The 62,871-nt window shown below is 42.5% G+C and overlaps 3 protein-coding genes across 5 annotated transcripts in view; 1 reads left to right on the top strand and 2 right to left on the bottom strand.

Annotated features, from left to right (window-relative positions):
- The first annotated feature begins 3,041 nt into the window (after window positions 1-3,041).
- On the top strand, window positions 3,042-32,274 carry LOC308131765 (TSC22 domain family protein 1-like). The gene is made up of 4 exons (XM_080498598.1): window positions 3,042-3,168; window positions 3,656-6,438; window positions 29,124-29,175; window positions 30,475-32,274. Exons 2-4 carry the CDS (start codon window positions 3,737-3,739, stop codon window positions 30,742-30,744), a joined length of 3,024 nt encoding a protein of 1,007 aa, XP_080354724.1. The 5' UTR covers window positions 3,042-3,168; window positions 3,656-3,736; the 3' UTR covers window positions 30,745-32,274.
- A 1,827-nt stretch (window positions 32,275-34,101) lies between these two features.
- On the bottom strand, window positions 34,102-37,548 carry serp2 (stress-associated endoplasmic reticulum protein family member 2; the record flags this gene model as incomplete). The annotated part of the gene is made up of 3 exons (XM_080497736.1): window positions 34,102-34,611; window positions 35,377-35,449; window positions 37,465-37,548. The coding sequence occupies 3 exons, from the start codon at window positions 37,546-37,548 to the stop codon at window positions 34,571-34,573; spliced, it is 198 nt and encodes a 65-aa protein (XP_080353862.1). The 3' UTR covers window positions 34,102-34,570.
- Window positions 37,549-55,924: 18,376 nt separating this feature from the next.
- LOC308131223 (alsin-like) overlaps window positions 55,925-62,871 on the bottom strand; it is a 24,049-nt gene continuing 17,102 nt past the window's right edge. For 2 of the 3 annotated variants that reach the window (XM_080497868.1, XM_080497870.1), the window contains 12 exons: window positions 62,402-62,479; window positions 62,182-62,318; window positions 61,841-61,996; window positions 61,495-61,609; window positions 61,206-61,363; window positions 60,773-60,853; window positions 60,317-60,496; window positions 60,116-60,161; window positions 59,958-60,019; window positions 58,892-59,041; window positions 58,665-58,761; window positions 55,925-58,382 (listed from right to left, as the gene is read on the bottom strand). In XM_080497868.1, the coding sequence (XP_080353994.1) occupies window positions 58,344-58,382; window positions 58,665-58,761; window positions 58,892-59,041; window positions 59,958-60,019; window positions 60,116-60,161; window positions 60,317-60,496; window positions 60,773-60,853; window positions 61,206-61,363; window positions 61,495-61,609; window positions 61,841-61,996; window positions 62,182-62,318; window positions 62,402-62,479 (1,299 nt within the window). In that variant the 3' untranslated portion in view covers window positions 55,925-58,343. The remainder of the gene's footprint in view (window positions 58,383-58,664; window positions 58,762-58,891; window positions 59,042-59,957; window positions 60,020-60,115; window positions 60,162-60,316; window positions 60,497-60,772; window positions 60,854-61,205; window positions 61,364-61,494; window positions 61,610-61,840; window positions 61,997-62,181; window positions 62,319-62,401; window positions 62,480-62,871) is intronic. The other variant, XM_080497869.1, reaches the window with a different exon arrangement.

Genomic DNA, 62,871 nt, shown 5'->3' with positions numbered 1-62,871 from the left:
CTTACAGTGCGGTAGGCTCCCTTTGTCTCTTGTTCTCTATCGTTCGTATCGATGGACACAGCCTGTCTGCTCGCCTGACAGTAAATCTCTACTTCTCCTCTCCTTCCTTCAACCGCTGCTTTGTACCTCCACTCTGTTAGTCACCTCAGCTCCACCGCTCTCTGTTTCGTGCATTTCTCTTTCTGCTTGTCTTCGTGCTGAAACGTACAAACTCAACCTAACATCTCATATAAGACTCTACAACTGAGAGCACGGTGTGCCCCCTCTAGTAAAGTATTAACACATCTATTCAGGTACCGATTGAGTGCACTAATGAAATTATAAACAGGTTTACTATCAAACTCTGATTGAGCCAGTGAGGATAAGAATTAAATATACAAATGAACACAGGGTCTGTTGTTTTCAAAGACGATTTCAAGTTTATAGGAGCCCTGTGACATCTCAAGGGGTTATCCTGTTAATAAATAAAATAAATATTTCTTGATACTAACAAAGAGTGAATCTGAAGCTAGGTTTTGATACATCTCATCCCAGTTTTTGTTTTTTGTCTCAATACATTTCAAATGGGCTTTGGCCTGGTGAAGACAGCTGCATTTCTGCAATGATGTGTTCACAAATGCTTTCTTCTTTGCAGGCGGAAGCTTCAACTGTGGTCAGAGACAATAACTTTGAGTGTTCCTGAGTCCGTGCAGTGGTTTTCCAGTACAGTCTGTTCTAAATGCAGCGCTGCCCGAGGGCCTGAAGGTCATGAGCTCTGATGATTTACCTCCAGTCTTGGCCCTTGCACAAGGAGATCTCTCCACTATCACAGAATCATTTGATGATCATTTTACTGCACATGATGGAAATTTCATAGTCTCTGTAGTCTCAATTCTGATGGTAGTGGAAATATAATTTTCTTTTGTGGGAGTATTGACTCCTTAATATGATCCATACGGGACTTTTAGAACAACAACATATCTCCTGTCTAGGAGCCCAGAAGAACTTGGATCAGTTTAAGAACAACTTATTGTAGATGCATCTAGTTTGGAGTGATCCATAATAAACATCAAGCACCATTTTGTTTAATTTGCTTTCAAGATAAGTTCGGAGTGATTAAAATGAAAATGTTAGGATTACAACTGTTTCCTTTGTATGTATCCAGTGATGAGCAGAACAGACCAGAACACAAAACATGGAGCTGCTTGACGAGTTTACCACTGGAGTTCAATGACCTACTGCTGCAACATTACAGACCAACAAACATGTACATCTCTCCCAGCGCCTCTCTCTAAAACACAGGAAAGTGAGAGAGGCCCCAAACAGTACCTGTGTGTAGAATAATCCTACAGTGTGGTGAGCACCTGTGTCTGCAGAGGGATCTAGCAGCACTCTGTCTACCTTTGTTTCGTAAACAGTGCGCTGATGATGTTTTCGCTCAATCCACTGCAAATGTTTACTCTCTACGAATTTTGTTGTACTTTTTATTGAATGAAAATGCATCATTCTACCACAACTACTTGTGAAATACTGTCTATCTTAATATACATATGCCTGTACATGTATATTCACTTGGTTATAGAGACCAAACCAATCGTCTTGTCTTATATTCTAACAAGTTATTTGAAAAGTAATGGGGATAAAGGTGTTGGTATGAAATTGCAAATTCTATAAAAGAATACTAGAATACAGAAAAATGTATGTAAAAGTAACAATCAGTAACCAGTCTGACAGCTTTTGTATACATAATCAGTGGGTCTATTAACAGAAAAAGTATTTGCTACCATAAATAGAATAGAATAGAATAGAATAGAATAGAAATAATTTACTACTGCCCGGGAGAATTTTAATAATACATTTAATTCAATGAATTACATTTGATTTACCATATTGAGACTTAAAAAAAAAAAAAAAAAAATTCTTGAACTTCAGCTCTTTCAACGTGGGCATTTAAGTGCTCACTTTAATACTTAATGAAAATAAGCTGAAAATCTTTTGGATGTGATATAACAGAATAATTGTTTTTATGCAAATGTTGATTTGTTTAGGAAGTATGTACAGATTGATTGTATTGTCTTTTGTTGTTTTTCCAGTAGGATCAAAAACTTCTGAAAACTGTTGACAAAAAAAGCCAACAAAATTATTTACTCTAAAATTACAACATGTAGAACTTGTTCATTTAGCCTAATCAAAGCCGCTAATAAACTTTTCTCACATTTTTGAAGTATAACAGTGAATATCCTTATCTCATAATTAGTGATTGAAACAAGCCTTTTTAGTATCCGTCCAAATCATGGATGTCAAACTCATTTCTGTTCAGAGACCACATACATGTTGATCTCAAAATAGCTGGACCATGAAGCAGCTATGAATGCTTACAATTGGAAATTGTAAACATACATTTTTATTTTCTTTCCAAAACCTGATATGAACAATGTGAGCAAGCTCGTGCAATCGTAAATTTATCTGAAAATGATTCTATCAAGACCAAAGTTGGTTAAAGTCTGTTGCTTTATTTGCTGCGTAAATTCTGCAGTCTCGTGTGAAAGACACAATTATGCATTAATATGGTCTGACTTTCATGATACCGCAACATATTCTGTATTTTACTCTTCATTACCATGGGCATTGCTGCGATCAACTGTGCATCTGGGCCTCACTGTTAAAACAAATGATGTGGTCCGATTGAATTTTATGAATACACGCCAGCTTCTATTAAAACTCGCCGTGCGGTTTTACACGTCGCAGGATCGGCTCCCATCGCTCGGCTCTTTCCGGCTCCTTTCGGAGTGAGCTGCCTTTGCTCGGCTTTTTACGGCCCTGACCCTCTGTTGCTCGGCTCATTTCGGCTCCTTTCGGAAGGAGCTCCGTTCGCTCGGCTCTTTCCGGCTCCTGTCGGAGCTGTTGATGTTGGGTTCGTGCCGCCTCTCCCAGACTGCTTTATGTCTGGCAGCAGAGACCATGCGCGGTCGCCATATTACGGAGCAGCCCTCCCCTCCGGTCCCGTCACAGCACAGAGACACGGCAGCGGTGCAGGAGGCTACATACTGAACGAGGCTACCGCCGGGGAGGACCAGTGATACAGCAAAACCAGCAGCAAAACCGGGATCCAGTGAGATGGATTTAAGATTTGTGCGCAGCTGATGAGTGATCGCGGCCGCTTTCACATCGCCGTGCAGCGGATATAAGGTTGCTTCTTTGGTTTTGTTTTCTTGGAGACAAACGGAGCAGTTTGAACGCCTCTCTGTGTGTCTGTGTTTAGCTAGCCGGTGATGGAGACTGGCAGCTAGCTAGCCGATGATACTCCTCTGCCAGGCTAGCATTTAATTACACCGATAACTTAGTGAGCAGCTGTTCGGCTCTTCGTGCGTGGTCTCACTGCAGCAAGGCATCTCGTTACAAAACGCACATAATGCCAGCTTATGTTTATTAAAGGCGCAGACGGATAACGGCGCTAGTTAACCGGCGAAGTACAATCAGCTGACATTAGCTGGCTAGCTCCCTTTTGCCTCGCTGCCTCTCGCAGGATCGCAGTAAATCGTGCATGAGAGGCTGTAAATATTGGCACAACTTTGGCTGATATTTGAGAGCAGTCGCCACGCTCTTGGTTCAATTGTTTATTTATTTATTTTAATTGTTGTTGTTTTGTTTTTTTTGGATCGTCTGTTAAACACAGTTTTGTCAAAACGGCGACCTTAACGAGCTGCAGCCTTACTGCATACCGTCGGAGACCAACTACCGCCCGGATCCTCTCGAAATGCATCATCCGGACCCTGCAGAAGACTCTGGCAGTGTTAGAAAGATGGCGCATCCGGCTGTCTTTCACAGGAGAGGCAGCAACACCGGCAGCGGGAGCGGCTCGGCACTGTCAACACCGGCAAACCCGGTGGTCAACAACAGCCACGTCTCAGCCGATGATTATCAGTCCTCCCTGCTGATTCAGTGCCAGCCTCCTGCTGGTTCATCCTCCCCGGGTCCCCATCATCCCCACAGCCTGAATCTGCATCCCCAGCCCGCACAGCCGACTGGAGCTCAGATTAAAAAGAAGAGCGGTTTCCAGATCACAAGTGTGACTCCTGCACAGATATCTGTTAGTACCAACAACAGTATTGCGGAGGACACGGAGAGCTACGACGACCTGGATGAGTCCCACACGGAAGATCTGTCTTCTTCTGAAATCCTGGATGTGTCTCTCTCCCGAGCCAATGACATCGTTGGGGCAGAGAGAAGTTCGTCAGAGGAGACTCTAAATAACTTCCAGGAAGCTGAGACCCCCGGCGCCGTCTCCCCCAACCAGCCCTCACACCCCCATACCCTGAACCAGACAAATCAGCACGGTGGGGCCATGGTGAATGGGACTGTGCACCATCACCATCACCATCATCATCACCACCACCATCAACACCCTCATCATCCCAACCATGCCCAGGCTTACTCTTCTTCTGGTCCTGGGACCACTTCATCTGCCGTCACTTCTGGAGCTTTACCCTCCGCCACCCAGAAAATGCCTTCTAATATGGGGGGCCCTCATGAGAATGTTACCCAGGCTGCCCCTTCAAGTGTTGTTGCTCAGCCCGGGATTGTTGCCCCGGGATCTGTCCCTGGAATGCACAGCTCTGCTACGGGCACTACAGTTAACATAGTTAATCCCCAGACCAGCAGTGTTAGTAATGTGAATATGTTGAGCTCTGCCAATGTGCCTGTGAGAGGGGGGATCAGCACGAGTGCTAGCAGCAGCAGTGGTGGCTTTCCTCTCAATGTGATAAGCAGCAGTGGAGGGGGAGGTGGCGCTGTCTCAACTGGAGGTAACCTTATGACCGCCGCTAATATCGGCATGATCCAGCAACACCAAAATATGAACTCGGACATTGCCATGGCTACCACAACTACTGCTGCTGCTGTTAATGCCTCTGGAGGCATGGGACTCCCCGGTGGGATCCAAGGCAGAATTGGATCAGCTGTGCTGCAGCCTATGAATGCTCCTGTTACATCTGTGGCCACAGCTCCTGTGTCATCTGCTCCCGCCATGCCTGCTCCAGCACCTGCCGCCACTACAACCAGCTCTCGCTTTAGGGTGGTGAAGTTGGATTCTAGCTCTGAGCCCTTTAAGAAAGGCCGCTGGACATGCACCGAATTCTATGACAAAGAGACCCCGGCTCCTGCCCCGAGTTCATCTGCATCTGATACTGCATCTCTCAGCACCCGTCAATTTGTCTCCGAGAGCTTTGCTGGGACTTCAGAGAGAGAAAGCACAAGTGGTAGTTCAGTGAGTAGCACCATGAGTACATTGAGCCATTACATTGAGACTGTGTGCAGCGGAGAGGTCGGTGCGCCTCATGTGCCCCAGCATGCCCAGGATTTTGCTTCCCCTCCTCAGGGCTTTCAGGGAGTCCTTCCAAGTAGCTCCAGCATAGGGGCATCACAGACACAGTCTCTCATGCACACCCAGGATATCAACCATCCTCATGTGAAGAATACTGTTGCTCCTTCTGCTCCCACAAACATTAACCAGCCTGGACCTGTCCCAGGCCACCAGACCACCATTGGACTTCCTACATCTGCTGTGCCCCAGCAGCATCTCACCTACGCACAGGCAGTCGCTAATCAACCCCCAACCTCCTCACTAGGTCCCGTGGGTGTTCAGCATCAGAAGTTGGGCTACGCTGCTCTGCCACAGCAAGCTTCTGCTACCCCTCAAGCAACCGCAGTACAGATGAGGCCCCCCGAGTACCAACAGACCCAGCAAGGCATGGCCCAGGCTACTGTTGCTGCTTCTCAACCTCTGTCCAACCAAGCTGGGTCGGCATCTTCTGGACAAACTAATGGAGTTAGCCAGATGGTCGGAGGTCATCAACAGCCACAGACACTGCTCCACACTCGGGCCCCCAGCATGCCTTCTCATATGGGTGTGGCAGGTCATGGCCAGCAGCCGCAGAGCCTTCCAGGTCATCTGGATTGCCAGCAGCAGAAGCCACAGTCCCTCCCGACTCAAATCCAAAACCCAAGCTTGAGCACACAGTTGCCCACTTCGGTCCACCAGAGCCAAGCCTCTGCACCAGGTGTGCCTCCTCCCAATGCCCAGAGTGATCATCAGTCCCAACCCCAACTTCATAACACTGGGAACAGTGGCCGGATGCCTACACAAGGCATTCTCCACAGTCAGGCATCTTCGGTGAGCTTGACCCAGGACCACAGCAGTGCCCTGGCCCTGGCTCATGCTGCCCAGGCCAGTGCCCTCTATGCGAGTTTGCCCAACTTCACCACCACTCAGCTGCAGGATGCTCAGCGGCTGCTCCTCCAGCATCAGTCGGCTCTGCTGGGGTTGCCCAAGCTCACTAGTGTGGAGGCAGGATCAGGATCCAACACTGGCCAGGGTCAGGAAACCGAGGGCAACAGCGCCACCGCCACTGCCTTAACTGCACCAGCTGGTCTCAAGACTGGAGATGGAGAAGAAGATGGGTAAGAGACATTATTCCCTCATTTTTCTTTGTTTTACTAACGGTTGATGTTTTGAATCGGTAGCAAAAGTAAAGAGTAAATTTCCAGAAAGCAATCTATGTTAAATGTGTGTGAAGTGCAACTCGGTGCTCTGAATCTTCACTGATTGCTGCAGCAGATGCGACGCAAGAAAAGTGTTATTGTTTCCCCCAGATAGCTGGCCGCGAGCAAGCAGTCTGCTGTGTTCTGTCTGTCATCTGTCAGCGGGACACCGAGCAGGCTCAGCTGGATGTGACGTCGCTCGTCTTTATCAAGTGGCTTCAGTGATTCGACACTTTACCTTGAATGCGCGCTTGCTTCGAACCCGGCGGTCTGCCTTACAGGGCACAATTTTCTGCTGGGTGCACAGTTCACTCTATGCACTCTCTCAGCACTTTTTGCCATTGAAAAGCAGGAATCACAGCAACAGCTGTGTGATTATTTAATCAGTGATGGAGTAAAACGAGTTGTATTGAATTGTTGGATATAATTTGTACGATACAAATTGATTGTTGGTATTACAGTCCACGCTAAAGACTTGACAATTTACCTTTTTCTACCTTTGGATGAACTGAGGAGGAATGCCAGGTGATTTGTTTACATGGAAAGGGAATTGCCCAACTCCTGTGTTTATTTAAAAACATTTTTTTTTTACCCTTACTGAAAAATTATTGATTTTGTTAAGAGCTCTCCCCGTCTGCTGAAAACTGAAAACCCTTTGGAATGTCCTCAAAGTAAGTTTTAAGAGCGAATTTTGAGGCTGGACAGGAATTTTAATCACCTTGCAGCAGCAGCAAGAAATTGTTCACATTTCAGTCACTCCATACAATCCTAAGCCCTTTTTTTCTGACTTACTAAATGTAGAACATGAATGATGTCCTTGTTTCACTCTAACCACAGGGGAGAAACAAGTTGAGCTGATGAGAATAGGAAAGGATGAAATAATTTTTTTATTTCTTTTTCTGTCTGTGTACGGGTCAGTCGGATGGAGAGTGAAGGATGACTTCTATTATCACATGACTTTTAACTCCAAGGAATGTGAAATCTATGTGGGATCAGGTGGATTATTGTCTTTGATAATCAGCAGCATGCACGCCAACCCGAAGCCCTTGTTACAATTGAGAAGATTGTCTCTGTGACTCACACTCACAGTTCAAGCTTTGTCTCGTTTTCCTGCTGTCGTGGTCGGAGTGGTGCTTGACAGTGTCAAAGTTTGGCACGGTCACAGCGACTTCAAAACACACGATTGCAAATGCACACGTCGGAGCTGGTATTTGAAAATGCACATTTCTTTAAGACCAGTTAGAAGTTGGAGCTGTATGTAAATTGCATCTCATTGTACAAACTTGAGCTAAATAGCTCTTTGACAGCTCATTACCCTCAGTGAGGCCAGGCAACTCTTCACTGAAGGTGCTTCACTCACAAGTGTTACTCTTACATCATGACTGATGGTAATTCAGGGCAAACCTCACTTGTGAATATCATTTCGGCATATAGTGGGTTTTTTTTTTGGGGGGGGGGGGGGGGGGGGGGGGTCTTTTCTGGCTGCGCTGCATAATGTTGTTGATCCATTATAGTGAGTGTGATAGTATAAACGGGGAAAACGAGCTTCACCACAAATATTAGTCAGTTCGTCAAACTTAAGCAATCTTCGTTGAAGCAGTACCAAAATGGCAAGTTTGTGCTGCCAAAAATCTTTGTCTTTTGGCTGCTTCCTTTTCCAGGTTGCCACTGTGGATCATGTGATCCAAAAGTTTTATTTGTCATAATTTGTCAGGCGCCTATCCTGAGGCAATCTGTGCAGTTTGGTGTTAAGGGCCTCGTTAGGGCCCCACAGTGGCGACGGCAGCACAATCAAAATCGGCAAATAAGCTTGCTTCCATAACCTCCATGCCACCATATTTACCTCAGTATATTTTGGGACTACAGTTCTTGTCAATTGATTTCTATTTACCTATGGATTCAGAAGGGGGATCCGTGTGTTGCATCAGCGGTTGTACAGCTCCTGTGGCCGTCTGTGTTTCTCCCGCCAACATATTTAAAGGTTTTAATGTTTGGGTTTACCAGCCCTCATAAATCACCTCCTCAGGCATGGCCGTAAAACAGCAGGCTCTCTTTACAGTATCAGTTCATGTGTTTCCCTCAGCGTGTTGAGAGGGAGCCTCTGAATGAGGGAGGGTGTCAGTTGCTGTGCTGACAAGTCACTAATGGGATGCGTTTTGAGATGGGCGGGTGTTCTGTCAGTGTCAGACCACTGCTGATTGACTGCACTGGCTTATTGGCCATTAATGGTGATTTAGACTGAAGCACCCAAACGTGGTGGGGAAATTCTCACTAGTTTGAAAGCGCTATATTAGGATCATGTAGATTACATCACGCTCGTCTCTTTGTACTGTATATAGGCAGGTCGTTTGGTTGGACTGCAGGTCTTGTTTAAAACTTTGGGAAAACTCTGTTAATGTGTGTTGAGGCTGGTTTGCAGAATTTTCTGGATTTAATACCAAAGCACTAAACAGTTTTATGCCCACTTTTGTTTATCAACAGTGAGTCCCAGAATTATTTTAATTTGTCCCATCTATAAGCTGAAGGACAGAAATGGATTTATTTTCTTTAACACAGGCTGAGTTGTGAGGTTTTTTTTTTTTAATGTTTTTATTGTTTCTTCACAACAGGATATATTTGTGATTTCTGATGGCTTTTAACAAGTTGTTGGTGCATCGCCTTAAACAAGGGCACAGTCTTGCCTTTGCAGTTGGCTAAAAATGTGAAAGTTTGAAAAGGATTAAATGCCTTCTCCCTCCCAAGTCGTGACGAGAAATATCTTTCATGTTGCCTAACTGTCATGCAGCCGCCGTCCACGTGTTGGAGCCTCAGCTCAGTCCAAGTGTTTGCAAAATAGTTTACCTGGTGGCCTCGCAGAATATGCTTCCACTTAACTTAGTTAAAGGAAAAGGCTTCTGGACGTTAATGGAATCTGCTCAGTGATAACCTCCAGAGTACTGCTCCGTGTCAAGTTCATCGTATTTCATGAGCACTTACTATCCAATGTGGCAGTTGGAAGTTATGATTGAAAGCGTTAACGGACTTTAATTCACACTTTTTTCAGGGACTTTATAGGAAACACTTAACGATAAATTCAAAATGTTTTTCTGTTTTAAACTAGTTAATTACTTTTGATGAAAATCCTCATTTTTGAAACCGAAATCGGTCACGAGTAACATACGTTTTTCATGTATCACTTTATAGTACTCGCAAACATCTGTTACAAGGAAAAAAAAGACTTTTGTAGACTAGGTAAGAATGTTGAAGTATTTAATTAAACTCATCTGTCGTGATGCTGAAGTCATGTTGCTGGAGATTAGCTTGCACTTCGCTCAGCATTGGGTTTTTAGTAAAGTTTTAGTTTTTAGTTGAAGGGATTCAAGGTGATAACTTCAGTGGTGGCCGACATAATTAGCCTCAGAATCGTTTTAATGTAGACACAGCGAAGTTTGCGATTGTTCTATTTCCTATACGTTTGTGAAAGTTATCAATACTTTCAGTATCATTAAAATGTTCCTCAATATTGGAAATACTAAACAAATAATAATAATAATCCCTACGGTTTCAATAGGGTCCGATGCACCTGTGCTCAGGCCCTAATTAGAAGAAAATGTTTCATAGTTATAATTATTGGGCAACAATAAAAGGCTTTACTTAAAGTTTTGTCTCTTTTTAAAACTATGTTTAGTCATTTTGCTCCATTGTTAAAAGTGATATTAGGTATTGTGTTTTATGCTGGCAACATATTAAAGGTTCCAGTTCTGCTCATGACACGATTATCTTGCCATTTGGTTTCGCTTTTTGTCACCTTGCCTCCTAAATTACGTCGGCCGTAACAATGGATGTAAAACCCGAAGAAGAGTTTTATTGAAGTTTTAAACGATTCCTTCTGTACAGTGCCTCAACCAATTTTATTTGTTTATTCCCGTTGGCTATTAAACTTTGCAATTTATTGGTTGTTGTGATTCAAACTAAACGACTGTTTTGGGCTGCCTGCTGAGTGTGTTCTTGCTGTCATGGGAATCTTGGACTGACTTGTGGCGGGGAAAGTGAAAACAGACACAGCAAGAAGGACACACATATAAAAAAGGTTTTGCTGAAGCCATTGCTGTTCCAACACAATGGCCTGAGAAGGCCTGTATTTATTCCTTTCTTTTTTTTTTTTTCAAATGAGGAGGTATTGGTGGTCCGGACACAGTGTGTGTCGATGTGTGTGTTTCACTATGTGAAAGCTCAGGGGAATGTGGGCTGGCTGGCAGCATGATGGCTATCTCTGCTGCTGGCTGTTTTCAATGTAATCTTGCCTCTGGCAGAGCAGGGAGCCGCTGTGTGCCGGGTCCGTCGCTCATTGTGTTGGAGATCAGCGAGATCCCCAAAATTCACAACACACAGCGGAAGTGACCCAAGCTGACCCATCCCAACTCGGTAAAGCCCTGCTGAAGCCGATTTTAGACCACTGGGCAGACTGAACCAGACGGAACCAGATGGAGCAGAGACGCTCGCCGTCGCGCCAATTTTGGTGAAACCCTCCCCCGTGTCGTTCGTCATGGGAGGGGGTATGGAAGTGTTGGAAAGGTTCATACAATTGACTATCCTGCACATGTTGCCTCTTCAGAAAACTTTGCATCACATCCACCCTCAAGTTTTGCAGATTCACAAAAGTTGAAAATGACGTATGTCTACCCAAAGTCAAGATTTCTAAAACTGCCTTCATACACTTTTGATGTTAAATGGTGCTAACAAGGGATGTTTTTGGTGCCTATCTGCCTTATTTATTCAACAGTCTAATTAATCGATTTTAAATACTAAAACAACATCTAACACAACTGAATGTTTAACAATAATACTTAACTTTAATTTAAAGCTTTTAATCCCAATCATCAGTCTTCAGATAAAATGCAAGGCACTCTTTGAAATGTAGTGGTCCAAATGTTGTTTTTATTTGTCGTGATACGCTGTATTCAAACAAATCCTTTTTAATGAACTTCATCAAGCCTTATTTTTTAACAAAGATTTCTCTCCTCCTGTCAAACTATCTAGAACTGTTTAGGACGTGACCAACAGTTGTTCTAACTTAACACAAACGTTGGTTTAGTGATGCGGGCAAACTGAGTGAGTCCTCTGGCACACACATCGCAGTAATCATTTAATCACACTGATGATGAAATTAATTACTTGTAATATTCATTGCTAACCTCAAACAAATCCTCCCAGCTGCTCTAATCTGGGATCATTTTTAGATATTCTAATGTCTGTCCTCTCCGAGGGGAACGTCCCGCTCCGACGTCGGTGATTAAATGCCGAGTGAGGTTTCATTGGGAATTTATGCTCAACAGGCAGAAAGTCATCTGTTCTTGTTGTTGGACTTCAGTTGCTGCCGTTTTAAAGCTAGCTACTACTTCATTACAAATGCACCAAGGGATCATTGTAATGTTCAGCCATGGCCTTTTTTATAGAGCGCCTTGGTTTGTCCGTCACTGAAGTGTTTTGCTAGAAGTAAACAGCGATTGTTGTTTGTCATGCTGCTGCTGCTGACGCCTCCCACGTCGTTACCAGAGAGCGAGAGAGAGCACTGCTGAATATTTACTATGTTTTTGTTTGTTTTAAAGCCAGGCAGCAAAAGCATGAATGGGGGGGGGGGCAGAAGGGGGAGCTAAATGAGGAGGTTGTTTTCTGTGTGTGAGAGATGGTGCAGAAGAGGTTGATATAAACCGCTCACTTCTCTGCAGATCACCCCGTCGTCTCTCCTGCTGCTGATTGGTACGCTGATTGGTGCAGATGCACCATTGATTCGGTTCGCCTCAGCCCCCTTTCTTGCTGATGGTTTATTTTTCCATCAATAAACAGGATTGTTTCACTTAAGAGTGCAGTGGGAAAACTAATGGCCTGTAATGGATGATAATGGATTGTGTTTTTTAGCGTGCCTTTCATCTATGAGGAAACTGGGCTCCCGACCTGAACACACACTGACGCACTCACACTTTCCCATGATAGTCTACCCTTGATGAAACCGGCTCCTGCTCTTTGTTTTCTTTCATCTTTTTTTTTTTTTTTTTTTTTTAAATACATTACTGTCAGAGGAAGTTACATTGATGCTTAAATTTTATTTGTCCTTTTTTTCCCCTTATTTTGAAAATCCACTGTGGGGCTATAGTTCAAAGAGTTGGGTGTCATTTAGTGCTGTTTAATATTAGGTGAATATGCGATAATCAAATACCAACATTTAAATATTTGATTTGTTAATGTCTTTGTGGCATGTAATTTGTCCCTCTAAATTATAATTCCATTTCTTTGTAAGGTTTCATGCTTTGATTGGTTGTAGTGATTACACTTCAGTTCATTTATATTCAAAGTGTGGGAGTTTTTTTGCTTGGATACTGGACTTTTAATGCTTCCTACGTGAGATATTACTGGCAATACCTGTTGTACTTTGGAATATTTAAGGTTTTCATTATAGTTTGCTCCTTTTGAAAATGTAACCGTATATTTTATAATTGTCTTTCAGTTATAAGAAATCCTGTCCCCAAAAATGTAAATTTTTAATAAGAATGCAGTAGTTAATAGTTTCCCCCACTCTCAAAGCTGTGGTTTAATTCGTTTCACAGTGAATGCCACGGCTCCTCACAATCCAAGCCATGTCTCATGCCTGTTTATCTCTCCTGTTTGCTGATACGGAGCTGACATCATCCGATGCTTAGCAAATATTTGAAGGTAGTTTGTTGGTTTAGTTAACGATTAAGTGCAGTAGAGCGGTGTTGAAGCTTTTTGACCTCTCTTAGGGTGGTGGTGAAGTTGAAACTCCTCATCAAGTCTTGATTCAGGGTGTCACTTAGTTACGATCACAAGATCAAACTGTGTGCATATGTATCGTATATGTATTAACAATGGAACCTATATGATATAAAAGTATGAATAATTGTTTAAGTTGGAATACAAAGACTCTCACTGGAGCATCAGGCTATATAAAGACACCTAGAGCGATGGTAATACTAAATGAAACAACTTGTATTGATTTATTTTTGCTGTCACACAATGAACTAGAACAGGTACTCTGGAGAGCGCGTACTCTCGCCAACACATTTGTCTGTGGAACCAAGTTATCGTCGCAAGCATGTTAGCTTTTGGCTCATATAGATGCTAACTAGCCTGTCGGGTAGCAACATGGCTGTGTGAAACATTGAGCAGGGAGCGTCTCCATGGCAACAGATGCTGAGCACCTTTAATCTCCATGATGTGCCTCTCCCATCCGCTTTCTATGTGACATTTTTTTCCGTCCCATACAAATTTTGGGGATTCATTTGGAAACGGTTAGTGTTTAATGTTCCAAAATGTAGTTGATTGGTCCTTGAATGATGACAAATCATCCCTGAACATTTCATGCAATTCGGGTGAGTAGTTTTTGTGAAGCGTTGGTAAAATGCATACATGCAGACGAAAACATAACCTTCTCGGCCAACTTCATCGGTCGACCAAGTTGCGTTGGCGACGGTCAATATTGTACGCATGACACTCGAAGAGATGGTGATTAATGAAGTTTCATCTAGTGGTCTGACACTGTCATCCTCGCCCACCGTCGACCCCGAAACATGCAGGCAATGTGCTGAATCATGGCTGGCATTCCTGCAGCCCCCAACACTGTCCAGTCAGCTTCAGGAATTCTGACACACACACACACACACACACACACACACACACACACACACACACACACACACACACACACACACACACACACACACACACACACACACACACACACACACACACACACACACACACACACACACACACACACACACACACACACACACACACACCCATGCACTCAAGCACTTGCCCAAAGCAAACTGAAGTCAGAAGCAGCAGATTTCTCCCTCTCAGATATTAGGTTATCACAGTTTCCACACTAGATGACTTTGTCATGAGTGTAAGGATTGCAGCCTTTCTGTCCTCCATGTGTCTCGTCCTACCTTGTTTTTTGTTGTTGTTGTTCATATTATATGTCTGCCCCACCCTCCCCGGACCAGACTACAAAGTCATTGTCGGATGGAGGTGTAATTCATCATCTGTTTAACAGAGCTCCCGAATCGGTGCAGATAAAATTGCTTTTAATGTAAGTGGATGTCAGCCACCAATTTATGAGTTGTCGCTGGATCCCGCAAGGCCCATGAGAGCTGCACACGTGAGCCAACTGACATGAAGAACAGAGGGAGTCCTGTGTGCCGAATGCCAGGCCGCATCAGCTAAATCTTCATTTGGTTAGCGTTTCATCAGCTGAAGTCGGGGATAAGGTGGAGCTGACTTGCTGTAAGGTTTCTGATTAAGGCACTAATTGTAAGTGGTGTCAAACATGGTCTACGGGTCAAAACAGGCCTGCCAGTGGATCCAATTAGCCAACAAGATGACCTTGATCGGAAAACTTTTGGTTTTTGGTTTTTTTAAATCGGCACAGATAAATCACCACTGAGACCCAGAATTGACCTGTCGATGGCAGCATTGCTCAAGAGTGATCCAGCTCCCTTGTCGCTAGCAAAGGAGCTTTGGCATCAAAGTTATATTGCAAAAGTAAATACAAAGGCTGCAAAAGTGTGTCCTGAAAGCAATTTTTGTTTGTCCTACATTAGAGACTTTGACACACAGGATTTCACATTGTTTCAAGAAAAACTAAGTTTTATTTGGAATTTCATGTCTGGCCACGTTCTTTAGCATCAAAATCCCAAGAGAAAAAGAAAGTTGAAAGATGTGATATTTTCTCATTATTTTGTGCCAGACGACATCATACAAATTGTGATGTGTTGATAATGCATTTGTTTCTCTTAATTTCCAGCCTGTAAAAATAGTTTATTGAATGTTGACATTTTCAAAATGTAGTCTTTGCCCTGAAACTAGGAGGTAATTTAGAGTTGTTGCTTTTGTTATTTTACCTTTATGGTCATTTTTCCATTGGATGTCAGACAGCGCGGTACATAGAGCTGTACGGACATCTACAGATTGGAGGCGGGGCTAAACTTTGCGCTTGGAAATGGGTTTCATCTATAAATAATAATAGCAGCAATTCGTTTAACTGCTTCGCACAGGTTAATGGAGTCTTGATGGTTTCTGCCGTTCCGCTGGGCTGTGATGACGTGAGAGTTTTAGCTGGTGAGTGTCTTTTCCCATCGGGTTTACTGCTCATTCACTGTCGCTTTGTGCGAGCTAATCCCCTCCTCAATGCTCTGTGGCTGAATGAGGAAGGCTGCTGGAGGGAGGGAGGGGATGGGGGGGGGGGGGGGGTAATTTTCCTTCTTTTCTTTTTCTTTCTCTTTTTTTTTAAACATTTTCTGTCAATGGTCTTTGCAGCTGCTTTTCTTCTCTCTTGGATAAATCCCACAGACACTTTGCTCTTTGTGTCTGTGTCTTGTACTTCAAGCCCTTGTATGCAAGATTTATTTCGAGCACCACCCAAACAGATTTCAGAATGTCTTTTGGGCTTTATAAGTGATATGTTTATTTTCCTTCTCTGAGCTATAGGTGAATGTGTATTCACAAATCTCACGCAGCGCAAATACCCTATCTATTAAAGCAGGCTGTTTGTCGGTACACTTTACAGTCCAGTATTCTCAAACATATACATCCTCATACTTTCACATCTCTACACCAAACAGTTTCAAGCTTTTCTGTTATCTTCCAAACATGGCCAGTACATTTCCCTTTGGCACTGTCGAAGTAGCATAATAACAACCACAGTCTTCCTGCAGTCCATTTCCAGCTCTGCACACAGTGCTGCACCACCCCCTGCTGGCTGCCAAGCTGTGAACTACCCACGTACACCAGACTCCTCATACAGCATGCAAAGTGTGTTGGGTGTTTGGTGAATGCCATTTTTAGTTTTGGAAAGCGGTATGTTCACAAAGACCAGAAATGACTGTTAGAAAGTACTGAAACACATCTTCTTGCCCTGCTCCTCTATACTGTATTTAGAAAACAAGAAAGCTACTTTGTGATGTAGTAGTCGGTTCATCAGACTTTTTTTTTTTTTTTGTTATTTATGAACCTATTTCTCATATCTTTTTTGAAAATGTGATAAGTGATAATTTTACACACACATTTATGAATGATGGAAAATGCTAAATCATGTCAGAATGTAATTCAAAGAACACAATTGATATTAATTGTAGTAAAAAAAAAAAAAAAAAAAAAGCAAAGTTGGCAAACTCTTAAGAGACAGAATGAGTAAAAACTCAGAGGTTTGATTTCTTGAGCTGTGCTGTCGGCGCAGTGATGTTTCCAACTGCAGATTTGGGCTAAACAAGACTCAAAAGTCCTCTCAAGTTTTGTACGTGTTGTTTGAAATATTTTGCTCATAGATAGAAAAGTCAGACGCTAAATGAGAAACGGGCACGTAAACTTCAGCTGCCTTGTTTCTGTACTGCATTCAGGTGTGCTGATGGGATGACACAGGAGACACAAAATACAAAGCACATTGACCTGCTGTCAAATGCATACGTTTCCTAACCATCTTTCCATACACTGCATCTCTCCTGCAGAAACAAAAACAACTTTTTAACAAGAAAGTGTATTTAGATGCGCAGTAGCCATTGTTTGCTCACTGCCTTACCAAAGAAAAAGGCTGTTTGACGAGAACACTTTTCTTTAAAATCGCTTTCTTGTAGAGTTCTTCTCTGCTGTATAGTTTGTAAAAAAAACGTGTGACTCCATCTCTGAAGTCGCCTCCTAAATGGTTGGATAGTGAGGTGGTTATTGGCTTATGTGTTCACCACTAGGTGGCAGTGTGCACCAGCTGATGCATCCGTGGTGCCAATGCAGCAAGTGGGATGTGCTGTGGGTCAAAAGACAAGGGAGCACTGTTTGAATTTGGAACTTTTCAAGGACACGAGGTGGTGCTGCATCACTGTGCTGGCTCACAGTGCCAGTCTGTACCCGAGTCAGCAGTTCTTCGTATTTTGTCTATAACAAGACTCATTCTCAGTTTCGCAGGAATTTATAGGAAGAAATTACTATGCTGTGTTTCAAGTATATGACAAAATGTATTCGACATAACATAAGGAAGACATTTAAGTAGAAAGACACTCATCGTGTGTGCGTGTGTGCGTGTGTGTGTCAGACATAAGACTGGGGAAGGTGAAGCATCACGTTACAGGCTTCTACAGTTATGCCACTGCTTGATTTATTGTTCCTTGTTTTTGTTTTAATGTCATGGTAGACGGCATTCAAATGATTATTAGGTTATGTAAGAAAAGGAGGCTTTAATTTCTAAGCAATAATATTATAATACAAGATGGTTTGAAGGAAGATGCAGTCAGCTAGAAAATTAATAAGTTAAGTGTTTGAGTGTGCCCCTGTGCTATACGTCATATTTTTATACAAACCCCTCTATAATGTCTGTTTCTCAACACATTATAAAAACTCCATTCACTGTACAGTGTGAAGCAGATGTAAGCGATATGATCCTAAAATGTTTGGAATTGATAAAGTGTTACAAAGTCACTCTGAAACAAATACGTTTTTCCTTCCCTAACTTTGATGGATCAATGGGATTGACTTCATTGATCTTAGAATGTCCAGTCAGTGCAGATTTTTTGGAAGACGTCATGTTGAAAGAGGCTTATGATAATGTCAAGTGAGAGAGTTCACTTTCAGCCAGTGGTGAGACTGACCACAAACAGGAATCCATCAACAACTTCAAGTTTGACTTGTGCTTTTTCTGCAAGACTAACGTGTCATATTGTAATCATACCCCTATTTCCATCAATATAATAAGTCACTCCTCCACAGTGATTTTATATAGCCTCATTATTTCCGCAGCGTAGTGTTAACATCCACTTTATAACAAACTAAAGTGACACAGAAAGCTCAAATCAATTACTGTTGATATGATCCCTGATTTGAGCTTTTTTAAATAAGTCAGACATAATGTCATGTTTCCCGACTGTCACCAGGAGATGGCAATATAGATCACTGTCGCCCATTGTGCTTTACAGTCATGAAGCGATATTGATAGGTTGTTCTGAGCTTTGCAGTTCTTCTCAAATTACTGCAGTCACAAGCTGTTTAGATATAAACTCTAAAATATTGGGCCCACATATTTTAGTTCAGCACTCGGATGGTGTCGCTGGTACAAAAACCCTCCGATTGTACTGTTGACTCTGTATCACACTGTGAACTAAGATCCCATTCATATTTTGCCGTCTACATTTTCTACATCTGAATTCAGTCACCATCAGTAGGATGTCAGTTTTTTTTTTTTTTTTTTTGTAATTCGCAATTGGTGGGAGTTTGTGCATTTTTCTGAAATACAGTAATGTCAATCTTTACTCTGACTGATTTGAATGTATTTTTGAGTAGATTTTTAATGTATTTGAATTTGTGACATGCTAATCCTGCTGGTGGCAATGGGATCCAAGTAAAGATGTGACCCGTTCAAATTCAGCCATTTGTTGGATGCGTCTCTTCTCTACACATCCAGTTTAGTTCTGATCTGACCCGTTTCATCACACCATCCTCTGGTTTATGTCACAAATCGCATCAAAGCCCGAAATGTATTCGATTCCCAAAGTTGTGCAAAACGGAGTGAGGCTGGGTTGCTTAACGCATCGTGAAGGAACGCAGAGGAGTAAAGCTATGCTTTATGTGGTGTTCCTGCTATGACATGTGGTAATTAACTCGCACCATAGTAGCTTACTTTTCTGTCCTTGGCTCTATGATGCAACCTTCTCGGATGAAGACTGACTGACAAACCTGTGGTTTTTTTTTCAGAATACTGCAGCCTGCCTTGTCATTAGAGACGCACGCTGAATCTCGACGACATGGTTGTTGTGGGTAGATTGGCACTGCGACTAAATCAACGCCAAGGTGACCACATTGGAGTCTAATAATCATGATGGAAGTATCTTGTTCGGAGTTACCAGTTGGCATGAGACCTTAAGTTGGTCATATAGAGTGATGACTGGGATTTATATGTCAAGAACAGCCCTTTTAAAGCATAAATGCTGCGATCTCACCACTGCGTAGTGGTCTTCTGACGGTTGAAACCCCACAGGAAACTTGCTCGTTGCTGTGTCTGTACTAAGCCATGCTTATGACGTCTCTGCTGTCGTCGGAGATTTAGGCGCTGTGACGGTGGAGCCTTCGATAGTAAATCCACTCACCGCTCCATCCTCTTGTCTTCACTTGCACTCACTTGAAGTGGGTCATGGATTGTGGCCTCATTACAGCATTGATTTGATGAGCTCACTGTGACCTTTCAACAACAACAAGACCATTGTTCTTTTCATCGCGATACAATCAAGGAATGGACCCCCCCCCCACACACACACACACACACACATGCACACACACACACACACACACACACACACACACACACACACACACACACACACACACACACACACACACACACACACACACACACACTCCTGATCAATTGTGATTTGTGAACCTTTAAATGTTTATAGCAGGGTTTGGGTGGCAACTCAATGTTTTGGTGAGCTGAAGAGCCTAAAGGCAATCCATGAAATAGATTTACGAAGATGTGTACACAAACTAAACCGTATTGACAGGAGCCTGCGCGATTTCCCGCCTGATCAATTACAAATCAATCCTTCAAAAATGGTGAACTGGAAGAGGCGATAGGGAAAGTCCTACAGCCACTTGTCGGGTTGTATCTGAATATCTTTCAGTGAAGTTGCTTCTCATCTAATTATTTTATCCTGTAATCCGTGATCATAACTTTTTTTTTTTTTTTTTTTTAATTTTCAGTCACACTCATCAGCTCAAAAACACAGAACTAAAAATAACTCTTCTGACTGCTGATGCCCAGTCACAAACTGCTTTATGCATCATCCTCCTGGCGGGACTGTTGCGGCTGAGAGAAGTGCTGAATACTTTGGAAAGAGGTCTGTTGAAATGTCGAGTATGAGACATACTAATGAGTCACTCTCCAGCAGGGTGTTCCAGAAAAAGAGAAAGAAGCATCCTCCCATCAGCCAACGCAAACACACTTTCACACAGGGTGTATAGCAGGTGTTTGTGTTGTGAAGCTCTGTGGCTCTGATGCCACTGTGAGTAATTTATCCTCCCTCCACATACACACTCAAAGATAAGATGGGAGATGCAAGCCAGAGGAAAATAGGAAATAAACGACCATTGTTTTCCAGTCTGGGGTACGTCTGCTCTTTGGGAAGAGTTTTACATACTTAAGAACAATAATTTGGGCTTTTGTCAATGTTTATATAGTCAACATATCAAAAAACAGCAACATAAAAGACACAACTCTACTGAGGCTGTTTTGAAAAGCAAATTTTGGTACGCGTGCAAACGCACTCTGCTTCAGTTGGACTGAAGTCTTAACAGAGCACGAACCAAAGAGCTGTACATGAACTAAACACAGGATGTGATGGACCTTCGATTGCAATGCATCATAATGGATGTGCTGTCTTTTTGACTTTTAACGATTTTATAGGCAGTTTGTGAGTTCTTCGCTGAACTTGGGGAACCGCACACCTCGGTTTTAATTGATGGAAAACATTGATCTCCTAACTTTACTTGATTAACTGTAATGACTTGTTTTGTTACGAGGTTATATTTTTGGTCTCCCTTTTCTATGCCAATGTAGAATCTGTCATTGTGTTCTCTCAGGAATAGATCGTCTTTGAACCTAGACGACATGCTAAAGTACTTAGGATTTTTTAACTTATTTAGCGCCCCTAAAAGGTTTCTCTGCATTGTCTCATAATATAGTTTGCTCACACTGCTGTTTAGGAAGCAGTGTGGTTGTGCGTCTGTATTGGTCTTTTTAATAAGGAGGCATAGGCACACTACAATGTGCCTCAAGCCCATTTTCCTCTCGTCTTTTATTGCTGCCGTTGGCATTATTCCTGCCCTTTGTTGTCTGGACTCGAAGCGCGGTGTGTTCTTTGGCTGCTAATCCTTTTAATGCCAGGTTTCACTCCACATTATTCAAACCTGCTGCTCATCACAAGTTATGTAACCTGGATCTTGTGGGGGTGTTGGGCGGGAGCGAGAGTTGGGATTTCATTCTGTTATGGGTTGCTTTTTTCAGCCAGTCGGGGAAAAACTTGTTATTTTTGCATCATTTATTGAATAATACAGGAATAGCTGAGCAGCTCACTGCAGATGGTTTCTCTTTCCTTTCTTCACTTATAAATCATGTACACGAGTGTCACAGAGCATCATTGCTCAATAAGGCGACTTGCAGTAACTAAATAAGTAAATAAGTCACACTTTTTGTGTGGCAACTTTCTGTGTTCGGTCAGTCGCCTCTATGCGCCGTGACCACGCTTCTCTCAATAATATACATGTTGTTCGAGGAGAAGAATGCAGGGTGGCTCCAGATGGAAACGCAAGCATTGTCTGGGAACGTGAGTCACTCAGTGCCATGCTGTGTCAGTGATGTACACAATCGTTGTGTATTAAGATTTGGCCTTGAGTTCTCTACATCTACACATGGGCGTGAGCCTCTGGGGCAATGGGGCCACATCCTATTGGCCAAATATGTTCACATCCAGAGCATCAATGCATATGAGTTTATTGTTGTTGATATCGCGATTACAAAACATTCTGGATACATTGTGCAGCCCTACTGCAAACTACATGCTTACTTGGATTTGAGGGAACATTCATGGAGAATATTATCCAAGAAACTTGTAAAGATGCACTGCAAAACTGCGAAAACCACATTAACTGTTGACTAATATGCAAGTATGATAAGTCAGCTGTTGTTAATTTCTCTTCCAGACCAGCTTAATCCAAAAGGTCTGGAGCGTATGTCTGCTGGAGTTTTGTTAAAAAAAAAACACACAAAAAAACCAAGGGACACACGACAGGTCATCAGGCCATCACAGGACATAAAAAAAGGAGTTTCTGTAATCATTTTACTCCTCGCTGTTATAGTTCGATGCAATATTTTTAGTAGCACTTTTGATTGAGAAATGGCAAACTAGCAAAGAAATAAATTCAGGATGATTTTAAAAGCCATAAATTAAATCATGGCGCTGCTTGTATGCTAGAGGTGGGACCATGCCGTCACCTGGACGTCGGAGGTTGCTTCACTGCAGCAGTGAACTGTGACCGCCGTTGTTCCGGAGTGACGTGAAGGCGACATGATTTCCTCCAAAATTCAAACATGTGTCTGCATGATAGCTTTGCTGGCCTTCGTGTGAACTCCGCCAAACAATGCTGCATTCAAATCGACGAACTATATTCGAAAGGCATATCTGTAATGTGGTTCTCTTCACTGAATTCACTCAGTGCATGACTCATTGAGACAGCGCGGATACTGAGGCGATGAATCTGGGCCATTCTAGCCCTGATGTCCCAGGCCGACTCTCTCTCTCTCTCTCTCTCTCTCTCTCTCTCTCTCTCTCTCTCTCTCTCTCGTCTCTCTCTCTCTCTCTCTCTCTCTCTCTCTCTCTCTCTCTCTCTCTCTCTCTCTCTCTCTCTCTCTCTCTCACCCTCTCCTTCTCTGTCTCTGCCTTTCCCCACTGTATGTGTGAGTTTAGTGCAGAGTGGGAACTAAGGACTTGCTGCTGTCAGCCCAAATGCTCCAATAGCACCTGTCTCTCTTACGTGTGAAGGCCAAAATGGCCACTCATCATTCCTCCCTGACCCTCTGACTATGGAGAATGACAGAGAGCCACTGAGTGAGTGAGTCAGAGTGTGACTATGGAAAAACCACCGCCAGGGCTTACTGGTAAAGTCTGTGTGTGTGTGTGTGTGTGCTCTCTACTATCAAACTACTGCTCAGCCAAAAAAAAAAGAATAGACCTCCTTTTTTCATTGGTGGGTCATACCAGGCCTCTGCGCCATCACCAATTTGATCAGAGAAATGCTAATCTGTCAACATATTAACATATATGGCAGCTCTTTTCTCTCCTGAATCCTGTGTACTTGTATTAATGTGTCTTCAACAGGCTGTTTTCATGATGCACATTTATGTCATCAGAATCACCTATATATCGCACACATGGCGGTTACATCACAATGGCTCTTTTTTTTTTTTTCTTATCTGAAAAAGTGCCCTTTGGGATTTAAATTTAGTCCTCTTGCCAGCGAGCGAACTCTGAGGATTGTTTACATGACGTCTGATGACTGCTGTGAACTTTTGTGGTTAGTCAAAGTAGTGTTGAAATTATGGATGATAAAGTTGCAGAAGACTCCTCAGTCATGTTGCGACACCTCATTTTTGTGGAATGTAGGCTTCAAATGTAGGTGTGTTTTAAAGTCTCACACAAGAAAAGGTAACTGCTGAGAGAACCTTTAGTAATGCGGTGTACTGTAGCTGAACTGCCATTATTTTTTGGTGCCGGAATATGGATGTGAAGTGGGTAAAGCTGGTTCTGTCTGACACCTGTATGCTTGCAGAACTTTAGACAGGCCTTCAAGATGATGTAGTTTCTTTATATTATGGGAAGTATTCTGAGGTCGGTGTTGGATGTCAGTCCCCTCACCTCTTGCAATATAGCAGCTGCGATGATACTGTGCAACCCACCCAGAAGTCATGTGCTACTGACTCACCCCAACACACGGAGTCTGTTGGGACAAGTGAAATCCCCCGGATTGCGCTCATCCTTAACCTGTTGTTGCTTGGCCGGCCGTCTCTAAGCCAGCGGAGGCCCTGCGAGCGCATGTTGTGTTTTCTCTGTGCTGAAGTGCTGAAGCACTAATCCATCTTAAAGCTGCCTTTCAATGGGAAATGACAAGATAAGACCCTGAAGCACAGGGTCCCTCTCGTCTTATCACGCAGAGCACCGGCATAGAAACTCGCAAAGGAAAATGATGACTCTTTGAAAGTGCTAAACTGGGATTCATGTTTGGGCTACTTTTGCGGATTTGACAGTAAGACCAAACAGTGTGACGACTGTGTCTCCTGAGTCAGTGTGACAAAAAAAAAAAAAAAATACTGTAAACTTATGTGGGTAATTTTCTTCAACTTTGACTTTAAGGAACTTTTTTTTTTTTTTTAACCATTTTGTCTCATTATTTCACACAAATAACATCAGTGACCGACAAAATTATTGTAATATCTTGCATCGGATACCGTTAGACTTGGGAAGTCTAGAGGGCAAAGGACTAGTGTAGTTGCGGGGAAATCGTTGGGCCACATGCTAATCTCCGTTGATGGTTTATATAACTCGAGCGTCACATGATCACACGTCACCACCCGCCTCGCAAACTGCCTGTATCCACTAATTCACTCACTAGTCGGCCATTCAAAACACAAATGGATGACATCGAGGGAAAGATGAGGAGCACCCGCATGCAATCATTGTAACCTGGCACGCTGCCTCCCGATTCACTGTGCCGCCGCCAGCTTTAATGCACACACAGGCTCGACCCAGGTCTGGTGACTAGGTTTAAGAAGAAGCGAGGGCTGTTAGAGATCCCTAAACAAAGACTTGCGGGACACACTGCTGTGGCACTCTGGAGCGCGAGCGCTCCCGCTGACAGACGGCTCCATGAGAGTGCGGGGAATACGAGTGCAGGGCCATGACGAGATGGCAATGAAGCTTTTGTTCTGGGAGCTGGAGCAGCATCTCAAAAGGTAAAATAGAGAGAGAGGGATTCCCCAAGGAGCCGGATCACTGTAGCACCGCCTGAGCCAATCACTACAGCAGCTGCAAACAAAAGGCGGCGGAGCTATATTGTCCTTTCTGTGCACACATGTATGGCTTCAGGGGTTCCCTTCGCGTCTGTGTTTTTCTTTTTCTTCGAATGTAGTACGAGTAGTGAATACAGTGTGGGTCGGGGGTGTTGGAAGTGCAGTCCAGTGTTTAACTGTGGAGACATTGAAGTACATCTGGTGCGCGAATGCATGCGTTTTACTCATGTCTCCAGATGGCGATATGAGTAATGAATCCCATAGCGTATTTCTTTTTACATTGTTCGCCATATTTGGTCAACTTTTTCTACATTTTGCCATCACTTGCCCATCTGCTGCATCATTTCACTGGACCATATCCCGTTTCTGCAGCAGTATATACATAGAATCCCCAAGTAAGTTTGCTTTGAAAAGAAAAGCCTTTCAGTTCTTTTTCTCCGGTTCTGTATGGGACGGATTTTGGGAAGGCTGAGTTTAAGGTTTTCATCAACAAAGCTTCTGTGAGAAAGGTAAAAATGTTAAAACTAGTAAACACGGTGACATGTCCGGTGCACCTGTGCAGTGTTGACATGGCCCAGTGCAACTGGCCTGCTGTGGTTCTGCTTTAATTGTAAAATATGAATGAGCCAGCTCTGAGTTTAATATTAGTTGGGTCGTTGCACTCACAGGGCTACCTTGTTTTGGAAGACTTTCCTTGAACACGATCTATTATTGCCCAGATATTTAAAATCTTGCGTATAAAGGATGAAGGCGGTCTTCATTAGTGTCACAGGAATTCACCATGTCACCAATCATGCTTTTTCATAAAAAATGTACAAATCAGTGTAAATCAGATATGACCAAATATGGCAGGTATAGAAAATAGATGACTGTGTGCATCTTTAAATTAGCACATTTGGTGTGTTTACTTCCAAGCTTGCTTATTACAAATCTCAATCAGAGTTGGAAGGTAAAGTCTGTCTGAAGTCTTCCAGTGCTTTAACATGTAAATCTTGTTCTCGTCAAGGACTTTTTTAAAGGACCTTTTCTTGGAAACGGCCTCCTATTCCCTGGCCAGACTCCACAGGAAACGGGCGACCCCGACAGTATTTACATGTGGGTTTACTCCAGAGCTACTGGCTATTTGGGTGTGTATAATTGGCTAAACCCTCCTTCCAGTCAAAGAAGAAACCGGAAGAGATGAGCGCGGCTTAACGTGTCTTATTTAGAAGGCTAACTTCTTGATAAGTGCTTCTAGGTCTGGCTGGTATTCAAGGTGAAAGGAGGCTGACAATCAGCACAGGAGGCTACGTTTGAGCCTCTCCTCGTCATGCATAAACATGTCATGAACAATTTTAAAAGTGTCATATGGCCCTCGTGTGACTTTGAAGGTTCATCAATTTAATCTGCAGGATAATTGTCTATTAATCAGGTTTTAAATGAACTTTTTCCAATCCTATTTCACTGGAGGGGGACATGCACAACAATCCGGCAGCTGAACTCGCGCCCTGAAAGTATTGAGTGTTCCTGATTGTGTATCTGACTTTCAGGGTTTGACCCTGAAACCCTCTTCAGTGTGAGCTTGTGAAATTAGGCCTGTACCGAGTGTGAATATCAGCATTGTCCCGAGTGTGCATGAGCGTTTCAAGGTCTTGGGTGTGCGTGGAATGTGTGAGAGCGTCAGGAGGTGTGGGAGAGGGTGTTGTTTTGTGGACGTCTGAGAGAAGTTTCTCTGTGGAGGAGTTGGTTCAGGTGCATCCGTGGGACCAAGATACTCCCGTATATTAAGTGGGAGCGTACTGGGGTGTGATAATGTTTGAGTCAGAATGGATACAATAATGGACTAATATTTGAAATACACCGAGAGAACGTGTATGTGGCATTTGACTGAAAACCGTTTTTTTTTTTTAAAACGCCCCGGCTGAGAAAAGGCTCAGGGCAATTTTGTCAAATGTGGCTGCCTTTGTGTTGACAAGATGTCCACGTGCTTATAGTTTATGTTTACAGTCTCATACATGACAGGTCTAACTGATAGTTTAACAGTTCAGGTAAACACTGTAATTGACATTCACCGTTAAAGTCTTTTCTTTCTTTTTAAACTGGGATTCCTTCACGGTATGTGGCTTCTCCGTTGTGCAGTACAACACTTGGCCACACGGAGGCAACATATGCTTACCCAAGATAGTTATTGTTGCCCACCCGTCTTATTTCTGTTAATAAAACTTAGACAAGCCATGTTGTTGATAATGCACCAATACTCGCAAGTTGTATTAAATACCACATTTTCTTTCTATTTTGTGTGAGTTTTAATAGGTAGTACTAAATGTTGGTCTCTTTTTCTAATAACATCTTCGGCACACTTGTCTGGGTTGTATAGTTACAGCAGCAATGCTGTGGTGGGCTGTTTTACAAATTTCTACATCCCTAGATGGATTGTTTAGATATACATAGAAGTTATCAGCTTATTCACATAAAGATTACTGATTAAAATACAGTAAGCATAATTTTAATAGACTCTAAAGATTGATGGATAAATTGAGAGGCCCTAAATATTACTTTATACTACCAGTACTATTTGGTTCACACTCTGCTGAGTTTTTAGTGTTTAGTTTTTTTTCTCCTTTGATGTCATTGAGGTTAGGTACAGCCTTTTGTCCTTTTTTTCTTTTCTTTCTTGTGCATTCATCCATCTCCTATACCAGGGGACTGTATCCGAACAGGTCACCAGAGAGAGCTTACCACTTATCCTCAAACATGTTTTTGGGGGTGTGGGCAGAACCCCAGGAGAAAGTCGACAATAATGGAAAACATGGAAACTGAAGACACAGACTCCTAAACTAGACTTGAACTGGGATATTGTTCCGTTAGAGTGAGATCTATAGTGCTTTAACTTTCCCATTATAAATACAGATCATATTTTTTTGTATCACTGTGACATCCATAGTCAGAGGATGAAAGAAAACAATAGTGTGTGTGAACTGTATTAGTAGTGGTCGAAAGACAGACGTTTGTGGTGGTTGGAGTGACAAGATGTTCAAATATATATACTCAAGTTAAAGAAAGACAGAACCAGTGTTGTATAATCACACTATATGGAACAATAACAAGTTTCCGTCGAGTTGGAATATACAAGACTTGTCTGAGGATGATCAAACTCTAAAGTTACTATCGGTGTTGAATCAATGCAGCAGTGGTCGCTGATACATCTGCTGTGATTAATATGCAACTGTCGCAGTAATTCACCAGTCCTAAATGTCAGCCTTCCACCGGCCTGTTTTCCAGTCCTGGAGCTCTTTCTTCTTTCTTTGCCATCCGGTTCTCCCCGGTTCCATCCACCTCCTCCCTGCATATGTTATGTAGATGAGTGTCAGCTGAGCTGCAGGTGGGGGCGGGCCTGCATGGATTATTCACATGGCTCCTCGCGGACCAATCCGGGCGCGGCGCCACGCGCCGTCGCAGGATAAATTATGCGCGCTCGTCCAGAGCTGCTGATTTGAGCGTTCTCTCCGAGATGAGCTGACCTTGGACTGTATCTGTGCCGCTGCGATCAGTGCACAGCCTCTTTTTTTTTCTTTCTTTCTTTTTTTTTTGGGAGGGGGGGCTCTCCCATGTGTCTCTCGTGAGGCGGTAGATTCAGGACCGAGTCGGTGTTGATCACCGGGAATCACCATGAACAGCATGAATCCGCCCTGCTACACCGTGGCCATGGATCTAGGCGTCTGCCAGCTGAGAAATTTCTCCATCTCGTTTTTGTCGTCGTTGTTGAGCGCCGAGAGCTCGCCCGTCCAGCTCGACAATAGGTAAAAGGATTACCCCCCAAAAAATTATTAGTCCACATTTGTGTTCCGGAGCTGCGGCTCTTCCGCTGCGATGCAGCGCGTGCCCGGTCAGCGCGAGCCGGCTCTAACGCCTCCAGCGAGCCTCAGCCAGCACCGAAACCCCGGTTGAGGCGCAGCTGCTTTTCTCTTCCTCTCCTCCACCAGGTTATGTGGCAGGATTAAAATTCTCATCTCCTCTCTTGCAGCTCGTCGGGAGCCAGCGTCGTGGCCATAGACAACAAGATTGAACAAGCCATGGTGAGTTTTCTTTCCTCCTTTGTTTCCACCCTCCGAACACATGTTGGGATTAGACTATTGGTTCAGGCGAACGCGCATCACTGTGTATCTCTCAGTGGTACCAACCAAGCCATTCGTGCTGTAACTCCACTTTTGTTGTTTCTGAAGTGAAAGTGCTGCTGCTTGACTCAAGCATCGTCCGTTACCACCTTTAAAAAAAAAAAAACGAGTCCAGCTTGGGACAATGTCACGATGCTTTTATTATCATTTATTTATTTATTTATTTTGTATTTTATCAGCTGCAAATCTTTTTCCCAGCGTTTATTAATAAGAACATTTTTGGGGGGATTTATCACGTTATTCCCGGTAAAGGCTGTGGGCTTTTTGTTTAGTGTCCCACGGTTTCTGTTGTTACTGTCAGGTCGGTTGCTAGGCAAACTGCAGGCTTACACGCCCGGTTATAAATATCCTGGCCTCTGATTGGCCGAGGCTTAAACCTGGGTCGCGTGATGACGTAGCGTCCCAGTTGAATTTTCAATAAAGTTGAAATAATAGAGCTGTAGAATTTTAAAACCGCTAACGCCCTTTGTAATCTACCTGTTATAATTGCTTTTAAAACTGGAAAGAGTCACTTGTTTTTGTTTATTTTACCACATGTTTGTTTTGACTTGGCTATTTCAGGTGCATCATTGTCACAAATATTCTGGTGCTACAATTGAGTTAATTTTGTTCTTCCTTACATTGTTTACCCCTCAATGACCATTTATGGTTGAATGGATCACTGTAAGTTTTCTAAATCTGTCACATTTAATTTGAATGTGGCTGGTCCGAGAGCAAACTAAACCTTAAACAGAGAATGGGAATGGCTCATGTATATCAGCCACACAAAAAAAAACCAAATTGCTGCTAATTCAGCAAGGTTTGCAAAGTAATTTGTTTTCTTTTTTGGATAAGCTATACATTTAATGAAGCCAAGCTTTGTATTTTCTGAACATTCTGGGACTTAATTTACATCTTGCTGCCTTGAAGCCAGCATGAGATCGATTAGCTGTTGACATCATGTCACCCGGTGTCATTTCAAGAGGTTAACTTGCAGGGGACACTGCTCAAGGGTCGAGGCAACAGTGATTTGGCGATGTTTCTGTTCTGTTGTTGTAAGTTTAACAATTCTTTGCATTGCATCGACGCGTTTGGGGGGGAAAAGAAAATCTAATCTGACTTCTGTCCATTTCTGTCATCGTGAACCTGTGGACGTGTGTTTCGGACGGTATTGTACGCACCTGGAGTGTAGTCATGAACGCACACTGCTGTCTGTTGCAGGACCTGGTGAAGAGCCACCTCATGTATGCTGTGCGTGAGGAGGTGGAGGTCCTCAAGGAGCAGATCAAGGAGCTGATCGAGCGCAACTCCCAGCTGGAGCAGGAGAACACGCTGCTGAAGACATTGGCCAGCCCAGAACAAATGGCCCAGTTCCAGGCCCAGGTTCAGACCGGTTCTCCTCCCGCCGCCCCGACGGCGGCCACGCCGGGACCCCCCAGCAACGCCACTCTCCCCCAGCCCCCCTCGCATAGCTCTGGACCCTCGGCGTAGCTCGGTCTGCGCAGAAGAGACTGACTGACAGTTTCTTGAGTTCTGCTAAAAGGTGGCAGAGCCAAAGTTTGCCTTCTCCAACAGGAGGTTTCGCTGTTAAGACAAGAATTTGCACATATTTATCTCAGAAGGAGGCAGCGAGCGGGGCGAGCGACGCCATGCCGGAGGGTGACAATCTTGACGTTCTGTACGGGGGTGGGAGGTGGGGGATTTCTTCGGTGAAGAGAATCATCAAACATTTGCCAAAAAAAACAAACAAACCTTGGTTATCAACTAGAATGTCTTACCAAGTAGAAACGAAAGAGTTCACCAGTGGCGATAATATAATTACCTATAGAATTAAAAAAACTAAAAAATATCACTGTGCCTGTGTCTGGATTTTAAGTGATGTCGATTTTACTGACGATGATGTTGGAGCAGGATGTGCAGGATTGTACCGGTTGTTACTTATTTAGCTGAATGATGTAAATAAAAGCGTTTCTCTCTTGAGGCTACAGCCTGAAAGTCCCGGGCTGAGGGACTGGGGGGGGGTGATAATGAGAGAGAAATCAGCCTTTTCAGAGTGACAAATAAAGAATGTGAGCAGTTACTATCACAACGTAGTCCCCATCTGGAATGGGGGTGTCGGGGTGGGGTTGGGGGGGTTATTTTGAACAACGCTTGGCAGCAATGATGACGTTACTTCAACTGTGGGTTGACGAGATGAACAAACCGCGGTTTCTTATGGAGATGACGAGATTCTATTTTCAGTATTTCACATTCATACGCCTCATGTTGCCCTCAACAAAGCTCATCATTGCTGTTTTCTCAACCCTGTGGTGGCATGTAATTTAAACCTTACTTGACAGGGTTGGGATGCTGGGCTAAGCTGCATTTTGTTTTTTCTTTCTTTTTTTTTGTTTGTTTTTCTTGTTTTCTAAAAGTTTGATGGGCAGAGGAGGATGTATATTTCTGTATAGTGTAAGTACCATGTAAAATAGTGAGGAGAGGTGGAAGAACAACAGAGGCTATCTAGGTCACACAGATTGATGCAGATGAGCAAGAAAAGTGCCCAGTCTGTCTCATCTATTTTTAATGCTGTATTTTCAGGACTGTGGATGGATAGGAGTGTAGGTTATTTAACTGACAAACACACACAGCCAACAACAATGTCCCAGACTCCTTACTGCAACAGTAACTCAACTGTAAAATCATATTTCGCTCTGGCTCTTTCTTTCTTTCTATTTCTGGAGTATTGCACTTTTTTTTTTTTTTATTAACTTTATTTTATTTTTTTTGACAGTGAAGTACTTTTGGATGAACAATATCTGAAAAAAACAAAACAAAACTCAACAGTGAAGAAAAAAAACAACACAAATACAAACTCTGGAGATGTTCTTTCTTTTTCATTCTGTGTATCAGTTGTATGCTCATGTTCTGTGCATGTTTCCGCAAAGACCGGACAAGATATTATAACATACGTACCCACAATTGCACTTGACAGCTGCACTTCACAACTCTCAATAAACATGCTTAAGGAAGAATTAACAACCTGGTCACTCTTTTGTCCTCCTGAACACTTGGTGAACTTGGGCAAATGTAGGGCGAGTTCCTGTATACTGATGTTTAGTTTGCAGCTGAATTCATGTGATTCAAGTCTTGAATTAACCTTCTCCACGACACTGTTGCTGATGCACCTTCGCTGCAAACAGATGAGGATTTTGTCTTGATTTGTTTGAACGTTTCCACATGATTCATTGTTTTATTTGAAGTCATTACTATTTAATTATGACTGTCAGGCTGCAGAGGACAAGAGAGCACTAAAGAGACTAAACTGACACCACAAATCTAAATGACCAAAACCTTAAAACCAAGGATGCAAGAAAGTGTAAAAAGAAAAAAAGACTAGAAAATCTGCAGAATGATGCAATGCAAATACTAAGACGGGATAACGACACAAAATGACCCCAAAATTATACTTGATGTAATCCTGTATATCCACATCAAATAAAAGCAAAATATCAATATAAAATTAAAAAATGACAGAGATTTAAAAAAAAAAAAAGCCCTACAAAATCATAAAATAGGATTTGAAATGACTTTGAAAAGACTAAAAAAGATCAAAAATGGCTCCAACCAGAAAACTCCAAATATGTCAAGTCGATGTAAGAAATGAATTGATTACAAACACAAAAAGAAAAATGCAAAGCATCCCTCAGTGTTAGTTTGTCATTTGGCACACCTGGGAGGAAACATGTCTGCAGGGCATCATATTGCTGCACATTTAACAGATATCACATATTTACAGGCGGTATACGCGACGCTTCTATAAAAGGCCTTTCTTTAGGAGACTTCTCTCCGATGGCTGAACTACACCTTAATATAGACGGGTTGGTTTTGTTTGTTATTCTCAAACGACTGTTGAATCCCACAGTAATCCCACTCGGTGCTGGAAATAGCCTCTGTCCCTGGGAAACAGCACAGTTTCAGCGTGTGGGAACCCAAATTAAAAGTAAAATCCCTCTCTTGCCGATACCTGCTTTAAACCAACTTGTTCGTTATTGGCTTGTTGGTTCCCAGACAGACACACACACACACACACACACACACACACACACACACACACACACACACACACACACACACACACACACACACACACACACACACACACACACACACACACACACACACACACACACACACACACACACACACACACACACACACACACACACACACACACACACACTGAGCTGTGTTGTGTTCCTACACAGTGGGACCGGATCACTTTTTATATTCAGTAGACAAACACATTGGTTACTTTAAAATGTTCTCTAAAGTGAGGTTTAAGTGTTTCCACAATGAAATGTTGAAGAAAAAGAAATACATTGCTTTTTAAGAATGACCTACTTTTTCTTATTTGTCATGTGAAAACTCAGCTCTTATCATGACCAAGCATGACAATCAGACTGTAACAAATCTGTAACCTCCTGCCAAGACTTCATAACCACTGCCCCCGTTTGAGCATCATTAGATTTAATGAATTCATCGCTTCTTCTTTTTTTTTTTTTTCCCCCTTTGTTTGGCACAAGATGCTATTGATTCCTCTAATATCCCAGTGGAACTACACAACGTATTAAGTTCTGGTTATTTTCTGAAACGCAGCTGCTATTTTTCTTCTGAAATCCATAAAACTGGACCTCTTTGCACTCGCCCACTGGTGAAGCGCGCGTCAGCAAGACGTGAGCGAGTGAATGTGAGCGAATCTGTGAAAGCACGATCCAAAGTGGGCGCTCGCTAAATGGTCAACATTTATTTGAAAAAACAAACAAACAAACAAACAAAAAAAACCATCCTTCTCACACAGCACGAACCAACGGTGGGACCGACAGGGTATATGGCACATTGTTAGCAGGGATTAATGGCTGCACAGTCTTTACATTCTTCACACACGCGCGCACACACACGCACACGCACACACACATACAGGTGCTGAGTAAATAACGACACACACATGGCCTCCAGCTGGCGTGGTTTTAGACTGTCCATAGAAAAGCTGTCAGTACCACAGACCATAACACTGTAAACGTTGATGGAGGGAGGACGGGGGTGACGGTGCTGTTTCGGGGTATTGTCTCTCTCTCTCTCTCTCTTTCTCGCTTTCTCTCTGAGGTCTGGTTTGTGTCTCTGGTCCTCTGGGGGTGGGGAGGTGGGGTCCAGTAGTGTGCAAGGCGGCGGGCTAGCCAGGCTCAGTGAAGGCATGAGGAGGGGGACGGGACGGGACTGGACGGGACGGGACGGGACGGGACGGGGAGGGGAGGGGTGTCCGGACGCTCCTTGTGAATCACATCCCCATACGAATACTCTGGATGATCTGAAATATGGCTGTGGAGACATGAAGAGACACACTGACTCATCAGCTCACACTTATCGTTCAACGTTTTTGTCAAAGATGCGTATTTAGAGCATTTTTAATGAAGAACAATGCCTGTAATAGTCCACTCTCACATGAAAATGTATGAAAATAAGGAATCCATTTATCATTTCAACTTCGTATAAAAAGTAAGAAAAATGTACACTTTGATTTTTTTCAGTGTCATTTCTAATGCGTCCTTAACAATAAATGTTTCACAGTGGAAAAGCAAGCTCATTTCACTTTTTAATCATGTCATAGTTGTACAGAACATGCATTTGTGGGATGAGCATGTGGGTTGTGTATGTAGAACATGGCCACATATTCTCTGCTACTGCTGGAATTCAAATTATTTACTAAATTTGACAGAGAGTTAACCCTATTTTAGGAGTTATCACAATTTACATCCGGTTCATAGGTCGTTACATTTTGATCTCACTTCCCAAGTCGCCGTTATTTCTGAAACGTGAACAGAATGACTTTGCATTTTGTGGTAGTGATAATCTCCCCACTTTGGTGGTTTTATGATTCATAGTTAATAGTAATTTTAAGACGTGCTTTCCACTGTGTTCAAACCTATTGTTAAAGATGACTTATTAGAATTTTTAAAAGAATTATGCCTGAAGAGGATCAGCACATTCAAATGGTCTTTTTGTTAATACAAATAAAATTGAGAGGAAGATCTTCCCCTAACAACATAACAAGCTCACATGAAGGTAGAAATACAGAGGATGTACCTGATCCACACACAACAAATACGAAGAGGGCGAGCAGCCAGGGACCCACTGGGTACTTCTCCTCTTGTGGTCGCTGCGAGGAAGAAACACACACATACTGCGTATTACAACGATACAAACATGTATGACGCAACGCAGTAAAAGTAAAACTAACATATCAACCCAGAGCTTTCTGGTCTTCTGCCTTTTCCAATCTGCTTAAACCTCTATACTCACCACTAATCTTGTTTTTCCCGGAGCTGAAAACTCCAGATGAGTCCATTTCCCATCAGAAGTGTCCACAATCACAACTTTGTGAACCCTGGTGTGTAATTATAACCCCACAGGTGCAGAGTTAGCAGGTTTTCTTTTCTTTCTTTTTTTTTTCACACCGCAGCTCGGGGGATTTATGCAGCTTCAGGATGATATCACCTGTTTGTATATGCAACATGTTTGTGAGCTTTCACGGTCGGTGGCGGTGCAATTCAGACAATACCTGAGGAGAGGATGGGTGGAGAATGTTTATCAAGTTATTAAATGAACCTTATGGTGAGTTTGTTTTGTCAGCGGCTGGATTTAAGGATGAAAAATTAATAAATTAAAGGTTCATAAGGATGAGCTGTGGAAGAAGAAGAAGAAGAAGAAGAAGAAGAAGAAGAAGAAGAAGAAGAAGAAGAAGAAGAAGAAGAAGAAGAAGAAGAAGAAGAAGAAGAAGAAGAAGAAGAAGAAGAAGAAGAAGAAGAAGAAGAAGAAGAAGAAGAAGAAGAAGAAGAAGAAGAAGAAGAAGAAGAAGATAGAACACAAATTAAGTAAAGTTAACAATGGAAGTTAGACTGGGAGATGTTCATGCTGCATCAATGAGGATAAGATCACTTTGAGCTCTATATTACATCTTCAATGGACATTCTCACCATGCTGAAATACTGTTATAACTAAAAAAATAACGTTTTAGCACTTCATCGTGTATGACATGATATAAATAAATACGTTTTAGTATACTGTGGTATGAAGTTAAAATGTTTTATATAGGTTTTCAGTATAAACATGTCACCGGTCTGCACTGTGTGTACAATATGCTGTAAATGTACTGCTGCTGTTTGATGATAATAATGAAGCCTAACACTTGTTGAGTGAGACAAGGAATTAAAATATAAAAGGCATGGAAACTATTTACAAATACAATACTTTTTAGTCTTTGGTGATACTGTAAAGGGTACCGTTATGGAGAAGAAGAAAAAAAAACTCTCAACATCTACATACTGTTTGTGCCATGTCAGTGACCGTGATTATCCATCAGTCTTTAAAGGGAGCAGCAGGGTCCATCATCGCCGGGCCCAGTCCACCACCGGACGGACCCTCACAAACACTCACATTCACCCTTACTGGTAATTCCAGAGTAATTCCAGGTTGTGAGAGGAAACCGCAGCACCTGAGGGGGGGGAAATAAATGTATGCATGCACAGGGGGAACATGCAAAAGTTCCTCACAGCTGCTGCATCAGTGTTTCCTTCAATGAAATGAATTATATTGCACATGTGCATTAACAGTCTCTCTATTGATGGTAAAGAAATTGCAAGCTACAGAATGTATGACCGGCTTGGACACGTTAGACTTGTTACAAGGGGAGAAAGTCAATTCGAGTCTGCATGGGGTTTGCACGTTCTCTCTGCCTGCTTTCCTTCAGGTCCCCTGGTTTTCCTCTCACGTGGTGGTGGAGATCCTAAATTGCAGTAAGGGTTTCTCTCATCGGCCATCTATAGTTTGTGCATGTGTCTTGTTTTTTTGTTTGTTTTTTTTTCTTCCTGCCACTGTCTCGGTGAAGTGAGGTGAAGTTGGGCTGCGTGAGGAGGGCGATGAAGAGCAGAGAGAATCCAGACTGACTCCAGTACATCTGGATCACACAGGTCCACACTGGACATATGCCAGCCGGATCTGTGCGGGTCCTGAGTCACCGCCTGTGAAGTGACAGGCGCGTCTCGCTGCCAGGTGGTCCCCTCCTCTCCATCATCATCCTCCTCCTCCTCATCCTCATCATCCTCCTCATCCTCACCCAGGGATGAACGTCACCTATCTGGGCTAATGTCATGCTGGCAATCTGGCAGTCCTCACCAGCGTCTTGGCCACGTTTCCTCTCTGAGTGATGTTCTTGCTGTGTTTCTCGTTGGCCATGCGGATCCTCTGCTTCGCCACCATCTTCCAGGACGACCGGCGATCCCCGGGTTCAACGCCGAGCCTGTTTGTCCTCGTTATCTTCTGGTGCTGCAGGCTGACGACAGCGCAAACCTGCGTCGAGCTGGGAGACCTGTGGCGCCGGAAACGCAGCCAGTCGACTTTCAAAATAACAGCACGCGCATTTTCATAACGCGACGTGTCACCGTCCACAACACGCAAGGCACAACCAAAAACAACTCAGTACATTGTGTAAGACATGTAAATTATTTACAATACCCCCTTTGTTAGCTTTTTCCTATTCCTGTAGCGACCTGTGGTCGTAATAAATCTTTACATTGAAAGTCTAAACCGAAACTTGTATGATTACTGTTGTTGCGCTTCACAGTCGCTCCTGCACGCACCTGGAGACAGTTAATTTGGTTTTTATTCACATTACTTTCAGTAAAAGAGTGGGAAAATGTCTATAAAGACATCATGTAAACTGAAATTTAATCAAATGAAAAAACAAACAAAAAAGTAAGCTACAGCGTATCGCATCGTAGAAAGAAGAGGACACTTGACCTGGCCTCCAGATGTTTATGATACTTCAAGTTTATCATTTTAGTTTATTCAAAGTGCAGGTTCCATCCGAGTTTAAATCGCGGCCCTGGCTGACTGTCAGACTTGCCTGAATGGTGCTATAGAAATACATTAACCTTGCTTTTCCTCTTTGAATAGAAATGTAAGTTTGTTTGTTAAAGTAATATCTCTAAATAACCAAATTCAGATAGGCTTTTCAGACGTTATTCAACATGATTTTATAATACCTTAAAATACTCCCTTTGACAATCAATGACACAAAAAATAATTAAAGTAGATCTTGCAAAATTGTGCTTTTGTAAAGACTCTCCTCAAATAGAATAGAAATATAATTTTCTGACTACCAGCAAGTAAGCCCAATGCAAAATCCCCGGACAAAAGCTTCAATCAACAAATAGGAGCAGCTCAGTTCTTATACATGAGTAATTTTGTGTAATTTCTAAGTTACTGAGTTCACAATACATTTCACATGTTGGAATGTTTGAGCATAGAAGACTTCTTTGATGGATTGTAACTCTCATTTTATGACATTTCTCTTTGTTTCCATGTTTGAAAGGTGAGAAAAATGGCTAAAACCCATGACACAATGAGAAACCCAAAATGAATAAGCTGTAAGAATATGACCTTGTTATGATGAGAACAATACAATGCTTGTTTGCGGTAATGAAACATCATTTAGTTCCGGACAAGCTGACTGGAAAATAAACAGTCTCTCAATGCTGAAGCCACATTCATGCAGCTGAGAACTGGGATGATTATGCAGGAAGGCATCATGTTCCAGTTTTCACATGATAATAATAAACATGGCTGCCTCCAGTGGTGCTGCATAGTTTCTGCTGTCAGAGTTCAGAAAGGAGGCAAAAGAAGTTGTCCATCAAACAGGAGACGTGATTCACTGAAGTGGTGTCATGAGTGAATGATAAAATATGATTAAGATAAATCATTTATGCACATAGCGCATTAATTTAACTGCTGCCACATTGAGTGATATGAGAGGCATTTCTATAAGCTCTCTGAAACCTCCCACTTTCTTTGTATCTTTATGAAGTGGGAACATTCCCACCTCCCTGGTATTAATGAATGCACAATTCAGCCTGACATGCTACCTTCAAATGCTATGAATGAAATTAATAACTGTAGCACTCCTTTTACTCTCAGTTTACATGGAATAGAAGCATGTGAAGCAATTAATATACATGAGTGTATGAAGGAGAACCCATGGTAAAGTAGAAACACAAAGTGTGGTAAAACTGTCGAATATATAAAAGCAATCTCTCTTGTTTGATATTTCATTGACATACTGTATATGTTCAATTAAATCTTTGTGGAAGCTCACCTGTTTCGGAGTTTTCATCCCAACAATACTGGCGACATAAACACACCACAATGAAGAAAGTTCTCAGAGTAAAATTGGCCTGAGGAGATATCTGAGCCTCTCAAGCTTCTTGAATTACTTCTGTCCTCTCTTTGGATACAGGAGAGCGATAATCTGAAAGGTTGGTCACAATGGTGCGCTGACACTTTATCTTCATATGATCACGTCACAGCTTTTCAATACAACGTAAGGAAAACATACATGGTGGGGGGGAAATGAAACAGCTCGAACTCACACATTCCTGTTACAGCTTCTTTACATCATTCAGTGTCTCTGACAAAATGAGCGAGCTGCTCGAAGTGAAAGGAGGCCAGAGACGGAGCAGGGGTTGCTTAGCAACTGAATCAAAGGGTTTGCATGGGAAGGGACACACAAACCCCACCGGCGGGGAGAAGACAGGGCAGACGGACCCGTCTAAACAGCCGACTCATAAATAAGTGTGGATCGACACAAGTGTCACGTTTGCGTTTTACATGAAGAGGCTTTTTGTGGTCGGCTGCTTGTGATGATGAGACTCAGAGCATCCAGCCATGCATACTGCTTCCTCCCATTGTTGGCAAGGCGTTGCTGAGTTAGACTATTGACTGATGGGTGTAGCCTATATGTTCGCTGTTTTAGACGGCTGATTCACTAAATGGCTTTTCCATTCTGTGCAGGCTCTTCTTTGTAATATAATTTAATCCTATGCAGTCATTCTGCCCCTCAGATTCATTTAGTTTGGCTCAAAATGCACAAAACCTGCTTTCAGTCCCAGGTCTGTAAACAGTAATGATTACAGTAATCACTGACACGACAAGATGTTGTTACTTTCTTTAAAAGAATGCAATATTTTGTAAAAGGTTTATTTCTTTAAAGCAGAATTATTTAAGAAACAGTAGTGCCAGCATGTTCTTTAAAAAAGTGAATGCATACTGTATTACCCACATATACATTTACAGCAAACCTAGAAACGGTTAATCTCTGCATTGCAACTTTCCCACAGGCAAGAGCTGCCTGCTACAGTTGATTTTTAGATAATAAATCTTTACTTCAGACACAGTTGGACCAAACATGTCAGCCTCATTGTCTTGACAACAGGACCTTGCCAAGGAAATAAACCCTGCGGAAAAAAAGTCTACCTGAAAAGAAGAAGACAAAATAATTGTCATCTTCTCGTGTGTGAAAAGCAGAAAAAATGTTGTGGAGAAGTTTTCAGGCTGATCAAATGTCCTCCTGTGTTCCAGAGTCGCCATCAATGCTTGACCTGGATTTGTCTCTTTTAACCATCACCGTGGGACACTGTGTGTGTGTGTGTGTGTGTGTGTGTGTGCGTGCGTGCGCTCAAGGGGAGAAGAGTATCTGTAACCAAGTACAAAGTAGAGATGAATAAAAGAGAGTAATCAGAGATGCCTTTCTTCACTTGACAGATAAACTTGTGTCAAGATACATTCTAAACCATGTGTTGTTGTTTTACACCGTTTGACATTTTACTGTTTTGGTTTCTTTACTCTTCCTCTCAGCAGTAAGTAAAGAATAAAGTCATATAAAATGTTTAACTTAAATGTAAGATTCTACTACGGTAGAAATAGGTGGGACCTACAGAAAATGATATCAAGAGGACAATATAACGAATAAAAAGGTTGAAATTATTATATAAAACCACACTAGTGTACAATATATCAAACATACTAGAAGCGCTGTCTTTGACAGGTTTCGTCATAGCAAGCCACTGCGATTCAAACAGTAGAGTTTAAATATTAGAATGAGAGTGAGAAAAAAAAAAGAACAAACAAGCAAATAATAAAGTCAAATATGTTGCTGGTGTATACAAAGTCCACACAGGGGTGTAGTGGTTTGCTCTCTTGTCTATGGTGGCACAGTCCCTGTGGTCTTCCTGTGGTTGCCTGTCCTCAGTCAGCTGTGGTCGGCTCAGTTGGACGAAGCGGTACAGATGATGGATGATGAAGGGATGGCGTATACAGAGATCTATGAAGCGGAACGTGCAGATCAGGAAATGTCCACCTGTCCGAACAGTTTTGATTCTACAGAAGTGATAACAGGACCTCAATGTAATTCTGAAGCAAAGTAGCAGTGACCTGAACTGTTTCCTCAAACACTACGAGAGCTGCTGTTTATGGCTCCTTTAAGTGATTACCATCGCAGCGTCTGCAGGATAAGCTGGAGACATTTGCAGTTTACTGACATACTGAGACACAGCGGCTGCACTATTCCTGGAAAGATGGACAGGTGAAATTTATTTTCTGTCATTACTGTCATTTCAAAGCATTTCCATCATAAGAAAACCCCACCCCAAAAGGGGCCCACCGAGAACCCGTGACCTAAATTCTGTCCTGTTTACCTCGAACCTGCTACTCTAATTATAGTCTGAATGCAGCACGCAGAGCACAAACATGTACTTCAACCGCCGCACGAGAGAAGAGTAAACAGTAGTTAACCCAAGCAAAATAAAGCTGAAACGTGAGAAATGAATTCAGGTGAGGAGAGGAGACGGCCAGAGCGGGAGCAGGAGAGGAAATATTTGATGTCTGCATGCGAGGGCGTGACGCGTGCAAAAGGAGGCCCGTACGAAAACAAACGGGCGGGTGGCTGTGGTGAAACGCATTACGGCCTAAAACAAGCGCCCCCTTCTTTTCTTTTGATCGCCTGGCTCATTTACTCTCGCTGACACCCAGACAGAGCGGCAAGTGTAACTCCATATACAGTAACTCACACACACACACTCGTAGCTCTAACATAACACACCGCCGAGGCTCGATGAGCTCCGGCCTGTTTCATGTCAGCAAACGTTGGACTCGGGCTGCTGTCGTCCTCAGAGCTCCAGATCAGTGTGAAGTTTCACTGCTGCCGTGATGAGGGAGATGTAATGGTGACAAACAAGCACGGCTCTTCAACAAAAGAAAAGATTTGAATGTTGTTCTCACAAACACACAGAGATATATACAGGTAGTGTAAAGGAATCAAACAAACTTACTGCCTCTGTGAGGTCCGATGTTTGACTTTTTAACTGAAGCTGCAAGAATATCAGTGTGCCAGTTTCTGCAAAAACAGCATTAGTAAAAGATTTATGAGTAATACATTTGCATTACAGAAAGATAATCAATAATTTACGACTGCGTTATTGGTTTGATAAGAGCAGTTATTGAGAGAAACTCTGCCTCCACAAAATCCACATCCAGACCCTCAATTCTCCAGATTAATTTCAGTTACTTTGAAAATAGTAATTAAAAGAAAGATTAAAAGGCAGTGGTGAGCCAACATAGGTCAGTCTGACGGGTTCATTCACTCATCATGCTCAGCTGAGGTTACAACAGTTAGTAGGAGGAAGATGCTGCTGACTTTGGTGATTTTATCTGCTGCACATCATCAAATCATCTCTGAGACGACCTCTGGACTTCAGGTGTGTCTGATCTGGTTCATCAGATTTTAAGTTTTAATGATTTACATTATAAATCAACTTGACATCTTGTACCTTTAAAGACGTGGATCAGGCTTGTTGAAACACCTGATGCTCGATGCTGAAGTTGCTTCATGTTTTTTCATGTTAACTCAAAACCTCTACAAAGAGTGAAGTGAATTACATTTATTGAACTTTAAACACATCAAACTGATTAAACACAAAGCATTCAATATACAAAGGTGACACCATGTGACAACTTTGATTTCATTCTGTCTATTTTGGGAAAACTTTACCAAACAGTTCACATGAATACAAGGTGGAGATTTTGACAAGCATGATGCTTTTTAAGTTGGCTGATCATGCAAAACGTTATTTTTTCCCGTCAGCACAAATACAGTGAGTAACATCGGTTATATATAAAACCAATAAATGGGAGACTGACGCATAACAAGTCAGTCATTTACACTCTAACAGTTCAGATGATGGTAAAAGTATAATTCATAGACATCAAACTATTCAAATCATTGTTCATTAGAATTCAGGCTCTTGGGTGTGACACTGGATGAGAAATTAAACTGGAAATCTCATATTGACCCTATTCGAAAGAAATTACGTCATCTGTAATGACTCCTATTGAAGAAAGGGGCACCAAGCATACGTTTTATCTTCTTTGTGCTCCTTTTCAATTATGCAAGCACACAACGGATTGAGTTTCATGAAATGTGATCAAAAGAAAATAACCTGACTGAAATGAATAAAATGAGAAAGAAAGAATTGTTCGGGTTACAGCAGAACATCTCTGTGGGAGATCTGCGTGTGTTTCGGTGATGGTGGGCCTGCTCGTCCCTCTTTGTCCTGATGATTAGTGCGCCCTGTCTTTCTTTGTCTGGGTCTTGTGGCGGTTATGTTGCAGCATCTCGCTTCACATTATCCCGACAAGTGGAGGCACAAAACTGATGCGCTGGTTTAACAGAGATGCGCCGCCGCTTTACAGGCCGGCCGTCAGGAAAACAAAGCAGCCGCAGACAAAGGAAGGACAATAAAAGGTAAATCTGAAAATCAGGGAGAACGCAAGAACTGAGGGCAAAGGGCACAAACACACACGTGTACCCACTTACAGGAAGCATGTAGAGGAAAAGATGTACACACACACACACACACACGTGTACTCACACGTGGGGACAAACTCACAGTGTACATGCCAGCAGAAATACATAGTTTGTATTGAATAATATCATCTACAATCATATCTCTGCTGCAGGTGTGTCTACGGCCTCACGCTGTTTAGCGAAAGGCTTTGTTAGGTGAAAAAAAACCCAGAAATGGTGAGATCAATGTGTGTGTGTGTGTGGGAGAGCGAGAGTGTGTCTGAAAAGGCTTTTAAAGTTTGTCCGATAAAAGGTTCTGAGTTTATTTTCACAATATCAGTCATGCACCACATCTGCAGTATCATTCCTCAGCAGTGACGTGGCATTTTCTCTTATTTTCATCCTTCAATGATAAACAGACTTTACGAAATATGACTGTGAAAACAAGGCTTAAGCACATTGTGTTTGTCCAAACTTGTGCTTTCGACATGGATCACGCAAATTCCAAGAGGTTTTGGAGTTTTTAGTTTAGCAATTTGTGTCATTCATGTGAAGATACTGTTGATTTAGTCCTTATTTTTGTTTTTGAGGTAATTTATGGGTACATTTTGAATCACTTGCATTACTAGTTGTAACTTGTTGATCAGTTCCTTTCTAATTTCACTACAAAGTTCCTTTTCATAATTACATTACTGAAGAAGCATTAAAAAGATTCTAATAAAGTAGTCACTGCAGTTAATCATGTAATAAGAATAATACATGAATAAAGGTACATTTCATGGAAATAAACCTTATATTTGCAGGTTCAGTGCAGTTTGGTGGAATGGCTCGCAGAATCATTAGATTCAGTTATTTACTTCAGTGACCTAAAACTTATCAACGTGGTAAACATGGGAGCTACAAACAGATTACATCAACATAAAGTTTGGATTTCGTGTCAAAATGTAAAAAGACACAGATATTCTCAGCAAATGTATGTATAGATGATTAAATATTACCATGCGTGAATATTACTGAGTGTATGACATTTTAACCTTTTTCTTCCTCATGTTAATGTCTGATCAGCGCGCCGTGTGGAAGGAGGAGTTGCTTTTTGCATTTTAATGTGGAATAAAAGACCTTTCATTGCTTGTTCTTCCTGTTTCATTTGAATATTTGTCCTCAAGGATTTCCACCATGAATATGCAAAACACACACAAACACACGGTCGGTATCATCTGAACTTGGATGTTTTCGGTCTCATTAATGCAAAAATATGTACGGGACTAAATACAAGCATGAATTTACATAAACACACATATAAACTGTGATAACCTAATATCTGAGAGGGAGAAATCTGCTGCTTCTGACTTCAGTTTGCTTTGGGCAAGTGCTTGAGTGCATGGGTGTGTGTGTGTGTGTGTGTGTGTGTGTGTGTGTGTGTGTGTGTGTGTGTGTGTGTGTGTGTGTGTGTGTGTGTGTGTGTGTGTGTGTGTGTGTGTGTGTGTGTGTGTGTGTGTGTGTGTGTGTGTGTTTTGAAGCAATGTGCTGGTGGAAAATACTTCCTCCCTGAAAATCGGGGCTTGCCATGCAAAGGCTTTCCCTCACACAGCCAAAGTCAATACACACACACACACACACACACACACACACACACACACACACACACACACACACACACACACACACACACACACACGCACACACACAAACACACAAACACAAACACACACATGCAGGCTCACCGTCACATTCTGACTAAAATAAAAGCGAGTGGCGTGTTTGCCAGGTGCCCCATACTCCTCCGCGTTGAGAGTCAAATACAATTCAGCTGTCTGGTGTGTGTGTGTGTGTGTGTGTGTGTGTGTGTGTGTGTGTGTGTGTGTGTGTGTGTGTGTGTGTGTGTGTGTGTGTGTGTGTGTGTGTGTGTGTGTGTGTGTGTGTGTGTGTGTGTGTGTGTGTGTGTGTGTCTGTCTCCACTGCTCACAGGTGATGCCAACCCACAGCAGTGAAACTGGGTCAACACTTGTCAGGCCAAGGACACTAACAAGCAAACAAGCAAACAAACAAACAAACAAACCAACCAACAAACCAACACACACACAGTTGCACATGCACACATTTTTTGATGCAGTATCCTCCTTCAGCTACCAGTTTTAAAGGGACAGCACTGATGTTTTTACTGCTGTTTCATGCAGCGGCCTACGATGAAATGTAGTGATTATTCTGTCCTCAGTGTGGTCGTCAGTTTGGACGAATGATTTCTTGGTTCAACGACAGAATCCTCCGAGACTGGACCTGGGTATTGCATTGTATCGGTCAAACATGTATCCCTTTGGTCATGTTGTATAGTTTTGTAGAAGTGCAGGACATTTGAGTGAATCAGGGCTATTTGAGGGTGAAGTCAGAGTACCCATGTATGCACAGAGGCACAGCATAGGACTTTCTCTCAATCTTTCAAGTGTAGTTAACTTTTCACTTCTAACTTCATAACAAAATATCTTATACATAGTTCCCATTTTGTAATATCGAATGAGTTTTGTATAATGTTCAGATTATAATAACCAAATTACATGTTGATTCATGTAGTGAACACACTCTCTGTCTCTTTATCTGACTCAGGGAGATCACACACATACACACACACACACACCCAAACATGTTTTTGGACTGTGAGAGAAAAACACGGGGAGAACATGCAAGTCACACTTGAGCACTCTGTAAATATTTTTTTCTTTTGGAATAACAATGGAGTCATGAATTTTAAGGACAGTAGCTGCCGAGATGTTCACCCTGAGCCTTGCGCAGACAGCCCTGATGAATGGTCACCTTTTTAGCTTTATTCATCAGTTCGAGGCCGAGGATGAAGAAGAGCGCCTCTTCCAAGAAACACCAGATTGCTTCAACAAAGTCTGGATTGTTGGATAGCTTCAGAATAGGACCACCATCAATCAGTGAGATCCGTGTTTTTATTACCACCATGTGAACGCGGTGCTGCCACTCGGTGGGAGACATGGCAGAAACAAAAAAAACAACGAGGAAGCTGAGACTCTTACTTTATTTTCTTTTCCCAGATGATGACGTGGGAAGAGCCTCAGATGTGCATGCGTGCGTGTGGGTGTATGTGTGTGTGTGTGTGGCGATCCCGAGTTCCCCTGGCGTGTGGGTGTTGGGCAGTAGGTGAGAAAACGCACAGGAAACACAGAGGATAGTGTTTTCCCTGATAACGTCGTCTGCCTTGTGTTTGGCTGTATGAAGACAAACTTTCCTCCGGTTACACTAACACGCTTTCACTGCGTTGAATCTCCAGTAAGAAACCTCCACAAAATCAGCGCAACGTGACAAAGACTCACGCATATTTTCTCATTTATGGCAGGCGGGGATGTATATATAGTCTCTCCTGAGAGATGAATGTCAATGCAGGTGGGACAAACTTGGTTAAAGATACTCCTAGAAGTGAGATGTGTGGTTAAAGTGAACCACACGACTCTTCTGGGAAGCACACGGAGGAAATGACAGAGACAGAAGGAAACTACTGGACCAGCTGGTGACAATCAGCAAAAGCACATTAACAAATCCAGTGAGGACAACACGCCAGGACAACACGCCAGGACAACACGCCAGGACAACACGCCAGGGGCTCATGAATACATTTGCACTGTTGAATAAGAAAAGATAAAGATAGATACAAATTCTGCGAAGCTGTTTGCTTATTGACAAGCTTTCAAGTTCAACTTCAGACACAGATTAGCAATCTTGTGCTTCTTTATTTCTGCATCCAAACGGCAGAGGACAATGTCTCTCAGTGGATCCCTCTAACGTCAACATCAGAGGCATGAGAACGACATAACACAAGGAGATTTAATGCAATGTGACATTTCAGGGGGGCGTTAATGTTTATATATCAGTTAAAACAGTTGGGAAGCGATCTGATCGCTATGCATTGGTGGATGGATATCTCTTGTATAGCACATTGTTTACTCACTCGCAAACCAATGGCCGCCATGTGAAGAATCACTTGGACACTGTAACTTGGGATTCGGTGTCTTGAGCACTTCAACCCACAGAGAGGAGAGAGAGACGGAACTCAAACCACCAACCCTTACGGTTTAAAGAACCTCTTCCTGAGCTCAAATCCAAATGAAACAATGAAACTAAATGACAGAGACGATCATGTTGGGATTGGCCACCACACCATGCAGTCAGTATGACAAGAGGCAAAGAAAATATTACAACGGCCTCATTTATGAGTTGTTGTACTTGTTGTAATTGTCGAAGCAGATCAAGACAAGGGTCTGGATGAAGTCTGGGTGTCTGTAGTGTGACGGAGTACCACTGGCTACTCCTTCACCATCGGGCATATTTGCACCTCTGAGGTAATGTTCAGCTTGCCTGTTTGCATGTGTGTGTGTGTGTGTGTGTGTGTGTGTGGACAGTGGTTAATTTAAACATTCCTCACCGGGACGTGAAGGACGACCTCCACCACTGATGTAACTCTTGGTTGACATGGTGACGCTGCGCAGGAATGTAAACTCTCTCTGCTTGTTAGCTCTCGTTTCACCTCGGCGTTGTGTCACAGGGAGCCGGTTCTCGCGGTCCGCGGCCCCACAGAGAGTCGAGGCCGGTGGATCTCCGGGGCCCCGGTCCGACGGGTCACGCCTCTCTGGCTCGCCTGACTTCCACGGAAAAGACGTCACACTGCAGTAAACTACACTACACTTATTAAAACAAATACGACCTCTCAGAAGGCGCGGCGAGAACTTCACATATGTGGGTGACATATGAAAAACTGCCGGGGCCTCCTGATGACTTTGGCAGCGAAGCTCGCTGTAAGTTGTGAAATAGATAAAAGGGCTTGTCACGGCCGCGTTTCCCTCCAGTCGTAATGTTTTATAGCTTTTATCACATGTTTTGTTAGCGTTTACGCGATAAGTAAAAAAAAAAAAAACGGTGATAAGTCTTCCCCATGAAGACAATAAATGAGATACTCTCCCAGCGGAGAGTCTTTGTCTTTGTTTTTCACTCAACATTTTATACTTTGTTCCTGTCAAAATAATTGCAGCCACCTGACGTCACAATAAATCCAAATATGGGTCATTCTAAGACAAATTGAATCACTTTAATTCCCTTCAGCTGTGGCTTATTGTTTGTTGTTTTCCAGCTTCTGATTACAGTTTTGGCAACTGCGGGGTTTTTTCTTTCCCCCTCACTACATTCCCCGGAAATGTCAATCCCAGAGAAACATGAGTTTATGTGACACAGAAGACACATTGTGATATTAATAATAATTCTTTTGCAGTCCCTTGTTTTGATTTTTTGCGTGCGTTCTTTTATGGGTTTGTTTACTCGGCGAAATGCTCATTAAGTGGAGGAATGAAACTGAATGAGTCAACGTCGGCACAAATGGCACGGATGGAAAACAACGTTTTGAAAGTCTCAAAAATCACCTTTCAGCCGAGTTTCCATTAAATAGATCCCAGTGAAAGTAAGAGGAGTAGGCTGATCTTCCAGCTAAAGACAACATGTTGTTTTCAAAGATACTTTGAAACAACATGACTCATCCGAGGAAAGTTGCGGGAGTTTTTTTGTACTGCATGCCTGGACTTGTGTGATGTGTTGCTGCTTTGGTTTCACTCGGGCTGACAAAGAGCTTTTGTTGCTGCAGACTGTCACGTAAATGACACCGCTCACACACACATGACTCAAATTCAGTCGCTCTCTCGGTTTTTTGTGTGTGTGTGTGTGTGTGTATGAGTGTGGTGTGTGTTTGTGTGCACTGGAGTAAATGTGAGCTTTGGGAACGAAACACAACACCCTGAGTGAACACTGGATGTCGCCTTAATGAGCAAATGGCATGAGACGGGCTAATTATCTCACACCAACCAGCTGACTGACCTCTCTGTGCCACGCACCTTTTCTCTTTGTCGTACAAGAATGATGTGAACTCCAGCTCACAGACGTGAGCGTATAGAAAACCAGACATCTATACACCGAGGAGAAGTTAATCACTTCTTCCCACAAATGAGTCAACTGACGTGGTGCTTTTGAGATCTTATCTGGTTCAGAGTTCTTTTTTTTTTTTTATTGCGACAAAGCTACGTAAATACTGTGTGATTCTTTTATAATTACATAACAGTGGATGTAAAACATGACCAGATCTTCGGATCAGATGACGAGAATCTATTTCATTGACTCTAAAAGTTGAGCACAACATAAACCTTGAACATCAGTGCGAGCTTCATCACAAGGCCGTGAGAGAATATAAACCTCCTCTGTCAGGTATGAATAAGGAGGATTTAGCACTTCTAACCATTGAAGATCAAATAAAGCCGCTCAGTAAACTCTTGTTGTGAATGACGCATTCGGGAGGAACTGTGACAGGAACACAGTAATAATGAAATCTATTAAAGAAAAGTTATAACAGAAAAGTTCATTCACCTGCCACTGGTTACTGTTGTATCCAGCAACGGCCCTTTAAGCTTTAGCTGTGGCAAAAATTTAATATTTAAGTGAGCTGAAATGAGACGTGAAGTGCAGTGAAGTCAGGATCGTCCGCCAGCAGTTTTGTACAGAGGCTTTTCCCCGAATCTGCATTTTCTTTAAGGACATGTAATTTTGTTGCTTAAACCGTGCCTGGGAGCACCGACACCAGACTGTTTCCACCCCGATGGAAAATGTTGCAAGAGGTGTCCTTACGGCAGAAATCCTCTCATCTCTGTGACCAAAACAAACGGGATCTATTTGTGTGTATAACTCAGTGTTACAATCATAAATAACTCGGCTAACACCCAAGGCCAAGATGCACCTTTTTTTTTTTATGAGAACTGTGGAGCTGAGAAGCTGCCGTCCTGTGTGTATGATAGTTGTCTCCAAGCAATAAATTACACATGTGCGTCGTCTTTTTAGCACGGGCCTTTTAAAGCACCATGTTAAACACTTGGGCCAGATTGTGAGCTGGAAATGTGAGTGTCAATGTTGCCGTTCCGTCACAGTCTGCGAGTCAGCAAGTGGCGATTGTTTTTGAAAAAGCACAAAATGCATTCGTGTGTTAGACAATAAGCAGACTCCCCGAACCTTACTGAACAGAAGGCAGCAACACCGATGTCACAAATCATTTCAGCATTAAGGGTCCTGAGCTGTATATTTGCTCTACTTTTACACAGAATACGCAGTCTGATGTGACTCCCGTTTGATTAATGATGCAGCGGCGCACAGATACCTGGAAGTGCAAAATATCACGTGTGAGCTCAGTGCAAATACGGTATCAGGCCAGTGTGCCAGTATTTAGTCACGCCAGGTAACTGGGTCAAGAGCCTTTAATCCTGCGTGTCCTCCTTCAACCCTCCCTTTCATTCATATCCTGTCGCTGGATCAAGATGAGGGACTGAAAAAAAAAAAACAGAGGGGCAGTCGAGGGCAGAGGGTTCAACTCTCTGCTTTGCTGCATGAAGCAGCCAGTTCCAGCTCAGTGATATGATTACCCGGTACACAAGTCTCAAACTCTGGTCCTCGTTCCGTTTCATTTTCTCAACTCAGGCTCATCCTGTGTCAACAAGCGTGCGTCCGTTTAACATGTTCCTGCCAGTGAGCTGCTATTTGCATCAACAGCGGTGTGAATATGTTTAAGAGAGACTTCGCTTTTGCAAGATTGACCCTTTGTTTGTCGTAAGCTTGGCATCAGACAGACACGCGAAGATTCGTCCTGTTAGTTCAGAAGGATCCGAGGCTGAGGGCCTCAAGATATAACGTGTTCAAGTCAATCTGTTTACACATTAGTAAATTAATTGAATCTTTACCCACACGATCATAACATCCAAACCATTTTCCACTTTGCTGCTATGCTTTCGTTTCTGGCGATGTTGTATTTGGCCAATAGAGCATTTGCTTGCTTGATTTACCGTTCGGTACACAATGCATATCCCTGTTAGTCTGCCTCAGCCAAAAGTCCAAGGTCACATTTTGTATGAAATCATTCAGGAAATCGAAGAGAAAACATTGTGGCCTTTCAGATCTGTTCGGGATATCTTACTCTGAACAAACCAGGAGGTTTAAATGTGAGGCCATGTGGACAGATAGAAGTCTTTGTGACTGTGTTCCTGCATCGCATGTACGGATACACAGACCTCTGTGGAAACATATACACATGACACACCGGTGAGATAAAGTGGGGCAGAAAGAGACAGAGCGGTGGTGAGCACTGTCGCCACATGGGAATATAAAGTTATAAAGTTATAGCTGTGCATCAGATGCTTTTCTGAGGATTCCCCACATTCCTCCCACAGTCCACAGAAGATGTGAGTTTTCATTTGAAACTTTCTAAAAAAACAACAACAATGCACACTTTTGTTTCTTTAGATTTTAAGTCCAAATAAAAGTGAACAAATCAAACACGTGGTGTTTTCAGACCTTCAGAGGACACTGTTTATTATTGTGTTTATTATCTGCAGTCCAACTTGATCCGCTATATAAAAAAACCACAAAAAAAACCAATTTAATTACCCTGAATGTTAGCACCCATTATGCAGCACTGAACCAAGCTGAAGCTGCACGGTGTGTGCTCCTGATGGTGCATTAAAAGACAAAACATCCTCTTAAGAAGTCATGCGGTAAAGAAGCAACCAACCCTCAAAGAAATGAGCTGTGGGTTAAAACACAAAATAAGTTATGCAATGTTTTAGTTGTATTATTTTTACAAAACAAAATAGAACAATGGGGGGGAAAAAAGAGCATCATATCAGAGGTAAATTAACCAAAAGTGATTCAGGGCACTGACATACATTGTATGTTTTATGTTATGATCAGTAATGAAGAAAAGTCCAGTCACACAGGACTTTCTTTTTTTCATTTCTGAAAGAAAACACACATTTTGTTTTAACAGTAGAGGCTGTGTGTGTGTGTGTGTGTGTGTGTGTGTGTGTGTGTGTGTGTGTGTGTGTGTGTGTGTGTGTGTGTGTGGGGGGGGGGGGGGGGGGGGGACCAATGAAGCAGTCTGAAGTCATCTTTCTCAAAGTTTTGTTTGACTGCAAATACTTGTGTCTGCTCCTGCTCTCGCTGCTCGACTGGTTATCTCTCTCAGTGTTCTCTCTTCTGCTTTCTTCTATCCTCTGCAGTGTGTGTGTGTGTGTGTCTGTGTGTGTGTGTGTTTAGAGTCCCTGCCAACCTGAACCGTCTGACCTGCAGCTCTACCGGCCCTCGGCTCTCTGCAGTCGGGCTGAATGTGGCTGTTTGCTTCTGAAAGCCGCTGTATTGTCTTGCCACCAATCGACCTCCAGTTCTCCAGCTCGGTCAGGGATCTTCACTAATTCTGATGCCTTTCCAATATCATAGTTATATAAATAGACTCATCACCACTACCAAATGTCAACTCATACCAACAACAGGGCCGTTTCTGCTCCGGTGCAGTTTTCCAGGAGGTTTGAAATGCCCTCGCAGGGATTGTTGCAGATTTCGTTCACGTGGCTGCTGCAGTGTTAACGGTGTCCTTCGGTCCTGCAGAGGAAAGCTCTGAGAAGACAGAGTGCGCGTGTCCTGCCGCGGGCCTGTCCGAGTTCCCTAAAGGTCAGGACGCCCGCATCACGGCGGCTAAAATCAGCTTCTGCTCCAGTCTTTCCACAACAAACACCAGCAGGTCGGATGTTTTTTTAAACACGCTGCGGTTCCCGTGTTTCCTTGAACCACCTCTGGGTTTTACCAGGGTGCAGGTCACCGAGGCATGGCGGAGGAAATGTGTGAACAAATAATATTTGTTGTGTCAGCATGATTTTCAGACTCTCATAATGGGAACCTGTGATCAAAGCTCGGGTCTGTGAGGCCGGGGGGGGGGGCTTAGTTACACCTTCTGCTAAGGATTAAGGCTCATAAAGTGTCTGTCTGTCTCAGCCAGACATCGAGTGCAAAAACACAAATAATTCTATTCGGTACGGTTGATACGCCGCCAATTACCACAAAAACAACGTCTCTTATGCGAGCTCAGCTGGGAGGGGCAGCTGACGATGCCTTGCATCATCATCATGTCTCCCTAAACCTTTAAAAATAAGAAAACACAAACATGGAGAAATTCCACCGACGCATGTGTGTTTCAGTTGAATCACAACAAGGTTGAATAGGCTCATATATTAAAACTAACAAAAGTCTGTAATATTCCTTATCTAAACCATCACCACAACACTCGGGCACATTTACATTTATAATATGTAGAGTAAACATGCAAGATGTTTATTTGTGTGTCAATTATTTTGTTATTATTGGGGGGTCCTAATAAATTAATTTTTTGTGACTAGAGCTGTGTATTCTTGTTTTTAATTAGTGCTGGTAAGAAATAAAAACTCATATGTTGAATATGCTTGCCAATTAAAAAGATCTGGATTGAAGCTATCTGGGCGCTAAACTACTCACAACTGCCACCTCATGCACAAAATAGGTATCACACACATTTTTTTTTCATACTGCACCTTTAAAGTTCAAAGAGTCAAAGTTTTTTTGCCACGTAAAAAGAGAGCGTTTGTTTTCTTATGCTCACAGAAAGCGAGGAGTTACGACTTTACAACAGAAATATCCAGACTGAAGTGACCTGATGTCATGACATGTCGGTGACATAAGGTGCACACGGATTACGTCACCCGGGCTGCAGAGTTTGTAATATTGATGAAGACGTTACCTGATCTCTGCACAATGTGTGTGTTAGTGTGTGTGTGTTCACACTCCACAGACATGTGTGTGGAGTACATCGTGATCTCCAGGTGAAACGGATCTCCAGCAGGTGCCGGGCCGAGGTCAGAGGTCAGGTGTCAACCGGGAAGAGCATAGCAGATGATCGTGGTGGACTGCGGCAGTTGGCTCTGCTATAATAGAAAATAAACCAGTTTGATCTGAGCGAGACATTAAAATGAGATTTTCACCGACGAGCAACACAGACAACATCTATGCAATGACAAACATTTGCTGTAAAGGATAAATTAACATTGTGAACTGTAACTTCATGCAGCTTTTCAGCCTCTTCCAGCTCAGCCGTGTTGGCATATAATCCTCAACTCTCTTCACTTCCACTGCTCTCAGCAGTTTTTACTGCACAAACTCTGTGAAGCGCTTCGATTCCGGCCCCAGGACGACACATTGCCGCCCTCTCGTGGCCAATGTTGGTCATTACTTCAGTATTTCCAATTGATGGACTAGAAAAATCAGTGTTACCTTTTCTCTACCTTATTCTTCAGACTGAAGCAGAAATACTTCAGCTACAGAAAGACATCTGTCGACACTTCACAGGAAGAACAAAAAAGAAATAGAAATATGGTCGAAATACAAGCGACTGCGTGACAGATGAGGACAATCATCTCTCTTGAAGCATCTGATCTGGATCAGCTCTCTCACTGAGCTTTTCGGCTGATTCACGCTGCAGCGGCAAACAAAAATATTCACTTGCCAAGTTAGAATGCCACGAAGCATTCACCTATTTGTTTTCTATTTCTTGCCTAATTTGTTTGACTAAAATCAGAAATGGCAAAAATCCAAGTGGGGAGTATTCAAGCCATGGATTGTCGATTGTAGGAATCATGTGCTATATACTTTTACAATATCAGCTACTCAATAGAAGTACAGTTTTGTTTTAAGTTGGGAAGAAAGAAAATGCATCCGATACACTCTTGTTATAGTGAGGATTTCTCCTGTCCTCCACAAGGACGTCAAAAACACCATAATAATAAAAAGTAACACCAAGAACATTTTGATGTGCGGCAGTTCTGTTTCTTGTGATTTTCAAGTTATAAGCAAAAAAAAAGCTTACAATATTTAAATTTATAACAAAATAAAAAGGCATTTGTTTGTTGAATTAATGTTTACATTTTTTTTTTCCAGATGCACATGGAAATAATAAAAATACTTCCATGTGTTTCTCTGCGTGTCGCTCCGGACGTTGTAAATGTACAGAATGAAACTCAATACGACATGTTTCCAGAATTAAAACAAATTTATTTCCCCCCCCTTTTTTTAAAAATTGTAAAGAATGAAATATACATTCAATCTCAATCGATTTCCCACTCAAAACTAGAGAATATTCTGCTCCATTTCCCCCCCGAAACAACCACAATTTCCTATAAAGTTAAGAAGTTACAAAAATAAACGACTGGTTAGAAAAATAATCATTTAACCTCCAGGAGACGAAGGTTGTTCGCATCTCATCTCATGAGTTTACGTCTCACTTTGTCGGAGCCGTTGGTTCTTCGGGGCTACGGTTGGTTTTATGGTCATTTCTGAAACATACCAGGCTGAAAGCAATGAAATATTCACTGTGGATGAAACTTCTTGAGCACATTTTACAAACCAACCGCCGCCTGAAGGAAAGAGCCAACAGGAACACATTTCATCACAAACAAAATACATTAAAGTGACAACATTTTACAACTCGTGAGAACATCCAGGACATTCTGCAAATGCCAGTAACAATAAATACAGAACAAACACTTTTCAGTGACACAGAAATAGTGTAAATTACAGTATTTTTAAAGTACCTTTATAGTTTTCTTTTTTTGGCGAGTGTTTTCTTGCAGTTTTTGCTGTTCCCCCGTCAGTTCATCAGTGACGAGACATTTTTTGTGTGAAAACAATAAAACTAAACATGTGTAAAATAAAATAATCCCACTGACACATGAGCTAATGCTTTCTTTCAAGCTCGATCTGTGCATAACTTTATTACTTTTCTGAAGTAACGACAAGCTCGTGAAAACAAAACAAAAAGTGCTAGTTAGTTTTTTTTTTAAATTTACACACATAATTCCTGCTGCTTTTATACTGAACTCATCAGTATTTACTAATTAATTATATTCAGTCAAGATAAAAATATTTGATTCTCTTTGCATATTGCATTATTGTTGTTTTTTTACATCATAAGGACATCTTTTTGTGTCCTCAAAATGACTGAGCTGGTTTGAGTGTTGGAGCTTCACACCTGAGATAATCGGTTGGTTTTCTGCACAGGAGTGTAAAAAGGAGGAGCGTTTAGTGTAAAACTGCAGGACCTTCTTGACCTGATGCTTTGGGTTGGTATCGGTTTTTCTCCCTGAGGATTAAATACTGAACTCAGCAGTAGAGAATCGGCAGAATGTGGTACTTTATAAAGGTTTATAAGGCCAAACTTCAGCCATTTTCTTACTGAAGCTGCTTTTAGTATTTCCTGCTGGGACACATTATTGAGTGGTTTAGATCCAATTTTCTCCTTTAACCACATACATGTATGTACTATGACTGCATGTTGTTGGTTTTAGGTCCCTCTGCTGTTGGACTGTGCTCTCTCTTCATTCCCTCCATTTTGTTTTGACCGTGGAAATAAAGTGCCTTGAAAAAGTGTTCATACACCCTTTGGACGTTTCCAAATTTACAAAAATAGAGCAAAGCTATGCCCCACTTTGTGTTGTTGTAACTCATGAAATCCAAATAATATACAGTTAAGTTTTTGAGTATAAAGTAACGGAATGCGGAAAAGTTCCAGGGGTCGTTCTCGGCGCTGGAAAAGATCCTGATTTGTTCGTACAGCAGAGGAGTGTATTGTTATTATCACTATAGATAAAGAACTAAATAATTCAAATCATCTCATTTATTTGTTTGATTTTGAGCCGTGTCTCCCCTGGAGTCTGTCATCCAGCTGCTGCAGCAGATAATCTATGTGCCAGCTGGATTTCCTGCTGACACTCTGGCATCAGGCAGAAGAAACGGGAAGAAATTGCATCGATCTGTACAAAAATTTATAATAATAGAAACTGAAAATCAAGTTCAGGTGCAGGAAAATCATTTTTTGTCTCATAAAGCCAACAGAGTGCGTTTCTGTCAGTGTTTAAAACAAGCAGCTGATGAAGGTTAAATAAAAGTGTACGTTTCAACATGCTGTCAGGTTTTATCACCAGTAATTACTTTTAAATCCCATATTAATTATAAACAATTAAAAATAGTCTTAGTTGTTTTTTGTTTTGAGAGACGAGAAAACAATCACAACTTGACAACCTTAATAAGTTCCCTCTGAGGAGTGTTTGGACATTAGAGAATCATTTACATTATTAGATCTCTACTAGCCCTTTAAGGTACTTGAATCCCTTTGAAATGTTAACCTGTGACCTTGTTATCTCACTTTTGGAGTGAAAACTGAAAATATCCAGAGCCACATCTCTGACTTTGTCTTGTTCGGTCTTGCTTTTGTTTGTTTTTTTTGTTTTTTTTAACATTCAGGGATTAACTGAAATAAAAACTGATGTGCTACAAAGTGCATATGAAACTTATGAACTGTAGTTTTGTAGAACCTCCACAGGATGGCGATGTGCGTGATCTGCTGTCTGGGAAACCTCCACAGCCACTGGTTTTGTCCTTTTCCACCTCTGAGGAGTGTTTTTTTTTTTTTGCATCTTCGTCTCTGTTGTCAGGCAGTTGACTCTTGCTGGACCTGGAAGTAGCACGCCTGCAGTAGAGACACAGTCACTGAGGTCGTAAATAAGAAAAGTGACACGTCAACAACGAGGCTGGATTCAAACAGCGGTTGTATCTTTGATCGTACATTAGAATCTGTGGTGAAATAAACGCTGCATGGAGTAGCGGCTAATACCTACTAAATTCAGAGTCTGTGGGACAAAATGACATATTGAATCAGAAAATGTTCAATAAGAATAGTATTTATTATTATTTATAGTAAAAGTAACACGTTATTTGAGCTAAAGTGTGTGTGTCAGACTTGTTGCCTCACCTTTAGTGTTGTGAGCATCAGTCCCAACTCTCCATGCTGAATATTGGGATCCATCAAATCTTCTATGAGGCAGACTTCAGCGCCCAGGTTTCTGATCCTGAAACACAAAGAAACAAAACACAACAAGCACAGTCACATCAGTCAACGATAACCACAACAATTAGACTCAAATGGCGTTTTGTGGCAAAATCACATGAGAATGGGTGTGTGTGTGTGTGTGTGTGCACCTCGCTCGGAGCACCACGTAAAGGAAGAGCGGGAACAAGTCATCCATGCACCACAGAACGCTGCCGTCCAAGACGCGTTTGACCTCCTGCGTCAGCTCCTCGAACGTCTTCCTGATGACCAGAAGCTTGTCTGATGGCGTGAACGTGGTGCTGCCGTGGCCATAAAAAGGGAATGTGATATTAGTCCCCTTTGAAATGGTAAAATATCACACTTTGTTGCATGTTTTCTTACAAATTAAGAGCTTAAAACTTATAATAATGGAACACTGTTGCTGAGTTTTATTAAATCAAGCCAACTGGACGACCCATTTTACTATAATGTGTTTTAAGGTTGTTTTTGTTTTCTTTTTTTTCCTCTTCCTCCTGTTAAGCACCTTGAAATGTCACTTGATTTTAAAACGTGCCACACAAATAAAATGCATCTTTATTATTAGAGTAATGAAAAATGTTGGATCTAACTTGCAGGACTCATAAACAGTCACAGTCTGCTCACTTATCTTTCCTTGATAACATTTAGTCTCCGTCAGAGCTGGTTTCAATTGTACTGAAGCTTTTTTCCCCCTCAGTTTATTAATTGTATTCTTTCTTTAAACATTTTTTTTCATCATTTCTGCACATTTAATCACCAACTTAATGCCCGGTAACTTGAAAAATCAGTTTCTAAACTCTTTTTAGAGCCTCTCTTCATTTCAAAACAAGCTATAAGGATGTTTTATGTCTCATTTCTTTATTTACCTGTAGTGTTAAATGTTAAAACTCTGCAGCACCGTAGACGAGGACCTTCTTATCCTTGTTATGCCGACATTAAACTGGGAACTGAGCTGTTCTGAAGCTGAAGTCTGTTGGTTTTTGTCGCATGAGGAACATTCTTTATGAATCCATTTTGAGCTACCAACACACAACCACAGTGACGGAGAAGTTTGATTTGAGGCGCCCGTCAAATCAGATGTGACCCGCTTGTCATACAGATCTAAAATCAGTCTGAGAATAAAACTGTTTCACTGACATCAAGAGCACTTTGCTGTCAAGTGGGCCTGTGTGTCACACTGGGCCAAACTGCAGCTACCTGATTTGTTGGAGAGTCTCTATCGCGGAAAGAAAACAGAGATCTTTACTGCTGGACACGATCTGTGGAGAACAGAAAGACGACAATTTAAAGCAAATAATAATCAACACTACAGTAACTATCTGCAGCACCTCTTCAAAACAGAGTTAGTGTCTCACCTCTTTCTTTTCCCCCAGAACCGATATCGACGGAGGCCAGAACTTTCTACAGGACAACACAAAGCAAACAAAAACGTGAGAGTTTGCACATGAGCCTGCGGTTGGAAAGTTCCCCGCAGCGAAGAACTCTTGTGTTTGTTAAACTCCCTCCGGAGACACACGTCTGGTCGATCGGTGTCCCTGACGACTGTGTCGACTCACTCCGGCACTCCCAGGGAGGCGAGCAGCGCGAGGTCGGGCTGCGTGTTGAGCCGGAGGATTCGCTCCCAGTACCGAGCCTCCTCCTGCTCCTCCTGCAGGCAGTACAGGGTGAAGAGCGGCGGGTAGAGCCGAGGGAGCAGCACCGGGAGCAGCAGAGAGGAGCGGCTCAGCACCAACACGCTGAAGGAAGCCGAGGAGAGAGGAAAAAGAAGCCATTTTGTTTTTAAACCTTATAGAGTGCACAGTCCAGCCATTGAGCTCCATGAATAAATGTCTCACCGTTTTAGACTAACAAGATGGTTAAGGTTAAATGTTCAAATAAAGCAACCGACAGTTGTTGTTGAGTTTAAAGATAGACTGTAAAAAAAAAAAAAAAAAAAAAAAAATGGATTCAAGGAATTTTATTGTCCTGTTTATTAAAGGAAATGCACAGCGAGAGAATGAGCTGATTCTCACCCTTCGGTTCTGTGTTCCAATGTGGAGGTCGCAAGCTCTGGGATGATATCGCCATCTGCTGGTAACCCTGGGAAGAGGAACCTGAAAACAATGCCCATAGAAACTCATTACATTCCATTTTGAAATCAAATCATAAGAATCATCTTTAGAAATCCGGCACTATTTCCTATAACGCACGCACGCACACACACACGCACGCACGCACGCACGCACGCACGCACACGCACACGCACACGCACACACACACACACACACACACACACACACACACACACACACACACACGTCCTCAAGGAACGTCAGTGTAGAATTTAGTCAAACGTTTCGATGTCACGACTTCAGCAAAACAAAAAGAAATGTGAACCGTGGCCTCTCCCTGTGATTCAGATCAGTGTAGAGTTGGACAAAGACCCCATCAGGAGGTTTTCCCCACCTGATGATGCTGTAGAGATGTGTGAGGTAGAACTGGATCTCCTCCACGGCCTGTCTGAGCAGCCGGCCATTAGATCCCACGCCAACGTAAGTCATCCTGTAGGCCGTCACCAGCGCCTCCACCAGCCAGCCCAGAGGGTGGCACGGGGTGTCACACGCCTGACATGGGCAACACATATACAGACGGGCACACTGAAGTGTTGGATGAACCACAACTGGCGAGCAAAATTTACACATAAAAAAAACATTCTTGAGTAAAATGTCTGAATGTTCTTAATGCATTCCTGCACCTTGGTGAGGTATCTCCGAACGCTGTCATAACTTGCAGTGTTGACTGGTTGTCCACACTGGGGAATGAGCTCCAGACACTCCAGCAGTTTGCTCTGAGACCTACTGAGATCTGGGCTACAAACACACACAGATATAACGCACACGCACTTGTCCAAGACAGGATTAGCCGCAACGTTCAGCCCAGAATGTGTTTCACCGATCTGATTACGTTTACGCCTCATGTTGACAGACGGCTGGAAAATATCAATTTAGATTAAGTCAACTGTTCCGTGATTAAATGTCCCATTATTTAAGTGAATTAGTGGACGAAACGGTCCGAGTGTGTGCGTGTACACGTCACGTTACCTCTGTCGACGCGCAGCCGTTATAGAGACGGCGATGTTTTCCCAGGCCGTACTCCTCTCGCCTCGGCCGGGAGCGTCACAGCCCAGTCGACTCCAGCACTCTTCGAACACGCACGTCCATCTCTGAGCTGTAGGAACGGCGTACTGACCCAACCTGCTGTACATGCACACAACGCTGTGTCTTTCAGTACATCATATATCAGAGAGAGCAATTGACGATTAAAAAAAAGAAAGAGGAAGAAGCACGGTGAGCTCATCTGTTCAGAAAAGGATTTGCGTGAAATTCAGATGAAGAATCATCTGAGGATGTTGTCGCTTGTTTGAGGGGGAAATAATACTCACACCAGGCCGCTTCGCTCTTTTGCATCGGGCTCGTCGAGGCCTGCTTTGGTGTACAGTCCCACCACGTTCAGGCCCGAGTTCCACTCTCCAGTGAACTGACCTTTCAGACAATCTCCATTTGGCAAAGTCAAAACTCCCTGAGGAAGACGAGCAGATGAGTAATGGATGCATTAGCCTTGACTCGGAGGGTTGTTTTACACAGACACAGACGTTTTTCTACCTTTCCGTTGACGGTCCAGTCATCGGAGAACTCTCCCTGGAAAACCGTGTCGTCCTCCGACACCAGCAGGCCCGCGCCCTGACAGAAAACACACACCGCATCAAACACATTTCTCAAACAGATTACATTTATGTACCAGAGGCTGCGATTTTTTTCACTTTTAATGCCCAATACTGTTCTTTTGTGTACAATAGATATGTATCATGTGTTTGATGCAATAGGAACATCATCCCTGGTTGAGAATGTAAATAATATTAGTCATTGTCTTGATTACACATTTTTACTATTATTGATTTACATGCTTATTCATTGTTTGTATCTTTTCTTTTGCTACTTTTTAACTTTTTATCTTGCCACTGTCTATATTCTAAATTCTATTTCACGTCCCGTCTGGCAGTTGTTGTTTTTTTTCCTCCTATAAATTCATAACAATGTGCAAGTTTCATTGTTTTTGCAAGAGACTATTCAGT

Source organism: Blennius ocellaris (assembly GCF_963422515.1).
Source record: "Blennius ocellaris genome assembly, chromosome: 6".
NCBI classification, from domain to species: Eukaryota; Metazoa; Chordata; class Actinopteri; order Blenniiformes; family Blenniidae; genus Blennius; species Blennius ocellaris.
The sequence above is the reverse complement of the archived record's forward strand: the minus strand, read 5'-3'. Positions and strand labels throughout refer to the sequence as shown.

What these genes read in the sequence shown, in the direction of transcription:
- LOC308131765 (XM_080498598.1), top strand. Translation starts at nt 3,737, where the DNA reads ATGCATCATCCGGACCCTGCAGAAGACTCTGGCAGTGTTAGAAAGATG. An exon ending in GGAGATGGAGAAGAAGATGG is followed by an intron (nt 6,439 to 29,123) that starts GTAAGAGACATT and finishes CCTCTCTTGCAG; the next exon opens with CTCGTCGGGAGCCAGCGTCG. An exon ending in ACAAGATTGAACAAGCCATG is followed by an intron (nt 29,176 to 30,474) that starts GTGAGTTTTCTT and finishes TGTCTGTTGCAG; the next exon opens with GACCTGGTGAAGAGCCACCT.